Raw genomic sequence first — 60,948 nt, 5'->3', positions numbered from 1 at the left:
TCTGGATTTCCAGCCTGTTCTGTGGACGGTCAATGCACAACAAGACTTGAATTTACACAACACATTTCACACAGGATGGGTTCTCAGAGCACTTAAAAGTGGTGGAGCCTGACTCCGAGCCGGGAGCGAGGGGCCAAAGTCCAGTTTTAGGAATAAAAGTGTTACTATCACTGTGTTAATGATGATAATATTAACAGCTTTCATCTGTTAAGTCCCATTTTTGGCTGTGAGTGGTTTGTTCCGTGTGAGCAAACACAAGAGAAAGAGAAAGCGAAGGATTGCCAGTAGAGTTTTGCAGAGTTGCCTTTGAGCAAAAAGCTGGAGTAAACGGATTAGGTGGAGAGCAGCAAAGCAGCGGCAGCTACATGGGTGAACAGAGCGAGAGAGAGAAAGAGATATCCCTGGAGCTTTGTCACTGTGTATACGGTCCACTCTGTAGCCTTATTGTCCGTGTGAAATGGAACAAGAGAACATCGACAAGCCCCAGAGTGCTGGCCTCCATCATAACCAACCAATCGCCAGCGAAGTGCTCAGAGAGCCAGAGACAGGAAGACAGCCAACCCCATGGAAGCTTTAATTCTTAAGATTAAATGATTGCTCTAAGCCACTTACTGCCAGCGGGCAGCTAACCTTTGCAGGGAACCTCCTGACTGACTACCTTACATGTAGCAGAGCTGGACACTGACTGGGGTAAGTTACTAACAAACTTTAAAAAAAACTAAATGTGAAGTTTCTGTCAGACATAATAGGTTCAAAAAGTGGGGGAGTTGGAGGGAGGGACAGGGATTAATAACCTGTTTTATCTTTCTGGTCCTGTGGTGTGGACCTGCACTGTATAAGGTAGGGTTTCAAACATGCTAGCTTTGTTTCAAATGTTCCTGTGTGATGGGCGCTGTATAAATGCACGCTGTTGTTCTGTTTTGGGTTCAACATACAGTATTTGCCACTCTCCTCAATTTAGCTTGTTCGTAGTTTTACAATGCTCGCTCTAATTTCACACGTGGAATAATTTATAACAAGTGGTGCTAGCATTAGTAACCTGATACACTGCTAGATGCTATCAGCTCCTTTTCTCTGAATATCTGTAATAATCTAAACTTCGCCCATCTAAAATTACCTTTTTATTTACTAAAAATTAGCAAACAGCATTTTTATGAAAATTACCGAGAATGTTTTTTTTCGAGGGAAAAAACAATAATTTGCTCAATGAATCCACGACTGTTTGTGGAATGCTGCTGTGCGCAATTAGCTGCCGAGTTTCACCCACAAAATAGTCAATTAACTTTACAGTATTTTCCTGAAGCGATTTGAAACATCCCAACCAAGTGATAAGGCGCTATACCAAATGCAAGGATTATTATATACTTTTTAATGTATCTAATTGTTGCTCTGATTTGTATAGATTAATACGTTTTAATGTAAAGAGACTGTACGTTGAGTCGTGAAAGATATGAGAGATGTGAGACAGTAATAATAAGGATGAAATTCTCAAAAACGTTTACCGTGATGAAAATGCTGAACTGTAACAATCCACCAAAAACACCCACAACGAGTTAAAGGCTCATTAATCAAATGAACCCATATTCTCATATGAATACAAGGGTGCGTCAAACACAAATAGATCTAATTTATGCAACTCCAATTTACAATGAGATTGTTTCAAGTTGAGTTTCTAGCAGAATTAAATAGACGGTGCTTTATCACTGACAAATATAGATTGGTTATAATCAGCATCTTTTAATGCGCTAGTGTAAAAAAATCAATTAAAAAGAAAGGCAACTAATTTTTCCTTACTCCACATGATTAAGTAAGTAGGTAAGTAGGAACCCAGTTGTTAGTCGCTTGGTGGATCACTTTCAGGGGGTAATAATGGCTCAAAATGTTTTGCATGACAGTTTGTGGGACAATGCTGCGCGCAATTAGCTTCTGCATTTCAAGTACAGTCAATCCACTTTACAATAGATTCTGTGAAGCGCTTTGAGATGTCTCATCAAAGTGTTAAGGCACTATATCAAATGGAAGGATTATTACTATTATTAGTACTGAATAAAGTTACACCCTTTGTTTCATTCCTTTTATATAATTTGGCCTCAGACTCTGTATGACGGGTGAGATAGGGCAACTTGTGTACTCCATTGCAATGCCAATAAACAGAAAAAAAAATTTCAGCACAGATAAGGAGAAAGGTTTCTTGTTTGTTCGTGTGGACAGAGATGCAGGGAAGTCTGCGACGATCTGTGCTGAGAGGCTGGAGCTGCCCGTGTGGGCTCTGGGCGTCACCTCAAGGGTGGGTTCAGACTCTGAGCTGGTCACCTCGACAGCTGATCAGCGAAGGTGATAGGGGAGCCAGGCACACCGAGGTCACTAACAGCCAGCACCCCAGGATCCTGATCACAGGTCTGGCACCCATCACTGCGATTGCTTGCGTACTGAGTGTCAGCGTCCTTCAATTTAATGCTCTGTCACATAGTAACTTGATTGATGCTTGCTTGACCTTCCTCTTCGACTATACTTATGGTCATCTCCTTCCTCTCCCCCAGCTTGGCGCCAGGCTCCGCCACTGTTAAGCTTTCTGAGATGCTGCCCCACATGAAGGGCACCATATAAATGCAAGTTGTTGTTGATCGTTTTATTCATTGTTTCGTGGGATTTTGAGGGTGGTAAAGGATTGTGTAGTTTATGTTGCTCAAGCCTAGGGAATAGAGTATATTGGCCTCTGGTGCCTCTGTAGTGTACAATCACTGCTAAAACATTGTTGCTGTGTAGGTATAGTAATTGGTAATACTCCGTCCATAGGGTCTGTCTGTCTCATTTATTTGCACGTTGCTTCCCATGTTTGCTTAAGCCATGTGCTTTGGGTCTTTTACACTTGGAAAAAGAAGTCATTAATCAATTGGGGGGGTTGGGGGGAGAATGTATCCTTGACTCTCATTGGTTTAAGATTATATATTATCCAGCGCAATGATGATTCATGTCCTATGTGAGACAAATATCAAGATTGTTCAGACTTCTTGTTGTTGCACACGATAGAATTGTTATTTAAAGCAATGCGATTAATCTTTCGTGTCTTCTCTTGTCGCCTGTTACGGTTTAGGTAGTCTGAGGCAACTGGGCTTCGGACTTGCACAGCTTCTTAGGTGAGTCCAGGTACTGGGGCACAGCTTGACTCATTTGAGACCCATCTCCTGTTCTCAACCAAAACAGTTGCTTCACTTTACAGTATATCAGGTGAAACCCTTTGAGACGGGTCAACAATGTGATAAGGTGCTGTACCAAATGCAAGGATTATTATTGTTCTGTTTCTGACTCGCTTCCTGACGTAACTCCTTGACGTTCTTTTCTGTCCTACAGAAAATCCTTTGGAAGGAACAATGTCAATCTTTCTGATATCCGGAGACCACCAGATGTGATTTTTGAAAGCGGTGAGTGACAGTGACAGACGTTGTTACAACACAATCCCAGGCCTGCCTCCTGCACCAGTGAACGGTGTAATTATTCATTGTCATTTGCAGGTCCCTTTGTCTTTGCTGATGTTCTCGACTACAAGAATCTACGGGAGTTAGTGGTTAACAACCAAATCACCTGGCTGATCCATTATAGTGCAGTTAGTGAAGCCAATGGACCATTAGCTCGCAGTGTCAACATTACTGGTGAGTAACACAGAGAGAGACTGATTGTTTATTGTTTCAGATTTTTTTTAAACATCTCATCTGGTTAAGGGTAGAACAGTGCTCTGCTGGACACTAAGATACGTTAAGATACAGCTAGAGCCAGCATTGAGGCAAAGGAGGCGACCGTCTGGAGCAGTTACTTTTTTACCCGCCTCGAGCTATAAATGTGACCGCACAATAGAGATCTCCCATTAGAAGTTTAGCAAGTCAATGCCTCAATGGTGATAAATGTGAACAATTATTGTCCTTCTTGGGTATTATCTGGTGTCCAGACATAGGTATAAAAGTACTAATACAAACGTGTGCCCGTATATCTTTTTCTGGGTTATTTAGAGACTAGCCAGTGGTTTGATGTATCTCTTTGCCATTTCTCCCCAGGTTTGCACAATGTGCTCGGTATTGCTTTGGAAAACTCTGTGCGTCTCTTTGTCGCCAGCACCATCGGAGCTTTTGGCCCGAGCTCTCCCAGGAATCCTGCTCCTGACCTGTGTGTGCAGAGGCCTCAGACCATCTATGGTGTGTCCAAGGTACACGCAGAGCTAATGGGGGAGGTGAGCAGTTTGTCTTCACACCCCTTTATTTGAAAAATGCCTTGTCTTGTGCTTCTCTAATCCAAACCTTGATTGGTGGATCGGTAATAGATGCACATGTAATAATAACCCTTGCATTTGATATGGCGCCTTATCACGCCTCAGAGACATCTCAAAGCACTTCATGGGACACACTTGGAAGTGAATTGACTGTATATTTTGTGGAGGAAGGCATATTAAAAGTGCTACATCAAATACAAAACGTTATATTTTTAAGTAACATTCTAATTAAAATGTTTGAAGCTCCAGAAGCACTTGCCTGACCTGGAGGTCTCCTACAAACCAGACATAGTCCAGCAGAGTATTGGTGAGTAGTGTGTCAATCACACGTCCTACACACAAGGGGCTAGCGACTGAGCCAAGCTGCCGCCTCTATCAGCAAGAAATAATATAAATCACTCAAGTGTAAAATCTGAAATTGATAAGATATATTTGGGGAAGGAGTCCCACACAAACATCCAGTATAAGCTGGTAGTGCCAGCATTCATTACCCTCCCCACGTACCTGGCTCAGAGGAAGGGCTGGAGTCTGTCTCAATGTCCTCGGCCTTTGTCAGTGTGGTTCCATGTCTGTCCAGAGGTGGATGAAAAGAGCAGTTTTTTCCCTAATGCAGAAATGCTTTGTCCCCAATCAGAAACTGCCACAGAAGCATACCCCAGGCTAGGAAGCCACATTGGGAATGGGAGCCTTAACCTCATGCATTCAGGTGAAGAGAATCAAATATTATGGAAGATGTTTAATGTCTCACTACAGGGTTTCATTGCTCAGCATGTGTCAGGAGCTCGTTGCGGTGTATACTTTTTTTAAATTAAATTGTCCAACATAGGGATTTGTGACCAGTACAAATTTTGGAAACAGTGCAGTTTCTATAGTCTCAGGTCAGACCATTATGACCCAATGAATTAGAGGTTGAGTGCTTTTACACCAGTAAATGATTTTTGCTTTGGGATTAGGAATCTCAATCGGTCTCAAATTCAGTCACCACCGTATAGAAAGCAGAGGAACAGAGAGAGAGAGAGAAAATACACTGGACAGAATGTTACATGGTTGAAGGAAGAAGTCACCACAATTACTCTGCAAATCTCTTATTTGGTCTGGCCTCAAGCTTTCAGTTTAACCGAATGAGCTCCTCATCAGCACACTCTCAATTTTCCTCTCACCCGAATACAAATCAAAATCTCAGTTTGGGCACTTAAACGGACTGGAATATTTGCCACAAAAACTGCCATTTATTCCATCGGACCAATACAAAACACACTGAACCAAACTCTTTAACCAGCTGTGTTCCCAGCTAATCACTTCAACTAGTAAATGGTAAAAGTTCAAGTTTCAATTCATATAAGATATCAATATTCTGTGGGTGTCTGGCAAATGTGCCCCAAATATAAGGTTAGATAGTTCAATTGGCATTTTCATTCCCATTTCTGCAATCACGAGGTTTAATAACATCCTCTACAAATGTTTCACTGTAGAATATCTATTCCAACTGCACGGGGGCAAATATTATACATTTACACCTCAGTGGTTGTTGAGAAAGCATAAAAGTTATTCCACAATCTTCTGTATTCATTTAGATACAATTAACAATCACCATGTCAAATTTCACTTTAAAACTCAAACTCAAATTCAAAGTACGGTGGATCGAAATTATGTATTCGCACGTAACCATCTTCACCTCCGCTACTGTAACTGTAAAGTAAGGAAAGAAAAAGAAGTTTAACCTTATAAATATCAATATTACTGCAACAAAGATTTCAGTCTGTGCCTGCCTCTGAAAGTTAGCTTACATTTTAAAGTAACAGAACAAAAGTGTTTCCGGGCAAGTTCATTTATTTTGTTTTAATTGTGAAAGAGTATGGACGTTTACCAACATACCTTTTGCCGTCTGGGTGGAAAGCTACACTGTTGATCGGTCCAAAGTGACCCTTCACTCGACCAAACTCTTCTTCAAATGACAAATGGAAAAACCTAGAAAAGGAAAAATGAACAGATTGAAACATAAGGCTTTATAAAAAATAACCTGTAACTGATATCGTTCCTCGTGAGGTCATAACTTTAAGGCGCTTCTTGAGCTGCTTCAAAAGGTCTGTATTTCAACTTTCCAAATGCTGCACATTAACTGCATTCCTCATGACTCAAATTAACTGTCATGATTTTGAACTTTAATCACAAAGCGCGTAGATACTGCAAACAAAGCCCAAGTTGAATTAATTCCACACCATCTTTCAGCTCTTACCTGGCCTCAAATTTTCCAATTCTGGTTGAGGTGGTTGTCACATCCATAGCTTCCTGCCCACCACCAAGGACAACCTATCACAAGACAAAACCCAAGTTCAGAGACAATCTTAATGGTACACAAAGCGAGGATATGGCTGCATTTAAAATAAACAGTATGATCTCCCTTGCTAGAGTTACAGAGTGTTCCTGATTACACCTAGTCAGTTAATTGAAAGAGAATGAAGGTTGGACAGAGTTGAGGCACCAAGCAGTCATATTTAAAGGAAAGGTTGTCAAATTGGACAGGCTGAACTAGAAATAATCTTGGTTTTATAATGCAACTGAAGCCCTGCATGAAGCTAAATGCAGCAAAATCCATGGTGCTGCTTCCTGGTCAAAAGATTTAAAGATCTGTCAGGAAGCAACCGCCTCGCAGTCAGATCTCAGGCAAGATCACGCTGTATAGTTACCATTCTATTTTACTACAATGTTCATAGAGGTCTTCATAGAGGGTTGGGCGGGGGGGAACAGCAGTCGGGAAGGATGAAAGGAACGTCTATATTGCAATCCGAGTTCCATTCAAACATAAGAGTTGAATAGAATTCTCACTGACGTCCCCGACCGCATGCTTTCAGTGAGAACCCATACTAGCTTTAATCGGCAGGCAGGTCATTATTGGACAGTCAATTAAACATAGAGAGTGCCATTTTTCATTAGCAATGGCACTTTGGAAACTGTCCCTGAACATCTGGTTCCAGATGATTTGAGCCACAGATGACGTGCACTCAGGATGAATGAGCTGAGCTGCTGTAAATGGGGTGTGGAGATCACAGAAATATACCCACACTGTAACCCTGACTGAATAAAATGTGCTGAAATGTACCCACTGCAACAGCAGTTTTAAAATAGCTAGAAGTAGCTGCTTCAGGTCACTAAATCGAGGCTGACTAGCAGTTTGGTCACATCAGGGACTAGGCTTTAATCGGACTAGAAGGCAAATCTTGCAGACTGTGGAAGGAGAGATCATCCCTCTAAGGGTTAAAGGAGGAAGCAGTTCTGTCAATTTCAGAGCAGGCCTCAGCAATGGGGAAGCAGATAACATACACCAATAACCCCCATCTCCTAGGCAGTGAGGCAAAACTCATTTAATTGAAAATGACTTTCTATTAAAGCGAGTGTCCACAAAGGGTGATATATGAGGAGCTGCTGCATCTTCATGGGTAATGATAGCATTATCAGCTCTCTACCATCTACACCATTATTAGGGAGGGAACATAGAGACAGAAGATAAAAGTCAAAGGTGGTGCTTTGCATTGCAATAAATGAAGAGAATATTAATCCTGCCTCAGTTGCCCTGTCCTATACAGCAGTAGAGAATGTTTTATTACACAACAGAAGATCTTAGATTTAAAAATGTTTTGTTTGTACAGGAACCACCAAACATTATAGAGATTTCAATTAATTTCTGGATCATTTCAAAATAATTCCTAATCTTTCTTTCGGAATAAGAACATTTCTAACTTTAACAATTAGCAATATTCTTTCATTCGATTTAAACAGCAATATCTCCAGTGAATTCTCAAGACAGATTAAAGCACTGCATAAAGAAAAACAGTGTGCATAACAATTGCAGGATGTTTAAGCAAAGTTTTCATTTGCTTTTCTTCATTGCAAAGTACATCTTCACAATAAAAAAAAATCAATGGCTTATTTTGTCCACTCAGTTTTGTGCCACTTACATGCTCCAGAATAGGTGAGATGGCAGCAGAATTCACAGGACGTTCAGTTTTGAATGACTTCAAATGTTCTAAAGTTGCAGAATCAAATAACTGTAATAGATTGAGATCAGGAAGAAATCAGGAGATTAACAGAAATTCTGAAATGTAACCGAATCTTCTACAAATAAGAGCTTGGATTTCAGAACTTACTACATCAACGTACAGTGCATTCAGTACAGACCAGCTACTCACCACAAACTGCTAATACAGTAACTTGAATGTACAGAATGTATTTAATCTAAAAAAACAAATACCTCAAAGAGCTTTAGAAAAGATAATTGATTAGAAATTAAGTGAATGCGTTACACAGGCAGATTACGTGAGCGTGGATCATGGCATTTCAACTTGTTGTCTAGTTTATACCAAGATCCTTACATTTAAAAACTTCCAAAGGGCAAAATGGAGTTCACAAAATTGGACAATAGAAAGATTTTTTTTAAAAAATGGAAAATGCTACTGAGTTCATCCAGAATGTCCTCTGTATCAAAAAAGTCGAATGTTTCATCCATTTCGGATCAGGCATTCTCAAAATATTAAATGGATGTAAAAGTTTTTCCCCACACAAGAGAAGCTTGTAGTCGGTAGCAGACATTGTGAGCCGGACCAGTTCAGGTACTCGTTCTGATTAATTATACAGCTCTACAATGACAGACACTCTGTCAGGCAACCGTGAACTCAAGATAACACAATTGCATTCACCAGCTGATTAACAGCTCAGCCAATTTGCACATTGGGACATACATTATTTAACTATGAATGATATTAACATGAAATTGATTCCACAAATGACCTCCAAAAGAGACGCTGAATAGCTGGAAATGACTAATGTAAACTTGACTAGAGTCCATATCTGACCTGGACTTATTATCCATCATTATTATTATGGAATTCAATCAGATGGATTAAATTAACTTATTTTTAAATAGCTCCCAAATTGTATTCATAATATAGGTGCCAACTTGGCTCAGTTGGTAGCACTATTGCCTCTGAGTCAGAAGATGGTGGGTTCATGTGGGTTTCTGAGCACAAGTGTTCCTCACCTTCGCAGTGTTGTCCTTTGAGGCAGTGATGAACATGGTCAGATCCAGGGATGTCTGGATGTCATTAATTTGCTTGGTGTGCTCTTTAGCTTTCACTAACACTTCCCCAGACTGTCGGGAGATAAACATCATCAGGAAGAGAAACTGAAGTAATTACAACAGAAAGAAACTTATTTTCATTTTATTATAAAGCATTTAATTAACTCTTACATCATTTAGGTGTCAGTTTGGCTCAGTTTGCCTCAGAGGCAGATGTGGTGTGGGTTAAAGCCCATTGCTATGACTCGTAATTCAATTTTTCTATTAATGCTCCAATACAGTTGGAATTGATGTCCAAAATTGGTTATTGCAGTGATCGCTGTAAATCACTGAGAATTTTGAGACATCTTTCCAATGTGAAAAACGTTTATATAACTGCAAGGATTATCATCATGGCATCAAATTGTATTCTGAATAAGCTCAATATTTCTAACCCTTATATAAATTGCTTCTCCATGTTGGGATGTCCTCCCAACGTGAAAGGCGCTCTATAAATGTAATTTTGTTGTTGTTGGTTGTTGTCTAGCCATAAAATGCACCAATCATCATCAATGTGCTCTGAGACGCTACTCTGTGTGGAGGGCACTATATATAAGTGCAAGTTATTGTTGTAATGTGCATCAAGCAATATGCAATACTCGGGCTGGATATGCTCAGTGGAAGTCAACTTTGCTGCAATCAGCGCTTACCTTGGCACTGTACTGGATTAATTCGCCATTCTCATGCCCAGCAATGACGTACTCTCCCAGAGGACCCCAAACGGCACTGGTTATCTTCGACTCACTGCATGGAACCTTCATGTACGGCTCATTATCACCTAAGGAAAAAGATGGATTGATTTTTTTAAAAAAAGCAAATTGTACAGCTCAGCATTCCGAAATGCTATCCTTCATGAAATGCAAGCTGCTGGAGACAACCCGTCATGAATTAAAGGTCAAGTAATGGAGAGAGTTTGCGTCTCTCTCGTAAACCCGGCTGTGGGTCTAACTGGGGAAGAATCAAAAACAAACGCACAGTGCGCCTGGTGTCTTTAGCCTAAATAAGTGGGAGCATCTTGCTTCAAACTGCCCGATTAGAAATGAGGCAGCAACATAAACATCAAAACAAAACGTGGTCGTATTCTATATACAAGAGAAAACATACCAAAAGGACTCTTACAAACAATTGTCAAACACTGTTAATTATCCCTATTCTTTAAACAATGAGCAGTAGGATATTATTTTCTGCACAACGGGCCTGTAACTCTCTATAGTCTGGTTTCCTCGCCATATACACAGTGCCATCTCGTGGAGACAACGCATGTCTAATTCAATTTTCTAACCTCTAGAAGAATTTACCATAAAGCCAGTCCAATGACTAGACTGTCCGCTCACTTAGAACTATTTAGCTCCTTGATTGAACGGTTCCTTTCCAGCCATCAGCACGTATTTGGTGAATTGTACACTAACCTCCCCTCTCGACACTCTACCCACTCCTCGCTCCCTCCCTTCCCTCCCCTCACCCTGACCATTTCCCCCCCGCTTGGGTCCCGACCCAACTGCCCAGCGCCTTGGTACGTCCTCCCGACATGAAAGGCGCTCTATAAATGCAATCTTGTTGTTGTTGTAATTTCTAACTTAGAAATGGAAAACAATTTTGAAAGAAGGCACAAAAAGGAGGTGGCTAAAAAACATAGGCCTTAATGAGATGTGCCAGAGTTCCTGTGACAATTTTACTCTCGTTGCAATGGCCGTTACTGAATATCATCTCTATATACTGACTTCAACACTCAAGTTACAAAATTCAGAACACTGAATTGCTACTCAAGTTGAATTTAAATCAGGCTCCATTTTGCACTGATCAAGACAAATTTCTCATGAAATATTTAACTGCAGCAACCTGTAACTGATCTGATCCTAAAGACCGAAATCTCATTCCAATCCAGAATGACACTCAACAGTACACTTTGCCAACAAAACACAGTCACTACACCCTACAATAAATCCTGTGAAGCCTTTTGAGACGTTTTGACAACACAATAAGGAGCTCGTCAAATACAAGGCTTGCTATTATTTTACTTATGACCATTTATCCTTACTTATCTGAGCAGGGTCCCGGATGTCAAAGAAACTTATGTAACAATGGTATCCCATCTGTTTGTCCGTTGTGAACATGACAATGTTGCCACTGAAATCAAATCCGCATGTTCTGACTGCAGAGCTTGTTTCAAACAGAGCGAGCTGTTTCCCTAATATAAGAAAAATCAGATGAATGTGCAAATAAATAACAGCATATAACACTACAAATATTGAAACCATCAAAATGCTGATTAATAATCCACACAAATGTACTTGGACTAAAAGATTCTGCTCAGCACAAATTTTCCACTTTATCTCACATTACTTTGTACTACAGAAAGGCAAAACATTAATTTAAATGTACATTTTTTTTAGAAAAAATAAGAACCCAAAATATACCACACTTTTAACATAAGGTTCACAGCACTATGACTCATTTACTTTAATATCTGTATATAGAAATAACCTAGAGAATACATTGGATTTTATACCTTATATCTATCGAGATAGAACAAATATAACTACAAAAGCAGTATTAAAGTCTCTCACCTGTTTCACAGTCCCAAAGCCTACATGAGTTATCTGCAGAACCAGAAAGCACTTGCTTTGTGTCCCCTGATCAGTAGGTTAAGGAAGTGGATACAGTTTGGACCAAAAGCTTGTAAATTTAAAACACACTATCAAAAGGAGCAGGCCATGCAGTGGAAAACTAATGGGGGTAGTTTTGTTCCATTAACTCATTTCTCCATTAACAAGTGCATCAAATCTAACTCTAAAGTCAACTCCTCAATATACAGTCTTATAAAACTTCTAAAAAATGTCAAGTTCCTCAAATTTGTTGCAAAAATCAGTCTGTTGTAGCTTTTCTGGTCCTGTATTTCCTTGTATGGTATTTAATGGAACAAGTTCAGTTTCTTTCATATTAAGGATACAATCCACATCCACACACCACACTGCTCCAGTGTGTCCATTGTAGGTGCCAAGTCTTTCGCCATTCAGAGAGTACCAGCCATTGACGATCTGTCCAAAACAGAGACCACAGAATGAATGCATGATAGTGAGGTTAACAACAACAAACAACAAAATTACATTTATAGAGCGCCTTTCACGTTGGAAGGACGTCCCAAAGCGCTGAACACTATCACAAACAACTATCACAAACATACAGTCAGTTTCACCAGCCACAGGTAATGCAACAACTTTGTCCAGAAATGAGGTCAACTTGACTGAAAGAACAAACCCCAAACACTCTGCCAAGATATAATGAACTAGTGGACCTAGAGGACGTACAAATAGCTTCATCTCCCCCCACCCCAAACAGAACCAGGTTCAAGTGTGATGCCAGAACTGTACCCCACCATCTTAAAGGGGAATTCTGTAAAAAGCAAAATTATATTCATGATTGAAAAATGCCAAACACATTTTAAATATACTTACAGTATCCTTAGCACAGGAGAACAACAGATCACCTTCTCTGTTGTACTTAATCTGCGTGATTGATCTTTCATGACCTTGCAACAAGATGGGTTTCTGACAGAGGAGGGAAAAAAAAGGATGCAACATATTAAAAAGGTACATTTGCCGGAAAACAAACAACATTACATTTGTATAGAGCCTTTCACGTCGGGAGGACATCCCAAGGTGCTGGACGGTGTACAGCAATACAAGTATCACCATTCAATGTGATGTCCTTAAATAGATTGTAATAAAACTGTTCAGCAAATTACATTTTAACTTCAAACCGTCACAGCTTTGGGGAACAGAACGTCAGACATCGCAAGAATTACTGACGAAATAAGCAAAATTACTGTAAAGAGCTGAGCCGGTGTCAGAGATCAGCCCCGGCAAGTACAACCGCAAATAGTCAATGGGGTGAATAGCATCCTACTGTGCCTGTGGGCCTGCGGGGGGAGTGCTGAGGGGATAGGAGGGGTACAGGGGGAGTGGAGAGGGGGGTACAGGGGGAGTGGAGAGGGGGGTACAGGGGGAGTGGAGAGGGGGGTACAGGGCAAATGGAGAGGGAGGTACAGGGGAAGTGGAGAGGGGGGTACAGGGGAGTGGAGAGGGGGGTACAGGGGAGTGGAGAGGGGGTACAGGGGGAGTGGAGAGGGGGGTACAGGGGGAGGAGTGGAGAGGGGGGTACAGGGGGAGTGGAGAGGGGGGTACAGGGGAGTGGAGAGGGGGGTACAGGGGGAGTGGAGAGGGGGGTACAGGGGAGGAGTGGAGAGGGGGGTACAGGGGAGTGGAGAGGGGGTACAGGGGTAGTGGAGAGGGGGATACAGGGGGAGTGGAGGGGGTACAGGGGGAGTGGAGAGGGGGTACAGGGGGAGTGGAGAGGGGGGTACAGGGGGAGTGGAGAGGGGTACAGGGGAGTGGAGAGGGGGGGTACAGGGGGAGTGGAGAGGGGGTACAGGGGGAGTGGAGAGGGGGGTACAGGGGAGTGGAGAGGGGGGTACAGGGGGAGTGGAGAGGGGGGTACAGGGGAGTGGAGAGGGGGTACAGGGGGAGTGGAGAGGGGGGGGGAGTGGAGAGGGGGGTACAGGGGGAGTGGAGAGGGGGGTACAGGGGGGTGTCAGTAGCCCTCGGGCACTGCTCGCCTCCGCTTTAAACAGCAAAATCTTCCCGGGGAAAAAAAGGCGGCGCTTCGGTCCCTTCATCCCCCCTCTCCCTCTCTCCCGGGGGGGCCGGGCCGGGCCGGCCTGGCAGTGAGGGAGGGAGGCCGAGGCCTGGCGTCAGGACGGGGTGGGAATCGCTAATGGCGGCGGCGGTGTGACAGCAGCTGTTCCTGAGGCGCTGGCGGGCGATGTCTCCCCCCACTCTCCCACTCCCCTCCTCACTCCCCCCCACCCACTCTCCCCCCCCCTCACCATGGTGCCGGGGCCGGTGGCGGGAGCAGCGCGTGCGGAGCCGAACGACCGGAAGAGAGGTTCAACCCCTGGTCGCCCCGGAAGTAAACCCCTCCAGCCTCGGAGGGGGGAGCGGTTGCCATGGTGACGGCCGGTGGGTTCATATTATATTATATTATAATAATCCTGACATTTGGGGACCCGGCGCCGAGCCCCCCCCCCCGGCCCTCACAGCCCCCCCCCCCCCGGGCCTCACGCCCCCCCCCCCCCCCCCCCGCCCCCCCGGCCTCACAGCCCCCCCCCCCCCGGGGCCTCACAGCCCCCCCCCCCGGGCCTCACAGCCCCCCTCCCCCCCGGGCCTCACAGCCCCCCCCCCCCGGGCCTCACAGCCCCCCCCCCGGGCCTCACAGCCCCCCCCCCCCCGGGCCTCACAGCCCCCCCCCGGGCCTCACAGCCCCCCCCCCGGGCCTCACAGCCCCTCCCCCCGGGCCTCACAGCCCCCCCCCCCCCCGGGCCTCACAGCCCCCCCCCGGGCCTCACAGCCCCCCCTCTGTCAGACTGTGGCTGTGATGATCACGGGGGGGGGGGGCAGTGTATTCTTTCTCTCTGACTCTCACCGTATCAGCCCATCAATCTCACTACTTATTGAGAGCTGCCCCCGATTTCCCGTTGATTCCCGTCAGTTTGGTGATGTTTACAGGACAAATAACAACAATCCTTTTTAATGACCAGTTTATGTTGGCAACCAGTCCCCCCCCCCCCCACGTCCAGCACGACGTTGGCGAATAGTTTCAGGGATTTTATTGCTGATGATCTGTGGGATTGGGGATGTTTTTCTGCCTCTCGCGGCCCGTGTCCGGCAGTTTGTTGATGCGGTTAATTCCTGTTATTTCAGTGGAGGTTTGCTGCCTTCTGCTGGTGGCGCTGCTTTGGGGTGGAACAAACCCCTTTTTGAAGAAAGGCACAGAGGGGATAGAGAAGGTTAAGACTGGGAATATGGTCACTCAGGTCTTGGCCGAGATGAAATTTTTATTTCTTAATTACAAGGTAAGAAGCGCGCGTTGAAAACACACCGAATGAATACTCTGTACTCTTAACTTGATTAAATACCGCAAACCATAATGGGACTGCGGAGCAACAACAACAAAATTACATTGGTATAGCGCCTTTCCCTTCGGGAGGACGTCCCAAAGTTCCGGAACCACTTACATTCTAATTTTTTTTCAAAAAAAAGTTGGCTTATATTTATTAAAGTAATACTATTTGGGATTCCATCTTATGTTTTAGTTAAATCAGCGTTGTCAGTTCTCAGTTTGGCCACAAAATGGAGCCCCACTCATATTCTGTTCTTTTGGTCAAATGGTTGTTGAACACATGCAACTGCTTAAGAGCATCCAAACCAAGCTGAGAATTCCATGTATCCCATCTACTCATGGAAATCCCAGACGCAGGTGCTGAATGTTACTCCAGCACTCTCATCCTATGCTGGAGTAAAATCTATGCTTGATAAATATTTTTGTATTCTTGTCTTTCAGTATTTGATGCCTTTTCTCCTGAACCAAAGTGGATCAGTTGTTTATTACTTCACCTTGGCTTCTACAGGTCAGGATCTGTCTGCTTACTATTTACAACAAGCACTTTGCAGTCCCAATAACTTATCAATCAAAGTCACTATCCTTTTCTCCACACTTTGCTTCAGGGCCCAAGTTTCTAGACTTTAAAAACATAAGAAAACATTGCATCTTGCCTGTTGCACAAGTTTATTAGATGTTGGCAGATTTGTTAATTCCCAATTCCCCCTCCTTTTGCCACACCCTCACTTGTTACAGCTCCACCAGTGAAAAGTTCCAGAACCTAATACACAAAAACCTGGGGCAGGAATTGGTTGTTTGGCTCATCAAACCCAATCACTTCTCAATGTGTGCATCATCACTTTACCATTTGGATCTCTAAACTCACAGATCTAGCACACCTAGCCCAACCTGATAGTAATTAAACAGGTAACAGATTACCCACAAGTAATTATTTCATTGGAGAGTCTATTCCACAGACCCAGCATTCAGGGGGGAATAGCTGTCCTGGAATGTTCTTTTAACATTACATTTCTCATGTTGTTGACAATCAAATCTTTTCAGGTGCTGAAACATTTTTAAGGTTTTATTTCTCACTGCAAGTTTACCTGGTCCAACATGTGTTTTTTTCTTAATCAGAAGGTTAGATGCCAGTGGATTAGTTGTGGATTTAAGCACTTTTGTTTCAGTTCGTACAGATTTACTAAAATTGAGTTAATTTACAGGGAAAAGTTTAAATTATGTTTTTTTATTGTTCAGTTTACAATACCACGTTACCATTCTTTGACTTTCTTTAAAATATTTCAGAATTCTTGGTAACATTGTTGAAGTGCTTTAACACATCACATAACTTCAATTTGCAGTATATATTATTCATTTAATTCCTACTGAATAAATAGTCAAACTGAAAATATAAGGTTTTAAGAAAAAAAAAGCAGTTTTTCTGAGAAAGACTGAGTAAAATGTCCCTTTGGCAGATCTGTCCCTGGCTGTGCTCTTGTCCAACTCTCTAACTTTTCTCTGCACGTTGCTGACGGGGAAGCTACTTGGGGAAGATATTGGTGGCAAACGTAAGTATAGTATTTTTACAATGATTTGTGTTTTTTTTAAACTTAAGCTAGAGTTTGCTCTTCATTCATTAAGTCATGGTCGCAATGTGTTATTTCACAAAACAACAACATTAGTTTTTACATCGGTAAAAGAAAATAGTTAATATAGAATGCTGCACTGACAGACTGTTGCGATCACGTTACTGACATTGGCAAATAAAAAAATATTTTCTTGATTTTTAATCTGCTTTCATGTCTCTTGCCAGAGGCGGTTGCAGGAATGGTGCTGACTACACTGGGTGTCACTCTGTGTGTCGCCAGCAGCCTCACTGCGGAAGCCCGGCGGTGAAAGAACCCAGCTGCCCAGTTTGCAATTTCGTCATTTGTGTTCGATCACCTCATGAGGTGAGGAAGGAACTAAATGCAGAGAAGGAAAGAAATGCTCAGCTGGATACAGTTCCAGACTGGAACAAAATAAATATTCAATAACTTTGGGACTGGCTCTTTACAACTGTACAACTTGACTCCAAGCAGAATGTTTACATTGTTTACATTGCATCAGAAATTGACAGGGATTGGAAAGTCGGCTGTAGTTACCTTCAATCTTGAAACAGATTCAACCAATTGTTGTTGTGAATTTATTAGTTGAAATTGGCAAGAAAGCTGTTGTTTTGAGCTGTGGTCATAATTATATATTGGTTGGGATGGAATATGCAAAAATCGTGAATATGTTTCTGTCTCTCAACAGAAAGCTAATAATAGTAATAAATCCTTGTAATTGATATAGCACCTTATCGCGTCTCGAAGCGCTTCACGGGATATACTGCTGCTCTGGTCAATGCAGACTTGCAGCTAAACCATAGTTAAAAACAAAATCAGTTAGTTATTGTAATGTCTTAATTTATGTGTTTTAAAAAAAATTCTGCGACAAGGGATCTTGAACACTAAATTGAAGCGATACATTTTGAATTGGTGCCGAATCGGGTTCCCACCACCAGGTGGGAGCACATTTACAATCTTAATCAAAATGCGAGGAACGACTGATGCCCCAGTGCCATGTGGGATGTTGTTATAATATGGTGTGGGCTGGGCCAGAGCAGCAGTTACAGCAAGTCACTAGGACACAATTGTACAATGTTCCGTTTGCTTCTCGGTGGCAGTTAATCTTCCCTTTGCTCTTAATTTTAAACAGCATTTCTATTTATTTTGTCCATCCTCATTGCTCACTTTGTGCTGCTACATGTGCTTGCATCAGTTATTTGGTGGGGGGGTTGGGGTGGAGACGTGTGGGGGTGAGGGTGTGCGGAGGTATGTGTTTGTGTGGGGGGGACGGGGTGCGAGTGGGTGTTAGCGACAATGAGATTCTTCCTCAGTGGATATGGCAAATGCATGGAAATGGCAACATTGGAGGAAGTCCTTCAGCCCAGACTTGGTGTGGTCCTACCTGCAGACTGTAAACCACTTCCCCCACCCCTCAGTATAAACTGCTCGTATTACAGCCTGGGACACATGCAGATTCCACCTGCTTCATTGTCTCTTCAAACGTTTAAAGAACATCTAAATGTGTATGAAGGCTTGTGATTGAATATAAATGTTCATTCCGATTCCTTCCCCCCCCCCCCACTGCCCTGGTCCATCTCACTCGTTCGCTCACTAAAAGCTAAACAGAATAAAAGGTGAATGAATGAGCTTAATCTTCTGATTTAGGAGCAAATGATCCCAATGGCTGCAGTTCTAAATAGAAAGAGGTAAATTAAATGGTATTGACATGTTGCAACGGAAAAAATCTAGTGCGGGAATAAACTGCAAGCAATTTTGCTGAGAATAAAGGATAATACATGCTCTGTTCACAACATCAGAACAGGAAGCTTGGCCCCTGAGGGTCAAAGGTAAAGGAATGCTCAGGATCTCATGATCAGACTGTTCACAAAACCCAGAATAACTTAAACTCTAACCCTCGGAGGCAGTGCTGGCTTCATGCTGGGGATGGAATAAATGAGAAGCTTTTGGCTTTTCAATCTTATGCACAATGTTGTATCAAAATATTTATAAAATTATTGTCAGGGAGGTTTGTTGAATTTCATTCATGTGTTAATATCTATGGGGGAGGGGGGAGACAATTAAAAGCTATTTTGTCTTGAATTCTAACAGCAGCTGCATAAAAGGCAATTCTCCTGTGAAGCCGAATAGCAGCGTGAAATCTTCCCTTCCCCCTAACCTGGCAGGAGGAATGTACCATAGAGTGAGGGGAGAGAAGGATGATAATATCCTGTCCCTCTCACACAGACACTTCAGCCTGACATATAAGCGCAGTGAGCAGCTAGCCCTATCTCTTCCCAGGCATTCCCACAAAATATTGAACAAATAATCTCACTCAATGCAGAACAGAGCAGTGAGTGTTAGGACGTCTGATTGTTCCCATGATTTTCCCATGCTCAAATTTCTAATGCTGCTTATGCTACCCAGACATGGGGATATTTTCCAATTTTCTGTAAACTTACTGTTTTTATTTAGATATTATTTAGATATGACTTGGTGTGGCGAGCAGCCAGGCAAAACCACAAGGTTGTTCCTCCGTGCCTCAGCTCAAGCGCTTTGAGACGCCCACCTGACGTGACAGACACTTTTTCAAATGCGGAGTTTATGTTGTTACAGTTTAAATCACTCTGTAGAGATAATTTCTCTGGTTTTCTCTGATGACCAGCCAACCTATAGTTTTGAGCTTCCTAACATGGATACTTTTTGTTAGGCGGTTGATATTTTGTTCACCAGGTATTTTATCAAGCCATTTTCATATAGTCTTATTAACAGTTCCAGTTGCATTAACGATGTAGGAACTGTGTTTATTTTTTCATTGCTCCATCCATCCGCATGGCAACGTAAAGCAAACATATTTACATTTATTTATTATAAACCACCTTATGAAGTTCAGTGTAAAAGCTAAACTGGCACAATGTAGATAGCGACATGGATTAGCAAACAGTCAAAGTGCCAGCTATATCAAAGTAATTAGGACTTCTTCTCCCAGTTATTCCCTCCTCGTCCAAATTTACCCCCAGATTTAAATTAAATCACTGTTCATCTTTGTTGTTTGCAAAATGTTGCTGTTGCATGTTATCTGCCGTGTTTACTCCTATAACAGCAATAATTTTCTATTTCATATCTCGTATTGTAGAGTGCTTTGAAATATTTGTATTTTGTTAAAAGATGCTCTGAATAATAATAATCTTTACATTTGATACAGCACCTTATCACGTCATTGAGATGTCTCAAAGCGTTTCACAGAATATAATGTAAAGTGGAGTGACTGTATTTTTTGGGCGAAGCATGGATTCTAATGTCAATGACCGAGAATGGTAAATGGCCAAAAGAGTTGCTCTTCTGTGATCTCACAATTGTGGAATTAAGAATTGCTGTTACTGGGCAGGTCGCTGGGAAACCACTGTTCTGGTCGTGTGGAACCTGCAATCTTTGTTACTTGCTCGGCATCGGAATCCATTCTCCCACATCACTTGCTCAGTTTATTTTTCAATGCCATTGGATTCATCTCTCATAGGTCAATCATTTTTTTGCTTAATAATTTATCATCCGTGCTCTGCAGGAGGTAAGTAAACTAAAATCCAGTGGCCCATCATTTGTAATCTGTGTCTCAAATATATAGTTTGCACTGAGACACTACCCCATGTGAAGGGAGCTATATAAATGCGAGCTGTTTTTTTTGTAGTTTTTGTTATAAACAATAATTATGCATCTACAGGATTGTCACTACAAGAATTGATGGGGAGATCAAATCATCCTATATGCAGAACATCTCTGTACCACTGCACCTTTTTCCCCATATCATTTCTTTCTATCTTCCCCTTTCTCCCTTTCAAACACCTTAAATTGATTTTTTTTAACAACAGATTTTTTAAAAACATGACAGAGATTTTAGTGGATTCAGAGCCTTGTCCTGTGCCGGTAGAATTGCAGCCTGAAACTAAAGTCCTTCCCAAGAGCTGTGATGTTCCGTCTGTACGTACAAAAGTGAGAAAAACTATTGACCAGAATAAAAAGTACACTCGGGAGGTGAGTTGTTAAAAGGTTCTGCAGAATTGGTGCAGTCAGGATTCCTACATGATAAAAATAATGAATGGCTAACTGGGCTAACTATAGTACTTTAAAATTTAATAGTCAATTTTTTTTGTTTGATGTTTAATCTAATTATAACCATTTTAACCTCACTCTCAACTTAGCTCATTCTCCACATCCTTAACGGTTTACAATGTGGAGCCATCAAAACCTTATGGGAAAAAAGTTTGAAACTTAGGCTTTGTTTCTGCAGAAATGTACAGAATGCACCAGCTGCAAAGGGGGCAACCAGCATTTAAAGAGAAATTACCAAGGAAGCAGTGAGCAAAATCTAGCAGCGAAATCCAGCAGGTAAAATTCCTACCTCAATACCATAGCCTCACCTGGACATGGCAAAGTGGGACGTTTGGGTCTAAGTGGGGTAATGGGGGTGAGCAGCCTGACCTGCAATAAATTAGAAGCACAAGAGGGTACGTTTAAGAACGAGCACTCATAAAATCCTTTAATTTGTTTGGGCTGAAATTCCAGTTGCTATCAACACACAGAACCTTTGGCGATATCAACCGCTGGTAGGATTTCCCATTATAAATTGTGCAATGTTAAAGGGCTAAGTGGAATGGAATTTCAACCCAAATGTTACTTATGCTAATGAACAATTTGATGCTTCCAGGATACTTGTACTCACAGCTCAGGTGCCCATCTAGCATTGCCGAACACTTTGAGATGTCCTCCCGATGTAAAATGCGCTATAGATATGTGAAGTTGTGTTGTATAAACATTTTCTAACAATGTTGTAGTGAAATTGAGGGTTTTATATTCCCAGTGAAGATCGGCTCACAGAGAAGAGACGAAGCCCAACGAATGGGAAAAAATGTTCCAAGAAGACTCCCAACCTCACTGATGGTAAGTCTGTATATTTGCCACCACACTGCACGAAAGGTGTTCTATAAATGCAGGTTGTTGTTGTTGGAGGTAAAAAAACTTGTAAAATATTTGGCAGATGCATCAAACATTGAATATTTGGAATTCTAATGGGCACATAGATAAATTGTGGAAGTGTGTGGGTTATACCAAGACACAAGACAATTTCATGAGATTAGGGTAGATTTCCCCTGATCTGTGTGATGAGAATCCATATAAGCTTTCAAAAGAGAATTAGATAGATATGTGAAAAGGAATAATTTGCAGGAGTTTGGGGGGGGGGGAAGACAGGGACTAAATGAATTGCTCTTTCAAAGAGCCAGCACAGATAACAATGGGATGAATGACCTTCTGTGCTGTAAATTTCTATATTAAAGCCTAAATGTTGTGTGTAGCAATTCTCAATGACTCTTACACTGTTTCTGTACAGACAGTGAATTTCAGACTGAAAATGGACATTGCAAAGTCCATCATATCAGATGCTACAACTGTGGACGTAGAAAGACTAAACAAGACCATGAATGCTGTGGAGACAGAGGCAGTCACAGTAATCGGTGCAACAAAGAGAGAACGGATGAGCATTACTTTGATTCCAGAACAAACGATGTTCCCTCGAAGCACTTCCAGGACAAGAGGTGAGTTCTACACTAATAGTCCATCGTGTCGGGTCACAGTCTAATCATTTTCCACCCAACTACAAAATGATTCTCATCTTATACCTAATGTAAATCATGTGACTATTATTCTGTAGTCGTAACATCATTATAGTCTTTTATCAAAGTCTCATCTTTACGTCTCATTAGAAATGGTTTCATTTGGTAGTGTGGCACATGCTAAATTTTAAGGAAGACGATGTTGCAGAATGATAAAAAGCTTTTAATTTATTCTCAGGTTTCAGATGTTTTCACGCCTTCGTTCGATTACTGGCTTGTAATAGTTCCCAGGTGTTTATTATCTTTTAGTAAATACCTTCGTATTTAGCACATACAACTCCACTTGAGTCATAAGGTCACAGTGCACAGTATATTTAAAGAAAGATAATGTAAAGAAATATAATTCTTGCATTTGATAAAGCACCTTTCATGTTAGCAAGATGTCTTAAATCCCATCACAGGACTTGCGAGGTATTTTGTAGATGAACGCAGCAGCAAATTTACACACAGCAATGTGTCACAAACAGTGATTAAGTGAATGACCAATTTTATCTGGGGGATTGTTAGCCAAGACACGGAGAAAATCTCCATTCACTTTTCAACTAGTGCCATGGGATCTTTCACGGCTACCAGAACAAGACCTTAGTTTCATGTCCCATTGACAGATGGCACCTCAAACAATACTGTGTACGCCCAGCTCTGTCTAGGAGTTCAGTCCAGACAATGTGAGTGCAGTTGTTTGCAGTAATCTGCCACAATCGACCCAACAAATCACCAGCATAAATTTGAAGTGAAATGCACCACAATTTATATTTAATATCGTGCCTGTCACATCAGGAGGATGTCAAAGCACTTCACAGAATTGACTGGGAGCCTGGGGTAGGGAGTGGAGGAGGAGGGACCAAAAGAAAGGCAAAAGTAGCATCCTCTCCAGTTTACCAGCACCATCTAATTGCTCTCCTGCAATCAACATCAGTGAATTTATTGTTTGCAAACATTCACTTCTTTATTCATGTTGGTGGGCGCTACAGTAATTTTCTTTTGGTCATCAGCCCGATACCCAAATAAAGTCCCTGGTGCCCTTCCTCACACATAGGGAGGTATCAGTGATTGAGTGCTATTTTATAGGAGGTTCTTCTTCGGGTCAGTGCAAAAGGTGCGTCCAACACTGCAGACTGTAGGTTGTGATGCAGTGATGTATAAGAAAGCAGACGTTCCATTTTATTATGCTGAAAGCTATTTTTATTTCCCGCACCAGTGAGGCTGACAATTTAGTGTCGATTTGTTGCAAATTGTGCGCAATTTATGCTTTGAGCCTCGTCTCGTGTCTTATCGTGTCTTATAGGACCCCCTCCTGCTGACAGAGAGAGAAAACGTTCATCCCATCAATCAAGGCAAATCTGCGCAGTAGAAGGGAACCTGGGATTTACTGGGAAATGGGACAATATTCCACTTCTCTCTTAATCTTACAAGACCTCATTTAATCCGCACCCACCCTCTTTCCAAACTTGTCAATGTGTAGTGCTAACTAACTAATAATAATAATCCTTGCATGTAATATAACCCCTTATCAGTGAGACGTCTTAAAACTCTTCACAGGATATACTGTAAAGTGGTGTGACAATGTGTTTTTTGAGCGAAACGATACAATATTTTTTTCTCTCACTTCTTGTTATAGCACCTTCACATGGAATCCAGTGATTCCCAAGACCCAGACTGGCAGAGCTTGGGTCAGGCAAAGCTCCGTGGTGCTTCCCTATGAGTGGGAAGATGACTGCGAGATGATCGACTGGGTAATTGACCAATATGTTCAGGATGATACCAGCATTTCTGCATACTACAAGGGCAAGATCATCCTGACCTTAAAGGATGCTCTGGGCATCACCACAGTGGCTGCAGATTCAGAAAACCTTCCTAAAAAACTTCAGAGTCACGTATCGGATCTGAACATCCCAGATATCTCCAAGGTATTCAGCCCGTCACTTAATGATTTCAGTTTAAATATGAATAGGAATGTTCATGAACTTTAACATTTAATGTTAATACAACAAGGTAGCTTCATGTGCAAGATCCCTCCCGGAATTTAGTCAACTAACGGGTCAGAAGAAACCGTCTCTGCTGTAGGAAATGAGAATAATTTTGGGGGGTAATTGGATTAAATGTCTTTGAATGTTGCCTGCTCACCTCTGGGTTTATTTTAGATACTTTGCACTTCCTTGGAACAGACCTGGCTTCAAGGTGAAGTGATTGGCATGGAATTTGAGAATCAAATCAACCCACTTTCTTTGTTGGTCTCGGGAATCTGGTTCCTGAGCCAGGCAGTTTTGCACTACACCAGAGCACTAGAGATGACAGTTTAAACAAAATTTAAAAATCCTGTGAAGCTTTTTGAGACTTGAATGAGTTGATACCGTTACATTTTGCATAGCACCTTTCACATCAGTCTGAAAGTATCTACAGGATACACTGTAAAGTGTAGTGACTATATTTTGTAGGTGAATGTTGCAAAAATTATTATTTTATTTACAGATGTTTCCATCCACTGCATTGGCTTAATTATTAGCGACCGTGCTCCTTAACCCTGGATTTGTGGCACAGCTCAGCGTATCCTGAACTGTGACAACTCCCAAATTCACTAATATGGCACCTCACTTGGAAGAGCAAAACAGGATCAAATGCTGTGCAAGTCTGGTAGAAATCCACAGCTGTTTACTGTCTGAATGGCTGATGAGTGGCATTTCCACATGTTGTTCAATCACAGAATGCCAGACTAATGAAATTATGAACTGCACAAGAAGGCAATTGGACCACAAATCAAACCTAGACTAATGTTGGCCTGACTCACGGAGGCATTTTACTCCGACGTGCACACATTTGTTATCCGTAACTTGGCTAATGTAATTATCGTAAAATACTCTTTCAAATGAGAAACAAAGCGTACCTTGATTGCAGTTCAGTCGGCTTTTAGCGCCATACTGAGCTCTTTAAAGTGGACAGAGAATTATAATGAGGGAATTCATCTACTTGAATTACTGAATGAACATGCACATCCTGCTAACATATGGATTCTACATTCAAGCAGGAATTACAGACTTCAGTGGAGTTGCAAATCATTTGGTCAATGAAAATCTTGATTTGAAGACGTTAATATTTTTTAGGAATCGTCACAATAATTTCTAATCTTTGTCTGGATTCCTCAGCCAGCGCCCCTGGCTCCTCACAGCTTGTGAAGCTTGCTCGGTGTACTGCACCCGATTTTAATAATCATCTTGATGTTGTCTGTCCTGCAGCTATGCTCAGAATCACTTGTAATGGATCCTAAGCCATCAAAGGAAATCCTCAATGCAGAACCTGCAAAGTCGCCCAACTTAAGCTCTCCATCTGCCTGCAAAACAGCACTTGCTTCACCCGATAGCTCGTCTGAAGCAAGTCAGTCTAATAAGTGCATTCCAGGTAGAGTAATAGACTAGCAAACACGTTAATTATCAATCAATGGTTACAATAATTGGCTTTGCATTGTTTAAGATTCTAATGTGCAATAATATACACAGAAGTTGCAAATTTAACAATGTTTTTGCTATGTTTATAATACATTTTATTTAGTGTTGCTGTTTTTTGACAAAAAACTTTCAAAGTTTATTTGACCTTTTCTTCTCTCCCTACCCTCCGCCCCCGATGCTTGTGACCAGACCCTGGGAGAAACTCCCAATTGACATTTCTCTTCCTGTCCCCAGTCTGTGGCCTTGTCTTCTAAGATTAACCTCAACAGGTCTCTGTCTCCTACTCTTCTTCTACTAATCTCTCAACCTGTCTTCCTTGTAGCATAAGGAACCAACCTGGAGTCAAATATAAAATAACAGTTGTGGTGTAACCTCTCATCCCACTGGGCTTGTTTGTCATGTGTTTTAGAACATGAACAGTCACTCTTTGACGTTCATTCGTTGTTCATCTCAGTGCTTATTTCAGGCTATGATAGAGTAACGATGGTATAAGCAGTATTAACTATTGAGTTTCCTGTTTCTTCAGCTGGCAAAGCCCAGCAGTGTATAGAGAGCAACAAGACCTGTAGTTGGACTGTACAACTTTCACCACCAGAGGAACAGCCTCCACCCCCAGCTCTAGGCACAGTCACACCACACTAACAGGTACCAGCATCATCCTTGTATTTGATACACATAAATGTTAACTTGGCTCAGTGAGAGGGTTGTAGGTTCAAGACTGCCTTCGAACTGACAGTCTAGGCTTGCAGTGCAGGGGGTGATGGGGTGAGCATCATTACTGGAGGTTCTTTTGGAAGAGACGTGATAAACTGAGGACCCATCGGAGGATGTTAAGTACCCCAGACACTTCAAAAAGAGTGTCTTGGCCAACAGTGTCCCAAATAATGTTAGTGCTTCATTTCATGGCTGTTTGTGGGACATTCCCCACATTTTTGGCAGAGCTCACTGCCTATATAGTATTGTACTTTCAAATTAAATTAAAATTTATGAAGTTGAACCAGATATTTGATAATATTTTGACATCTTTCTGTCTCTTTTTCACAGGCCAAAATCACTCGAATGCCCATAAATCTGACAAGCTTGTAAAGTGTTTGTAACATCAACAATGCCAATAAATTGCCTCAACACCATTGGAGCTGAACATATCCAAGATTATGGTTTTACTGTAATAGTCAACTGCGGGCACTTAAAATTTTCTGAAACTGGTAGAGATTAGATTCTAATATTCCTGTTATTTATTAAATGTGCAAAACTTCTTAATTTATTTTCATTGTTAATCTGTTTCATATTTTGTCAGAACTGTTATTAACATGAACTTTTATTAAGAATCTGTTTTGGAAAATTGTTGTTAGAATATCAGTCTATATAATCATCCTGGCATTTGATGTAGGAAGGCCTTATCATGTCGTCGCGATGAATCAAAGAGCGTCATAAGATTTTACTGTAAAGTGCAATGACTATTTGATGAGGCTGACTTTGAAGGCTGCTAACAAAAGTGAAATAAAATAAATAAATAATTGTCCCTTCAAAAAAAAATATTGATCACTCAATCCACAACTGTTTGTGGGACACTGCTGTGTGCAATTGGTTGTTGCATTTCGCCCACAAAATATACAGTCAATTCATTTTCACAGTATATTCTGTGAGGTGCATTGAGACGTCTCAAGGAGATGGTAAGGTACTATCAAATGCAAGGATTATTATAATAATGCAGAATGGTCTGTTTGCATACCTGTCACCTGGTCAAGAATTAATGTATGGTGTTTGAAATGGATTCCTATGTTCGATAGTTGTTGCCCTAACACACATATGTCACAGAGCACAAATATACATGAATGACCATAATAACAGAGTGCTGTGTGCACATTTACCCAAATGAATACAGTTCTAATGCACTCACACTGTGTGTGCACACTTACCCACACACAGAGCTCTGATACCAGTATAACTAACCCAAACCGGTGACAGTATTAATGTGGGAGAGGAGGCCCTCAGCTCTTTCCCAACAATTTAAAAAAAAGACATGGGAATTCAGGATCACATGGCCCTTTCTGTACCTTAATTTTTCAGTCAGAACAGGTTGTGTTTACCTCCTTTGGACAGACTCCCAACCTGCCATCACCTCACCTGCAAAATGCTCCGCAATGCCTCATTTGAGGCACAGTTAAACCTGCTATTGCTGCAATGCATCCGTGTAGCATCTCTCCTTGTAAATGGGCAGAGCTTAGGGCAGTGGCATTCTTTCATTTAGAAGCAAGTAGCCAAACAATAGGTGTGAATTTATTTGATTGGCCCGAGCTGCTGTTTTGTTGGCAGCACTAAACACAAAGCAACCATTGATGAAAACAGCACCATGGAAACCAAGGTAGCTCTATGTAGTATAGTTGTTCACGCACCCTGTAGCTTCAACAACAGTTGAACTATGTGGACAACGGCAGAAAGCTTGCTTCAAGTTAAGGAAAATGACCTCCCCAGGAGTGTTTGCTGCCCCTCAGGCTAAGAATGTGGTCCTCTATAAGAATGGAGATCCGTTTTTCACTGGAAGGAAGTTTGTGGTTAACCAGAGGCAGATACTGACTTTTGAAACTTTTTTAAATGAAGTAACAAGTAACATCAATGCTCCCGTGGCCGTGAGAAAGATTTACACTCCAGGGGAAGGACACAGAGTCCTCGAGTTAAATGATCTACAGAACGGATGCCATTATGTGGCAGCAGGATTTGAGAAGTTTAAAAAATTAGAGTAAGTGCAATTATTGCTAATCTTATTCTGCGTTTCACATTTGTTCATCAGTGTTCAAAAATAAATAGCCTGATTAACAGGACCTTACATTGAAGGTCCCATTAAAAATTAATGTCAAGCTCCTTGTTGAAATGAGTAATAGGGTATCGCCTATTTAATAATCTCTCCACAGCCCAGCCCGTCCTCAGCTCTCTGACCTCCTCCACCCTGGCTGCTCCCTCCACTCAGCAAACACTGGCCTACTGCTTAATGTCCTCCACCCAATCTACCTCACCAGCAATGGGCAGCTACCTGCCATTCTGCCCCCGCGCTCTGTTACTCCTGACTTTAGTTTTTATCTATCAACTCCCTTCTCTAGTTTTTGAAAGAAATTACAGAAAACAGAGTTTTTAAGAAATTGACAAATTCTGAACACAATGAAATGTGTTAATGGAGCAAATAATAATCCTTGAATTTGATATAACGCCTTATCATGTCTTCGAGATGTCTCAAAGCGCTTCACGGAATATATTGTAAAGTGAATCGACTGTATTTTGTGGGCGAAACGCGGCAGCCAATTGCGCACAGCAGTGTCCCACACACAGTCGTGGATTGAGTGACCAAATTATTACTATTTTCTTGAAGGGCTTATTACCCCAGAAAGAGTGATACGCCAATCGACTAACAACCAGATTCCTACTTACTGCTGATAAACAGAGAAATGTGGAGTAAGGAAACTTGCCCTACATTTTCGCTGTGCGTGGGAATCAAACCAATGTCCTCTCGCTTGTGAGGCGAGTGCTCAACCACTAAACTACAGAACTTCACATCTAGATCCGTGTGCAAACTTACCCCATAAGGTCCTTAGAAATACATTTTGATTAACAAATAGTTAGCATTTTTAGTGACTCGAAGTTATTAAATCTAATTGATTTAAATTACAACCACAAGCGGTCACAGGAATGCAACATATTCCGTTTGGGTGATAGTTTGTGTCGAGCTAAGATTTAAGTTAAGTGACCCAGATAAACCAATACCAGCTTTGTACTATAAGGAAAATACACTAAAAAAAACGTTTGGTCTTGAAGCCCTAAATAGTAGAATTCAATCGCTGATTCTTTCTGCAGATAGTCAACAAAGATAAACTGCAGAAGTGACATTTTGCATGTATTTGACATGAATGCGCTGGTTGAACCTTGAACGTAACTAGTTTTGTGGTCACGCTGTTATAGAGATCTATTACAGCTAAACTAAAGGTCTGTGAACCTTAACAGTTTGTGCCCGTAATTGATGGTTTTATTCAATTTGAGACATTTGAAAGTAAAGCCTTTGTAAAACATTAACAAGTAGACAACATTTTGCAATCTGCAACAAAAGTGTATTGACCAGGATTTTGAACATCAACAAAGTGGAAAATAATATTGGACCACAGTTGCTCATAGCTGTAAACCTGCATCTTCATTGCAAGTCGTTGCTAACACAGTTTGTTGTGGAAAATTACTGGCTAATAAAAGTTAAAAATATAAGAACGGGTAGCGGCGAGTTAAGAAAGAGCAAGTTTTTCTGGAAGATGTATTACCTATATTTCTCTAGCATTTCAAAGGGAGGGGGTAGGTAGTATGAAGGGATGCATTAAGCTCCAGTTATTGTAATTATTGTTGGTGGATACAGTGAGTTTTGCTTTCCTGGCTTAATAAAACCCAGGTGAAATTCTTCCCAGTTTGCTTAGAATTGTGGAATAATAATAATAATCCTTGTGCTTGATATATGCTTCACAGAATACACTGTAAAGCGAATTGAATGTGTATTTTGTGCGTGAAACAAGGCAGCCAATTGCACACAGCAATATTTCACAAACAGTGTGGATTGAGTGACCAATTTTTTTTGGGGGCGGAATTATTACTCCCAGAAAACGATCCGTCACCATCCCATTACAGCCACATTGACTTGAGAAGACAGGTAAATGTTAAGCCCTCTGGGACTCCGCCTGGTGTGGAGGGTGCTATCTAAAAGCAAGTTGTTGTTGTAAATGGGTTCAAGTCAACCTTGGCTCTGGGGCTGATTCTTAGCCATGACAATCTGACCAGTGAATGACATTGAATTCATTTAATTCCTCCCTTCACGATTAATCCTCCCTTTATGATTATGAGTGGCTTTGTGGTGAGAGAGGCCCACGGCATGGAATACCCATGGTAGGTATGCTAAACCCATCACAGGTATGCTAAATACAAACATTCTCTGTTCCTGGCTCTGAGGTTGAGTTAAAGCATCTTAAGGGTCACTATTGGTTTAATTTCCTTCCCTTGCATTTAGATTGATCCAAGACTGGAACCAGTCCAGTCATCTCTGTATTCCAGCCATGGTATTGTTCAACTAAATCAACTTAATCCCACTCTTAATAATGTAGCAATGCCTCACAGATCACTTCCTTTGCTCAGTTTTGATTTCTTGCCACACTAGTGTAGTTTAAATCAGTCCCAAGGATAAATTGGCCACAATGTATGTGAGATACATTGTTGTTTTGGACACACACCTAAAACATTGGCCAAGAGCTGTAGAGGACATGTCGTGGCTAGCGGTCAGATATGCTAAGTTTCCTTGTGATGTTAACAAGATAACTGGTCAGTTTTAAAACTGCAATAAAATTATGAGTCAGCCTTATCTCAGTCCAGTCCCACTTGCCATGACATTAGACTGTTCTATGTTTTCCACAATAAGTTAAGAGATGAGTCTCTCTCCCGAATGCCCCCATTAGTAAATGCACTGCTCAAAACATCAACCACACAGCACCAGAAGGTGCCAAGTTCAATCCCTAGTCTATACTGAGTTAGGTGACCTCAACTGGGGAGTAGCAATGGGGAATTGCCTTCAGGATTCTTGGCTAAGGAACAAACCACTTAAGGTTCATTCTCTCGGGACCCTCCATCCTCTTCTCAATGTTCTTCCTCTCGACTCTCTACCCCCTCCTCGCTCCATCCCTTCCCTCACCCTGACCATTTCCCTCTTGCTTGGGTCCTGACCCAACTGTACAGCGCCTTCGGACGTCCTCCCGACGTGAAAGGCGCTCTATAAATGGAATCTTGTTGTTGTTGTTGTTCTTCCCCCATTAACTGTGTTTAACACAAGCTTTTTCCCCCTAAATAGCTATTTACAAAATGGGAACAAAAAGCCGGATGGAAACAGAAGAAAGCACAATCTGATGGTGAGTTCACATTGAAGAATGTTATTTCTAAAACAATTCAGATGCCTTCTTCCCCTTCTTTAAAGCTTGTATTAACACTTCTATTTGACTGTGCTTTTAATCATCTTGAGACGTCTCAACGACGTGATGAAGAGCTGTATCAAATGCAAGGATTATTATTATTAATATTATCTTCCCCCTCCCCTCAGCTAGTGCCAGCCCCAGCTCATTCTCTCAGTCAGCTCTGCAAAACGCTTTATAATAATAATAATACTAATCCTTGCATTTGACATGGCGCCTTTCATGTCGAGAATATGTCTCAAAGCACATCATAGGATTTACTATAAAATATAGTGACTCTGTATTTTGTATTGCATTGTAAGGTGTACTTTGTAGTTGGTGCTTCCTTAACCCCTGCCCGGACCAAGGTAAACAACTTTTACATAAACCTCCTCAGGAAAATTTAACACAGACATTTTCAGTTTGGTTCATTCATTAATAAAGTCACATATTGAGAATAAAGAAAGATTCTCGCATTGGAATGGACTTATTGATGGCAAATTTACTTCCACTTGTCAGAATGAAGATCTGAAGGAGACCTGGACCAATTGTTTGTTGGAAGTACTGCTCGAGGTAATTAGGTACAGAAGCAGCTATTGGAAATACCTGTAGAGTTAGATTCGATTGGAAATGCAATCTGAGCAAAGGGTTTGGTCTGGTCACAAAAGAAATTGGAAGAGATTTTGGTTTAATAGCTGGAGCCTGGCTGTGTAGTGTTTAAGGTGTAAATCAGTGATTTATTTGGGATTAGATTTTTGTAAGCGAGATGAAGTGAGTGGACCATTGTGGGCTTAATCAAAAAGTCGCTTTCAAAGATTTCATACACAGACGTCTGAAAAAATTTGTTGATCTGAAGCCTTAGTGGCATAACTCAGATGAAATCTGAATTAAAAAAATCCCAGATTGCTTTTGTCCATCTCAAATGGATTGGAGCTGAGTGGAAACAGTGAGACTGAACTCAATTAAACCCTATTTCCAAGCTGCAGGCAAGGCTGGTGCCGTTGGTAGCTTGATGTCAAAATAATATCAGCATCGGGATGCAATTAGCTCGGTTTCAGGAGCCAATGCGTTTGTCTGAACCGTTCATGTAACCATGTGAATTCCAATTAGATCCAAGGATAGCAAGGTCTACCATCAAGTCAAACTGTGTATCAGGGTATCTAATGACTGCAACCTCTCATTGTTGCTCATTTTCACTCCCTGCCATACTATTGGCACAATTGGCTGCCGTGTTTCGCCCACAAAACACAGTCAGTACAGTTTACAGTATATTCTGTGAAGCGCTTTGCGACATCTCAAAGACGTGATAAGGCTCTATATCAAATGCAAAGATTATTGTTATTATTATTATTTCTTTCGTTTGGTTTTTGCCAATTGGCCTTGAGTTCTGCAGCCAAGGTAAATACATGTGTACTATAATAAATAAATAATAATCCTTATTATTATAATAATAATAGTATTGTCTATTTAATGTTGTTTCAGGTGAGGATTGTCTATCCCTATAGAGGACACACCTCGGCAAGATGGAGCAAGTACATTCAGATGCCATGTATCATCAAGTAAGTACACTGATCATGTAATGATAGTTGGCAATCCAAATCACAAGTGCCTGTCAGATCCCAAATGCCATCAGGTAGGTAAAAATCTTTGGCTCTGCAATTAGCCATCACAGAGATCTCAGCATGAAAAGCATCAATGTTCCAGTGATAAGCAGTGGCAAAGAGACACTTAAATGGGAACTCTGTAGCTTCACTCTAGTTAGGATTGCGAGAATGAGGTTCATAAAGGGAAATGGACAGATCATCGGGAAGTAAGATTTTAAACGATATGGAGGTAAGGCAGGAAAATGAGCTGAAAAAGCAAACTAAGAAACTGACAGAGCGGACTGGCTGGGCCTCTTATTACATTATTATTTTATCTGTGGAAACCAGGGGGATGGGGGCTAATGAATAGGTATTAATGTTAGTGTTGTGTGATGGTATATTAGCTCCGATTGATTTTGGTACTTTCCCGTTGGTCGGCTTTGGGAATTTCCTCTTTATTAAACATCTGCTTGTCCAGTATTTTTAGGAACGGAGACCTCCTCACTGCACCGTTTCGATTAGTTATTCCCAAACACGTGATGTCAGATTGGGATACCATCCTCGCCATGGTAACAGAGAAAGCAAACCTACGGACTGGAGCTGCACGCAGGTGAGCAGCTCCAAAAACACTCCATCAGCCGTCACTTATCGTTCACTCTGAATCCAGTTTAATACAGTCTTATCCTGCACTCACAATCCACGTGGGTTAAGTCACAAACTTCGGATGAAGGAGGCCCTTCATCTCATTCATCCTTCAAAATATAACAACAATGATTTGGTCACTCAATCCGTGACTGTTTGTGGACGCTGCTGTGCACAATTGGCTGCTGCATTTCGCCCACAAATACACTGTCACTCCACTTTAAAGTATATTCTGTGAAGCGCTCTGAGACGTCTCAACAAAGTGATAAAACGCGATATCAAATTGACTGGATTGACCTGGTGTTTTGTGGGCGAATTCATTGCTGAGCATTGATTTATTTCTCACAGACTTTACACACTGGATGGGAGTGTGATAGACAGGGGCACCAAGCTGGAGAGTGGACAGTACTATGTCGGTGTTGGGTCTGAAAAGTTTAAACACCTGCCATATCTTGAACTCCTGGGGGACAAAATACCCTCACGCAATACTCACAGGTACATCTTGCAGTTGCACAGACTTCAGTTACCGTTTCATCGCTTGTTCATTCACTTGTTATAACTTGAGGGAGTGCTGCTCTGCTCTACCGGCCTTCAGATGAGACGTTGAACCCATCTGTTTGTTAAGGTGAAAGATTCCAACGCGCAATTCAAAAAGGAGGCTTTTGTCTGAGTTTCAAGGGCAACATTCCACTGGATACAGTTAGTCATCCTCCATGAACCTTTGGATAAAACTAATTGAGAATAATGATACACAAGACTGTTTGAGGGCTCGGAGAGTCTGATCTGGGTTTGGTGAGGCCAAAGTGTTAGAAACGAATTGACTGTTTCAATGTTTGCTTTCAGACATCATCAGGTGATCAGAATCCAACATAAGAATTCAAACAAAGAAGAAGTAAGAGATACAATTTTGTAATAATAATAATTCTTGCATTTGACATCTTATCACATCACACAGAAGAGTCCATTGTAACTGTCTCTGTCACAGGCCTCAGGCTGTGGTGACCCTGCAGGTTGCTGCTGGAGCTCACTGCAGTAGTGTCTTGAGCAGACGATATCTCTAATCAGAGGGAGAGAGGAGAGAAGATAATTATTTGGGGAGTACAAGTTTGCAGGGCTGTGGGGAGAGCGGGGGAGTGGGGTTGATCAGGGCTATGGGGAGAGAGCGGGGGAGTGGGGTTGTTCAGGGCTATGGGGAGAGAGCGGGGGAGTGGGGTTGATCAGGGCTATGGGGAGAGGGAGGGGGAGTGAGGTTGATCAGGGCTATGGGGAGAGCGCGGGGGAGTGGAGTTGATCAGGGCTATGGGAAGAGAGAGGGGGAGTGGGGTTGATCAGGGCTATGGGGAGAGCGCGGGGGAGTGGGGTTCATCAGGGCTATGGGGAGAGCGCGGGGGAGTGGGGTTCATCAGGGCTATGGGGAGAGCGCGGGGGAGTGGGGTTCATCAGGGCTATGGGGAGAGCACGGGGGAGTGGGGTTAAATTGGAAGCTCTTATCAAAGAGCAGCACAGATGCGATGGGTTGAATGGCCTCCTTCTGTGCTGTATGATTCTATGATTCTATGATCTCAGAGACACAACCAGACTATTATTAATGTCCTTCTGCTCAGTTAAGAGACCACGCGTCCCTCATCCCCTCCGTCCCACCATCGGTAGCCGGACCTTCAGTCACCGTGCCTTTCACCTGCCTCTATCCCTCTGCCTCGCCCACTCTCTACCCGTCTTTAAATCCCACCTTGAAATCTTCTTCTTAACCATGTCTACCGTCATGTCTTGCTCGGTATCCGACCTGCCATATTGGGGTACAGTTCACATTGGGATACAGTTGCCAATCTCTCACCCAAGTGACCGCTGTTGTCTCTGAGCCCAGGTGAGGGTTGATGCCATCTCCCTGTATTGATGTACGACACTTTGTGCAATGGTTACCTGGGGCATCGGAGTCAGTTTAAGAGGTGGCAAAATTACATTTGTATAATTGTATAACAATGATGCTCCAATGAACCAACCCACAAAAGTGTTACGTCAGGAATTGTAGCAGCAATTTTCTCTCACAACAAGACCCTGGATAGCAGGAAGACACCATATTTTTTACCCACAAAATATACAGTCAATTCACTTTACAGTATATTCTGTGAAGCGCTTTGGGACGTCTCAAAGACGTGATAAAGCGCTATATCCAATGCAAGGATTGTTATGCAGTTCTTACATGACAGAAATAATAATAATAATAATAATAATAATCCTTGCATTTGATATAGCGCTTTTCACGTCGGGAGGACGTCCCAAAGCGCTTCACAGAATATACTGTAAAGTGAATTGACTATACTTGTGGGCGAACGCGGCAGCCAATTGCGCACAGCAATGTCCCACAAACAGTCGTGGATTGAAAATTACCAATTTATTATTGTTTTTGGTTTTGGAGGGATTATTATTAGGCTCTGTGTGGAGTAAGGAAACTTGCCCAGGGTTTCGCCCTCTGCCTGGAATTGAACTCAGGTCTCTCACTTGCAAAGCGAGTGCTCTAACCACTGAGCTACAGGACTCCAGAAATATATACAAACCTGGAAAAATCATTCAGTGCTGCAAAGCATCCACACAGTTGAGTCACTATACTTTACAGTATATCTGTGAAGCGCTTTGAGACGTCTCAACAAGGTGATAAGGCCCTGTATCAAATGCAAGGATTAATATATTATTAATGTGAAAGGCGGTGTATCAAATGCAAGGATTTTTATCATTACCGAGGTTGCCTCGTACAGTTAGAGCAAAGAATGTGGGACTGAATACTATGACAGGTTTAGGTTACACTTTTGATGCTGTGGTTCATGGTTTACATTCTGTGCGATGTCCACATCAGTGTTGTGTTGTTTCAATTAGAATCTGAGATCAAGTCGCCAACATGTGTGGAGGGAGTGGAGGCGGATCTGCAGATAATGACCACCAGAGGGCAACAGGGAGCTGACATTTAAATAAACATTTAAATAAACAATCAAAACAAATATGTTTTTATATTAAAATATCTGCAGCTGGAGTTTCCACACTGTGTGGCTGAAAGATGAAAGATTAAATATAGAGCAATATTGATAGCTAGTGTCTAACTGTACACCAGATGTCTACTGGCAAGATTCACTCATTTATTGATCCTGCAGTGAATGAAGTCAGCATACAACACTACATTTTACATATACTTAAGCAGCATGTATCCTCCATAAAGAGAATACTTATACTGTCTCCAAACACTAGGCTGGATTCCTGGTGAGGTCACGATAGGACAATTAGACAGACAATTAATCTTCTTCACTTGTACCAAAGGGGTGGGAGTAAAATGGTCCTTTTCAAATTAATAATAATCCTTGCATTTCATACAGTGCCTCATCACATCATTGAGATGCCTCAAAACACTTTACAGAATTTACTGCAAAGTGCAGTGACTGTGTATTTTGCAGGTGAAACGCCGCAGCCAATTTGCAAACAGCAATTTCATACACACAGCCATGAAGTGAACGACCAATTTTATCTTGGGGATTGTCAGGCAGGAGGGCAGAAAAAAATCCCTTCTCTTTTTGTACACGGTGCTACGGGCCCTTTTCCATCTACCTGAATCTTTGTAGACAAACCGCGTAGTCAAGGAGGTCCCACAAACAGCCATGAGAAGAATGTCCAATTAATCTGGGGGATTGTTGCCTTGAAGGTCAGGAGAAAAGCCCTTCTATATCCAGTTAGTGTCGTGGGATATTTAACGTCCATGTGCGCAGGCGGATTGTACTACCTTTAAGGGGCAAATTGGTAAATACATTTGTACAATTGAAATGTCTTCAATAGCTATCTCACCTTGCCACTGATCAATCCTTTTAAATTGTCCTTCCTCTCCTCTCTGTTCCCTATTGTCTCTGTGAAAGACTTTGGAGGTAGATACACGTATGTGAAAGGCACTATGTAAGTCCGAGTTATTAAGCACATAAACCCTAGTTGTCAGTGAAAGCGGGGCATCACTAATCAATGCCATCAGCTAATCTGCAAAAAGGATCGGATCTTTGTGGTCAACCTTCGATCTCCAGTCACCGCACAGTCGATAAATGAGGGAATCAATAGGCAAAGGCCATTTGTGGGATTGTGTTTCTGTGGCTTAGTTTCATTACAATCTTCTAAAAGTGCTTCCAGGCTGCATCGGCTTCATCTCACACTAAATAACAAGCACGTAAATATATAAATAAATACTCCTTGAATTTGATATCACGCCTTTCACATCAAGACAATGTCTCAAAGCACTTCACATGATTTACTGTAAAGTGTAGTGACTGTGTATTTTGCAGGTGAATATGGCAGCCACTTTTGCGCACAACAATGTCCCACAAACAACCATGGAGTGAATGACCAGTTTTATTTGGGTGACAGCTGACCAATACACTGGGAGAAACTCTTCTCTTTTTGAATAGTGCCACAGAATATTTAATGTCCACCTGAAAAGGCATTCAGTTTAATATCTCATCCAAAGAACGACATCTCAGACTGATGCAGCCTACCCTCAGCTCTGCATTGAAATGTCAGCCTAGCTATATGAGTTCAAAGTCCCGATGTGAGACTTGAACCTTGCATTTGCATTTTGCATTTTTTTTTGATATAGCGCTTTTCACGTCGGGAGGACGTCCCAAAGCGCTTCACAGAACACACTGTAAAGTGAATTGACTGTATATTTGTGGGCGAACGCGGCAGCCAATTGCACACAGCAATGTCCCACAAACAGTCGTAGATTGAAAATGACCAATTTATTATTGTTTTTGGTTTTGGAGGGGTTATTATTAGGCTCTGTGTGGAGTAAGGAAACTTGCCCAAGGTTTCGCCCTGACCTGCCTGGGTGGATAGCTTGTTTTATTGTGTTCACTGTTCACAAGGATAAACAGGCTTCAAAATATACAGTAATTTGTGAGTTTATTTTGAGTGAGTTTAGCTGCTTGACTCTTTTATTATCAAACTCTGATTTTTCATCTTGTCACAAGTCAAAAACACGGCACCACCTAATGGTCTGTATTCACAGCCAAATCATCGTCGTGTCCAATCCACTGGGAACGCGGGAAAGGCCGGCATTATAGTCTCTCCACGGATGGTCGTAAAGAGAGACACAAACGCCAGCAGCCAAAATCATTCTGTATTCTATACAAAGCCGGTTACTGTGTGGACCCATCGGAAATTCACAAAGATTTCACAGGCCAGAGCAGCAACCACAGGTACGAGCATTGAAAAATATCATCAGAAACACGTTGCTTTGGGTTCCGATGCTGCTTGTTCATAACACACACATACATATACACACATACACACACATATACACACATGCATGGACACACAAACACAAAGTGTGGAATGTTTTCACCATAAACCCATGTGTCAAAATCTACATTTTTGACTGAGCTTTCGGTCATCTTTACCCATTCCCCCGCCCACAACCAGCACTGTGAAGCACTGAAACCCAGCCTCTTGATGTGCAAGGCGCTGTGTAAATGTAAATTGTATCATATTATATTTTAGAGAACGGGAGCGTTTTTAAGGTGAATGAGAAAAGAGCTGAGCTGCAGGGAGCTCATGAAATTCCTGACGATGAAAATACTAAGGTGGAGCTTCCAATTGATCAGGTGAAAACATGCGTTATTTATACCGTGTTAATTTCGATTTTTATTATCAGCAGATCCTTCACCAATAACAGTTTCTCTTCTGCCTTAGAGATGGAGGTAATCTTCTCCCTGACTGCAGGAACTGCCTTGTTAAATTGGCCATGGGCCAATGGTGCCATGGAAAATTAGTCAACAGACATAAAGGTAGAGATAGAAAGAGAGAGAGAGGTATAACCTGAATTAATCTCTGAAAGGTATGTTGGTGTCAGGCTCAGTGGGAGAGAAATTCCAAACGAGTTGAGATTTACTCAGTTTATGCTGCAAAAATTTAAGAATTTGCATATCCAGAGCTTTTCTGCAAATTTCTTTGAAGATCAATGGGAATCGAGCTTCAAACCTCAAAGACTGAATTCAGCCACAGTATTTGCCAAGTTCTGGACATTCTAAAATGCCGTATAAATAGAGTAAATTTAGACCCAAGTGTGATCCCCATATATACACACAGGGCCTCGGGCCATTTAATTCAACTACTGCGGGAAATATATTCCTAACCTAATTACAATGTGCTTCGGCATTGAGGGTAGCTTTACAGCTCAGACATTCGATCCACTTATGTCCATGGCTAACAGCAGTTTTTTTAATAACATAACATAAAAGTGTTTGGCAGATACTGAACCCATCAGGGTGTACATTTACTGTACTAAATGTACTTGCTGTTTGACATAATAATAATCCTTGCATTTGATATAGTGCCTTATCATGTTGTTGAGATGTCTAAAAGTGCTTCACAGAATATAACGTAAAGTGTAGTGACTGTATTTGTGGGTGAAAGGCAGCAGCCAGTTGCGCACACAGTGTCCTACAAACAGTCGTGGATTGAGTTGTTTTTTTTGGAGGGATTATTAACCCAGGAAAGTGATCTGCCAATTGACTAACAACCGTGTTCCTACTGACTGCTGGTAAACAAAGGCGTGAGGAGTAAGGAAACTTGCCTAAGGATTCTTCCTGCCCGGAAATCGAACCCAGGTCCTCTCAAGTGAGAGGCGAGTGCTCTAACCATGCACTAGGTGACTCCATGAGCAAGGATGCCCTGAGTTTTCAGAATTTTTAAAATTTTTTTTGCAGAGAGTTGCTGAGATTGTTCAAGATGAAGTAATTCACGAAGCAAGGCCTGGCAATGTGAAAGAGGTACAAGCTCTTTTATGCATTGTATTCCCCACGGCACATTTTCTTTAGAATCACATTCGCTGCAAGGCCAGGTTCACAACCCTGCCACAACCCATTTATTGTCCCCGAGAAGCACCAATTTTGCTTAAAGAAAATGTATTTCTGTGTGCATCAGAAGCAAACAATCTGCTTCATCCATTTCACTGGCCTTACAGTCTGCTCATGGTCATTTGATAGAATATTGATGCTGACAATGGTCTCACCTTGATAGCTATCTATTCACAACATTAAGATGTCACAACCTTGAAAGGAAATTATTATTATGGATCCCTTATTCTCGCTGCATTCAGCATCCAAGCAAACGTAATTCAAGGCAACAACTGTTCCACTCTCCTTGATATGAACCTGTATCTTTGTCAAACATGTAGCAGCCTTCAACATTGAGAGCACGAGAATCCCTTCCCCTCCCAGTCGTAATCTGCTGAAAACAGTCCAAATGTCCTTATGGGTGTCAGCCTGGCTCAGTTGGTAATGCTCTTGCCTCTGAACCAGAAGGTATTGAGCTCAAGCCCCACATCAGGACTTTGAGTTCACGTAGGTTAGGGTAAAACTCCATGGTGGTATTATTATAATAATGATGATGATATTATAAGAGAAAAGAGTTTCTCCTGGTGTCCTGGTGAACAATCCCCAGATACAATTGGTGTTCATTAAGTGGCTGTTTGTGGGTACTTTGTTGTGCAGCTTCGCTTTACAAAATACAGTGTCAAAGCACGTCCCAGGATTTACTCTGAAGTGGAGTGACTGTATTTTGTTATGTGGGCAAACAAAATACAGTGGACAATTTGCGCAAAGCAGTGTCCCACAAATCGTGAATAGAATGGCCAATTTTACCTGCAGAATTGTTGGTCAGCTTAAAACAATTATAAAATAATTATACAATAAAGAAACCAGTGTATAAATGTAAAGTACAGTTTCTGTTGTGGGGGGTGGGGGGGGAGGGGACGGTTATGGGAATCCTTTTTAATAGGAACACATTCATTTTTCATTTTCCGTATAGAATTGTGTCGACAAACCTCAAATGAAGCCTTGAGACAGACAGAAGTCCATCAGCACAATGTTCACAATGCCCAGCTCACTATCCTCACTCACCATTGCAGTTTGGCTGCAGAACTTTCTCCTCGATGTCGTGTGAGGTCAATGTGTTTCACTCCACTGAGCTCAGAGTGTTTGCCCTCCGCTAGACAATGCTCGCTCACTCGCTCAGCTAAGAGGCCCTCAACATCACAGTTTGGGGGGTTTATTTAAAAATATATATATTTACATTAAAACAGTTCTAATCAATAAAAAATATAATTTCTAAACTGATTTTTTTTTATTTGGCATTGGTTAGTGTAGTGTATAAAGATACAACAATGTCACCTTTCTGACTCAAGGTCAAATATACCTGGTCAGATGGATATCTCTCTCTCTGTCTTTGTGTGTGTATATATGTGTGTGTGTCTCTGTGTATGTGTGTCTCTCTCTCTCTGAAAAGCCTCCGCGTGTTCCTATTTTCCCATGTTTTTGTGCTAAAAGAGGATCATGTTAATCCTGCAGATTTTGCCCTCAGTATTTCACTGCCTAACCCATGACCTACCTGCCTTTTGTGTGGAAATTCTGCTGAGACTCAGGTTTTGGAGAATAAACTACAAACAACCCAATAGAAACGAGGTAACCTCCCGTAATAAACCAGCATCACAAATTCTCAATATCCTAGAAAGCTTTTTCTAATTTTTATTGAGTAAAGTTCTCTGTTTCCCAAAGGGATATTGGTTACATCCTCCATGAACAGTGAAACATGTTGTTGATGCTATGGGCAGGAGTTTCATCATTTCCTTTTGCTGTTGTTGTACTGGTGAGAAAATAAGTTTCTTATTAATATTCCTTCAGAAGCTGGGAACTTCCTGGATCAGGTTAATTCACCAACAGTGAGATGACGATTGAGGAAATAAATGAAGAAAAAATTAACTTAATACAAACAAGCCCTGTTTCTGGTTAAGACACTCGTGTTTCATAGTGTTCACCTTTGCAGAGCTACAAGTCACAATAACATCACTTCCTATCATCCTTCCAAGTGATTCAGCACCTTTCACATTGGGTTTTCGTCTCAAAACACTTCGCAGGATTTTACTGTAAAGTGTAGTGACTGTGTATTTTGTAGTCAACATTATCTGAAACAATGATTATTGTGTAATTACAAAGGAATTAAACAATAAGCTCACACTCACTGTGCATTTCTCTGGATGCTGCAAAGATGCTTTCAAAGTTCCCATTGACCAGTGCTATTTAATAACTCAAATGAACTTTTCAGTCAAGTCTGATTTGAATTAATGAATCCAAGATTAGAACAAAATCCCCTGTAATTATTATAAGAGGGGAAATTAGTAACGGAGGAGATTGGGACTTTGGATGTCCTCCAGACCTGAAAGCCACTCTATAAATGTAATTTTGTTTTTGTTGTTGTGTTGTTACAAAATCCCCCTTGGGTTTGCGTCAAGCAATTACACTGATAAAATGCAGCAATAAAAGACTATTGTAAAAGATCTCACAAGTCACATTTTCCTGAAACTGTGATGACTATGTATTTGCGATTAACACAGCAGCTGATTTGCACACAGTTGTGTCCTACAAACAGCCGTGATGTAAACAACCAATATAATTTGGGGATTGTTGACCAGGAGACCTGCAGAGATGTCTCGGGTGGGGGGGTGAGTAAATTCCAGGCTGGAAGAAATCAGTCCTTTCTCTCAATCTATTGCTTCCAGTCTCTCCTGGTTTCAGGGGGGGTCAATGGTTTTCACATGTTGTTCATGTGACTCTGAGGCCCTATCAGTGATGATAATTGACTGCACATGATGGACAGTTAACCTTATATAAAATGACCTTTAAAAGTTAGTCTTTCGCCTATTTTCGGCATAAATCCTCATTTTTTGGGGGGTGGAGGGGGTTGGAACAGTAAAAACTTTTTTTTGAAAACAGATGGATTCTCCATTTTGTGTGTGTTTGTATGTGTGTGTGTATATATGTGAGTGTATATGTGTGTGTTTGTACGTGTATGGGGTTGGGGGCTGGGCTGGGCTCAAGGAGAACTTTATCATTGAAATGCTCACGTTTTGCTGATCCCAGATATAAGCTAATTCAGGAGAAGACTTGCCCAATTTAATGGCCCAATAACTCTTGCGTCCTATTGCCTGATACCAATTGCTGCCCAGATGAAGCTTTTGGCCACTTGTGTTTCATACCATCGGAGAATCTTGCAATATGACCTTGATGTTTATTTATATTAATCTTCAGTTGGTTTCTTTGCCCCCGGAGGCCACTGGCATCTGACTGTAACTGCAAATCAGCTCCTGCGCTGAACAGCACCACATTCGCTAGCACTGCATCACCATCTGTACAGTTACGGTCACTGTGCTCACCAGGCTCCGTCTGCTTCCACTGTGACAAAGAAGAATTTATAATAATCATTCCGTGCATTTGATATCGTGCCTTCAAGACGTCTCAAAGCGCTTCACAAAATATACTGTAAAGTGAATTGACTGTATTTTGGGGGTGAAACCTAGTGCTGTGTGTAGCACTCACAGCCTTATGATTGGTTCCCTGAGATGATGGAACTCATTCTAAAACCAAACCATAAAAGCTTTTCAAGGGCAGCAAAAAAAATGCAGATATCATTATTTTGAACACCAGCAATGTGAAATATCATATTACGTCCAGCTGATCTAATCATCCTGCTTCTAATCACATACATTTTGTTTCAGCATCAATAAAGAATTTGTCAACCAAGCCTGCTGGAATTCTTTTTCCCCACTATCCGTCTCAATGGAAAATCTCTGGTCACGTTGGAGGTTTCTCTTCCCTGGAAGCCAGGCTATTTCTTGTGCATGGATTCCTCCATCACCTCTAAAAGTGATTTATAACATCTGAGCAGGGTGGCCTGTGGAGACACTCAGTGGGGAGCTGCCTTAGACGTTCTCACATCTGTGATGCCGTCCTTTTTCCCTTCAGCAAAAGGTGGTGATATTTCCTTTCTCCCCGGGAAATACATCTCCTTCCTTAGGCCAGACATAAGAGCAAATAATGCCTGTGATCTTCAATGGCTGGCCCTGCTGCCCTCCAGTCATGTCAGCGGCACCTGCTGTCCTTCTTGTTGATCCCTTAGGAGACGTCTTCGTGCCCAGTATCAAGACAGATCTTGAGGTGTAGGGGGGGCTGTGTGTGGAGGGTGAGGTGGGGGTTAGGGTGAGGTTTGCACCCACAAGCCACTGACTCAGAGGCGAGAGTGCTACCAACTGAGCCAGGCTGACACTTCTGTAGTGTTACAACAACAACAAAATTCCATGTGTACAGCGCCTTTCACGTCAGGAGGACGTCCCAAGGTTCTGGACAGACAAGAGTTATGGACCTGAGCTGAGGGTCAGGGTCAGGGAGGGTGGAGGGGAGGGGAGGGGGGGAAGCAGAGAGATCGAAGGCACGGTCGAAGAGGAGGGTCTTGAGATAGGTATTGAAGGAGGCGAGGGAGGGGGTGAGGTGGAGGGACTGCGGGATGGAGTTCCAGAGGGTGGGGGAAGAGTGGCGGAAGGCCCACCCGCCATTAGTGGGGCGAGCGAGGCGGGGGACGTGAAGCAGGCCAGAGCCCGCTGAGCAGAGGGAGTGAACAGGATGGGAGGGGTTAAGAAGGTCGCAGAGATAGGGGGGGGAGCAAGACCATGGAGGGCTTTGAAGATGAGAACCAGGATCTTGAACTGCATCCTCTGTCTGATGGGAAACAAGTGGAGTTGGGCAAGGATGGGGGTGATAGGGTCATGGAGTCCAGTGCGGGAGAAGACACGGGCTGCAGAGTTCTGGATGATCTGCAGTCTGCGGAGGGAGGAGTTGGGGAGGCCGACAAGCAATGAGTTTGCATAGTCTAGCCTCGATATAATGAAGGCGTGTATGAGGGTCTCGGGGGCCTGTGGTGTGAGACAGTGTCGGAGCCGGGTGATGTTGTAGAGGTGGGGGATGGCAGAGCAAGTCATGGCGCAGATGTGGGGTAGAAAGAATAGTTGAGGGTCATACAAAATGCCAAGGTTCCGGACTGGCTTAGCAAAGTGGAGTGTGCAACCATGGATGGTGATATTGTCAGCGCCTGAGGTGAGGAGGCGCTGATGGGAGCCAATCAGGAGAGCCTCGGACATTGACGTTCAACTGAAGAAAATTAGCTCTCATCCAGGGCTTGATAGAAATAATTCTTGCCTTCAATACTTGGCGATCCCCCCTTTGCCTTGTCTATTATACAGTGATCACAACATGGAGAAGGATGGAGTGAGTGGCAGAATGAGGTGCAGAAGCTGTGCTGGAAGCAGGAAGTCAGGACACTGATTGATCTCAGCTGCTTGTAATAACAGTGAAAACCCTCACACACTTCTTCTGGGTCAGAAGCAGGAAGCTTCCTAAGGTACCAGAGCCACAAGAGCCATCCAGCCCAGGAGAGTTTCCTCATCGTTTACACAGGCAGTATTTCAGAATAAACAAACGCAGCTTTCAGAAGGTAAGAACTGGCATTCTCATTATCCTGGAGAGAGACTTACACCAAAGTGAGCTAATCGTTTGATGTATTCATTATCATCTCTAGAAATGTGGTAATCTTCACACAGAACTCACGATGTGTGCGGAGGCTGATTCTCCATGTAATAGAGGTGATAGCTAGACTAATAATCCTTTCATTTGATATAGCACATTCCCAGATCAGCTCAAATCACTTTACAGGATTTTCCTGTAAAGCGCAGTGACTGTGTACATGTAGGTAATTGGGGCAGCCATCAGTTACCCTCTGGGCGACAAAATATTTGTACGAGTGGTTTGGATTATTGTCGGATTTTATTATTATTATATTATAATATGAATTAAAAAAGATTGAGTCAAGCTGAGTGGCTGATGTTATTTTATTTTCATGTCGTTGCTGATATCATTACGACTACAATGGCCTTTTCTGTTGCTGTGACTTGCACACATTGCTCTCTCTTTGGCAAACGTCTGGTCTGTAACCGGCCCTTAACGTTTCTGCGCTGAGATTCAAAAATGATTTTTTCCCAGCAAAATATGAGCCTTAATGTTAGGAAACATCTACAGAGTAGCGTTGGTTTATTGGGATGTTGGTTTATTGGGATGTTGGTTTATTGGGATGTTGGTTTATTGGGACGTCAATTTATTGGGACGTCAATTTATTGGGATGTTGGTTTATTGGGATGTTGGTTTATTGGGATGTCGGTTTATTGGGATGTCGGTTTATTGGGGGTTGGTTTATTGGGATGTTACTTTATTGGGATGTTGGTTTATTGGGGCGTTCGGTTAGGGTTAGTTTTTAATGGGACGCTAGGTTAGGGTTTAATGTGGCGTTGCCACTGCAGGTCCTGCAGAGCAGACAGTGTATCCTGTGCACTGCCACACTGAGTGGATATGGAGAAGCAGCATTTCCTCTTGTCAATTATTTTTAATCAGTGAGGCACTAGGTACATTTATTGATTCATCAAACATGTTTGATGTGATAAATGGGACCTCGAGTTTGAATGCAAATTCCCTTTCAGGTGAAAATACTTCCTTCCAATCAAGCAGGAGCTGCTGTCAGGGCTATCAAACAGCCAAAAAGGGAAGCAAATATTTTGTTCCCACATGAAATCAGAGCTTTGAAACCTCATTTGCATTTGAAAAAAATCTTAATATGCTTCGAAGAGCAAAGTATAGCTCTGCCATCCTCTCCTGTCCTCTCCCCAGCTCTCCTCTCCTCTGCTCTCCTCTCCCATCCCCTTCTCTCCTCTTCCTACCCCCTACCCTCTCACATCTCCTCTCCCCACCGTTATTTTATATTTATGCCCTCTTGTTAGGGACTGACAAATCAATTGGAAACAAACCATTTAAGTCCACCTTGTCCAACCCTGTCATAAGTGCAAACAGCTCTATCAGATCACCTCTCAAAAACTTCATCTCCAAAGGAAAAAGAGCTCTAATCTCTGCAGTCTTTCTTCGTAGCTCGAACCTCTCCTCATCCCTGTTAACACATTAGTTAGTCTACGCTGCACTCTCTCCGTTGTTACAATATCCTTCTTGTAACATGTAAAGCAGAATGGACACAGTAATCCCCAAAACTTGTAACCACATAGAAATTTATCATTACTTTCTTACTTTTGAATACTGTTTCTCTAGACATAAAACCCATCTATTTGCATTGTTTATAAATGAATATGTTGGAGAGTGTTTTCCCCTTGACAAGACACAGTGGCCTCCAGCGGCAGACGTCAATCGCAATACAACTTGGGGCCAATATCAAAAAATATCCTGCAAGGTTTAAATTTGCACAATCTGCATCAAAGAGCATCAGGGTATATACTTACTGTGGACAGGAGGGTCAAAAGCTCAGGAAATGCATCAACACAGTGCGGTAAACATTACAAGGCAAGCAGTGAATGTCTGCATTAGCTGAACAGTCGTTCCATCCCCCCCCCCCCCCCCACACCCCCTTCGCATTTTGGCCTATAAATCTGTCTTGACATTTTAATCATTACAAATTTTACAGTAGTGTTTATGTATGGGATTAAGGGGCTTCTAAAATGCTGGGACTAGTACAGCTGCCAGTGGATGACAAATGGCCAGGAAACTCAAGTTAAATAGTTGTACAGAAACGTGCTTGTACGTACCCAGCTCTACACAATTATATTTAATCCTCCGTGTTAAATGTGTCTCATCCACATATTTAGAACTTAATTGATTCAGTCTGCAAAAATGGTCCGAGCGTTGATTCTTCACGGTGACAATCAATCACTTGGAAGATTCGTAAACTTGTATTAAAAGCCACAATTTGCAATCTTTTATCACTTGTTAGACTTAAAGGCTAACATTCTGCAATGTCTAAGGCAAAGACTTCATGAAGCCTGAAATGTAATTTAAAAACCTTTTTGCCTTCCAATTCAAGATTGCACGGGATTGTGGAAACTTCTTAAATCAAAGACTTCACTTTTAAGAACTGTCTTCCGTATTGAAATTGAATTCTGAGCTGTGGAAAGTTCTTGAATTGCAGTCTAAAATTGAAAGCCAATTCTTTCTCAAAACTGCTGAAAACGGCTTCCCAAATAAGAATGTGGATTCCCATAGTGTAGCTTAGCTCACTCACCTCTCAAGCGAGAGGACCCGGATGGGGCGAAACCTTCTCCACACACCTCTGTTTACATTGCAGTAAGTAGGGATCTGACGGTTAGCCAATTGGTGGATTGCTTTCCGGGGGAAATAATCCCCCCCACACCCCCAAAAAATAATTTTGGCACTCAATCCCTGACTGTTTGTGCGACACTGCTGTGCGCAATTGGCTTCCACATTTCACTCACAAAATACACTGTCAATCCTCTTTACAAAGATGTAAGTGAATTGTGGGCAAAATAGGGCAGCAAATTGTGCACAACATTGTCTCACGAACAGTCTTGGATTGAGTGACCAAATTATTCATTAATTTTTTTAAAGGTTTTTTTTATCATGTAGGATATATCCAGAAATATAGGATTACTTACATTTCTATTCCCTCACACAGAAATCCTGTTTAACAATACTTTGTGTTGGCATTGGCGAGCAACTCAGAATTTCAATGAGGTTTTAAGATTCTGGACAAATGGAACTTGTTGGCCTGGGCTGTACTGCCCTTCAGCTGTAAGGTTAAGTAGCTGATTGTCTCTCGCAGGGACTGATATCATTGCCTGAGGGCGTCAGTGAAACATAATGAAATGACAGTTTTGTATTGACTGCAATACAAATCATGAATAAAATAACACTATGTACCTCTGTAGCTGATTCCACAAACTAAATAATATCATTTCTGGTATTGTATCCACATGACACTTGGCTTATGAAGTTATAGACTGGGAGCGGGGTGGGTGGGGGAGGTGGCAGGTGGGGGGGTAACAGGGTGGTAGGGGTTGAGGTGGCTGGTGTACAAATAGATTCATTCGACTTGTTGGCAAATCTGTAACAATGGGGCATAATTATAAAATAACAATATTAATTCTTTGTATTGGATACAGCGTTGAGATCTCTCAAAGCATTTCACAGGTTTTTACTATCAATCATAATCACTGTGTATTTGTAAATGAACGCAGCAGGAAATTTGTGGAAAACAATTTTTTACAAACAGCCATGAAGCGAGTGGATCAATTGTATTTGGGGGATTGTTGGCTACGATACCAGGAGAGAGAGAGAGAAACTTCTTTCTGTTTTTGAATCATGTCATAGAATCTTTAGCATGCACCTGAACTTAGCGCCTGTCTCGCAGAGCAGCTATTTGGGCCAACAAGTGGGAGCAAACAATGCAATTCAGCAGTTAATTCCATCAATGACTTTGTTATATATTAAAACAAACTGATGTGAGTTTGACATGAGGACTGACTTGCCTCACTGTGTGTTAGAAACTTTGTCCTTTTCACTTTGATCCATTTGGCTGCAGTTTAATGCTGCTCCTTAGATTCTGAATAAATTGTCAAGAGCGTTGCAATTTCACTCAGAGGTCATAATAATAATAATAATAATCCCTGCATTTGATATAGCGCTTTTCACGTCGGGAGGACGTCCCAAAGCGCTTCACAGAACACACTGTAAAGTGAATTGACTGTATATTTGTGGGCGAACGCGGCAGCCAATTGCGCACAGCAATGTCCCACAAACAGTCGTAAGGTTAAACAGTCATAGCGTCAAATGTGTCTCACTCTCTTGGTGTGAAGAGTTTTTGTCTCAGATTGGGCCTTTGCCAGACTGCTGGAGGAGAAAGCTGTGAATTGCCTCAGTCCAGCACTGGAGACTGCAATTGGGTTTCGAGCCCGAAGTAAATGATAATAGGCAGCACTTACATCTCTGTGCTTGACAGACACACAAACCAGCTCTTTTAGACTTTGTGATGGACCAGGGTAAATGTAGCCATTGGCCCCAGCAAGGATTGAAAAACACAAAACATCATTAATTATTGTCGTCTGGAAAACACAATTGTAAAAGTGGTAAAAAGCCGATGCACTTTATCGTATTCACTTAGAAACTATACACTTACAGTATAGCCTGTGAGGGTCTTTAAACACTTCATGACACGAAAGGTCTCGTCACCTCTTCGACCTGCTCATTCCCCAACCCCCAACCCGCTGCATCCACTCGACTGGCTCAAGCTCTTGCTTGTCCCTCACGCCCACCACTCCACCATCGCCGGCCACGCTTTCAAACACGACTCCCCAAAACTCTGGAACGCTCTTCCTCTATCCCTCAGGTCGCGCCTGAAGACCTTCCTCTTTGACCTGTGCCTACAGTCACCTCCCCCTCCCCCAGCTTCACGTTGTACTCCGTCACTGTCAAGTCTCTGGGCGCTGCTCTGCTTGAGAGTCGCTGTGTAATGTTACTCTCGAGCTTGAAACATGAAGCAAAGGCCTGAGATGGTGAAGAAGCTTCTCTGTGAAAGTCGGTGTCTGCAGTGGAAAAGGGAAAAAAATTGTGTTTCAAAAAAATATTGTAAAGACGTGAAATGAACTTATGTTTGTACTCCACCAGCGCAATCTTTACTCCAGTGGATGTTTTTAAGGGTACAGAAATTATCCCTTGTACCAGCGCAAGACAATATTGAATAAAACTGACTATAATACGCTCAAACAATAAGAGCAGCTTTGCTATTTCCTATCCATTCCCCGAGGGAAAAGGCTCAATGGGATCTGACTCTAGCTAAACATATCACTGTCGCACTCCGAGTGATTTCACAAAGGGGAAAAAAACACTTTCCTTCTCCAATAAAAATACACAAATATTAAACACTTTGGAGGACCACAGTCACACCATATCACTTTGATTACAGAAGTGGTTTGAAGTGAACTTTAATTTGCGGAGTGAAAGGCTTGGAGCATTATTGCACCTGTAGCATTTCGAGGCGGAGTTGGAGACTGTGGGTAGTTAACCTTGGATTGGTAACTGTTTACAAAGTCTGCGCACAGTGAATACTGCACCACTGGAAGCTTCAATGCTACCAGTTACAATGTGAATATTGCTGTGGGCATCACTGAAGGAACGGAACGGGAGAGGCGGTAATATATGAATTGCCATTCATTTCTCTCAGGTCCAAGACAGCAAAATAGGGTGAAAAATGCCAAGTGATTGAATTTTAGCTCAACGGGCTTTTATTAGATCTCACTGAAGTGACCCCCTGGAGGTGGCTTTGGTTAGATTTCTTCAGTGTAAACCCCTGGTTCAGAGTCAATCGCGAATCTGAAAACACATTCAGTGCATTTCTCTTTTATTTCATTCCTAACGTGTTTGAAAATGAAACCATTGGAGTGCACAGTTACAACTTACATGCAGAGACAAAGCGTTCATTTACATTTTGATTTGAAGGTTTTTAAACGCATTGTTTAATCACAGCACTGCTTCAGGTGTCAGTCTGGCTCAGTCGGTAGCAACAACAACATTTATATTATTATTCAGCACTTTGGGAAGTCCTTCTGACGTGAAAGATGCTGTACAAATGTCATTTTGTTGCTGTTGTTATATAGCACCCCTCATGCAGGGTAGTGTCCCAGAGCGCTTTAGCACTCTCACCTCCAAGTCCGAAGGTTGTGCGTTCGAACCTCAAGTTGGGACTTTGAACCCACTTAGTATCAAAGATGCCTTTTAAGGAATATGCTGTGCTTGAGCTTCAATGAAGTATTCCTGATAAGTATTCGCGGAGCGAAACCTTAGGCAAGTTTCCTTACTCCACACGCCTCTGTTTTCCTCGTAGTAAGTAGGAACCCGGTTGTTAGTCAATTGGCGAATTGCTTTTCCAGAGTAATAAGCCCTTCCCAAAAAAATTTTGAATAATAATTTGGTCACTTCAACCCACGACTGTTTGTGGGACGTCGCTGTGCGCAATTGGCTGCCACTTTTAACCCACAAAATATACAGTTAATTCACTTTACAGTATATTCTGTGAAGCGCTTTGAGACATCTCGAAGCAGTGATAAGTCTCTGTATCAAATGCAAAGATTATTATTAAGTGTTTGAGCTGCTGAACTTTATGACACTGGACCTCACACAATTAACAAATGAACTTGCAGTTCAAATGAGAAATTGATCATTTCTGCTTCCCCACACGGGGCTGAGCAGCCACTTTACTCACCGTGGTGTGATTCGCCAAATAAATAACCAGCTTGTAATCATGGCAACAGGCGAGTGACAGAAGAAACCACAACATACAGGATTTCTCATATTCTCTCACTGAGCAACTTGCAAAATAAATTGTCTGGCAGATCTACATTGAGTGTTTGTCAGAGAAGTTCAAACGCAACTGGGAGCCATTGCTGGTTAAGAACATTTGTTCTTTAATTCTAGCACCTTAATAGTTTTGAGATCTTTTACATACATTATCCATTAATTTTACATTTCACATTATATCCTGTGAAGCACTTTAGGAAATCTCCCTGATGTAAATAATAATAATAATCCTTGCATTTGATATAGCGCTTTTCACGTCGGGAGGACGTCCCAAAGCGCTTCACAGAACACACTGTAAAGTGAATTGACTGTATATTTGTGGGCGAACGCGGCAGCCAATTGCGCACAGCAATGTCCCACAAACAGTCGTAGATTGAAAATGACCAATTTATTATTTTTTTTNGGTTTTGGAGGGATTATTATTAGGCTCTGTGTGGAGTAAGGAAACTTGCCCAAGGTTTCGCCCTCTGCCAGGGATTGAACTCAGGTCTCTCGCTTGCAAAGCGAGTGCTCTAACTACTGAGCTACAGGACTCCGTAAAAGGTGTTATTACCAAATGTAAGGATTATTATTAATACAGTAAACCTCACATAAGTCATATCAGTTGGGTCCATATTTTTAAAATGGCTTATGCAAAGAATGAGTTATGTCAAACTTGCTTAGAATATAACTTCTCGAAGGGGATTTTGGGCAGATGTACGACTTAGGTTACCATACGATTTATGCAAGTTTTACTGTATGTCAATCTAACCAGGGTTCGGTAGCACCAGGTATCATTGATTGCCTTCATTAGAACCACAGTGGTGACCACAAGCCCACTCTCTATAATCCCTGCTTCTTACCAGAGCTGCACTTCCACTTAACCCCTGAACTCTTTTTATAGAATCTGTATTTGTTTTACAAAACCTCGCAGACATGACTACAATGTGGAGTCATTTGATACAAAGAGTAAAATTCTCGCCCAGACAAACGTCTCTTACCCAGCTGGGTCACAGCAAACATACAGAAAGCAATTCAGATCACAATTCATCCATCCTAGATATTATATCCCAAATACTTATTGTTATATTACTTAAAACTAAACTTTTTTCTGATAATACTTGTGAGGAAAGTTCAGATTCCTAATATTTTAGTTCCCTTTTCTTCTTCCCAGTTCAATTCACTTTCAGTTTGTCCTGTGAAGCGCTTTGAGACTTCTCAATCACACGATAAGGCGTTGTATCAAACGTAAGGATTATATTATTGTAGACTTCTGTGACATACCACTCTATATAACTCTCTCTGATATCTGTCTCTAGGCTTTTCCCCATCTTTTTCCTGCTTCTTCCTAATATGTTCGTTGAACTTTGTTAAACAAAATAATTCTAGATTGCCAAAATATGCCTTTCTCCCCTCCACCCAATCCCTTCCCCAACACCACAAAAATCCGAATGCCTCACACTGACACCCCATATAGAACGGCAAATCTATAGGAATAAATGTGGAAGGTTGCTACGTTCTGATTGATGAGTTCTGATTTTTCAATCATGCTTTTCTATTTCCATGCATGTTATTGCAACCACAGGTTCCCTTCTTTCTGCACATTAATCTGTCAGCGATTCCATCACCTTCGTTCACGTACAAACTTCCAGATATTCTATGATGTATGGAAAATGAACATAGCATCTTTACAAGTGCAACGTATGTCAACATTATAAAGGGTTCCATTTGTAGTTGCCCTTGGTAACTCAACTTAACCCTTTCACTGTAAAATGCCTCCAAGTGGAAATCTCTAACTGCATCTGGTTAGATTTGATCAGCAATTTCCACTGGACAATCCCGAATATTGATGATGTTGTGGCTGAGGCTGGAGGGGGAGGGGTCTGACACATGTGGAAACCCATCACTGTGCTGAAAAGTAGCCCCAGGGGAACACCTGCAGTCACCTCCCCACTACCTCGGCTCAGCCTCACGCTCCCACACTGTCAGGTGCTCTGGGAGGCTTCCTTGTGTGAATGGTGCGGTGTAGATGTACACTACTGTTCTTGTTATTGTTGTTGTGAATGTAAGCTCTTGTTGTTATATGTACGACACCTATGTATGGAAACTTCCCTTTGCCCAGAAAGGAATGGAAAGAAGGGAGGAACTCTGCTTAGCTAATTTCTGGTGACTATGAGTGCAGATTGGGAAGAGCCAAGTTTGGGGATTAACCCAGCATGTGTGTTGGAATACTGCAGATGTTTAACCAGCTAAAACCTTGTCCAACTAGATCCACTCATCTTTTGTGGCTTTGGCTTGCAGGGTTCACTTAACTGCCTTACTATTAAGCACTTTGAGACACTACCCTGCATGGAGGGCACTACATAAGTAGAAGTTGTTGTTGTTGGGGCCAGTTAGGCTTTGACAATCTGTGTTACGTTCTGCTGGAAAACCAGCAAAAAAAGCATATAAAACAAATCTAGCATGAAATACAGTATCAGCACTTTCCTGGTACTTAATATATATACATAATTTATATACATTTCAATGTGGTTCATTCCTTCCTCTGAGGCAAGGTGGCAGGACAATCAAATGAGAGAGCGCTCTTTAGCTTGCACGTTTGCCTGAATGCAAATGGTTTCCTCTTGAGACGTGTTATCACAGGTAGGGCCCATTCTGTGCTGTAGATACACTATGTTTAATAAATTCTGCTCGTAATAACTCAAATAGAAAGATGAGCTCAGCATCACTCGGATAATAAGGTGAGTGTAGCATTGCTGACACTTCTCACTGTTTCAGTGGAACATAGGAAAACATTTCACATGATTGCAAGATTAGGTCAGATGAAAAAAAACTTCAGCCTATTTGATCTCCTCCTTCCAGAATACCCACCCCAGCTAGCACCAGCTGCTTGTCCAGCTAGGGCCACCCTACATGTTTGGGCTTTTGTTTGAGGGGTTAACAGGATCTGAATGGGAAGAATTTCTGGTCTGCCCTTCCAAGTCCTCCCATCACAGCATCAATGAGTCCAGCGTTCTGGCCTGAACCATGTGTGTGTGTGTGTATATATATATATATATATTTTACTAGGTTAAAAAACCTAGTTAACTAGGTTTTCTCAATAAGTTAGTGCAAGTTATTGTTTGGAAACCCGCTGACATCTGAGGAGGTTTTGCTTTGGTTATAATCTTGGGACAAAAGAGGATGCAAAGTGGAACATACCCAATTGGCATTGTGGTGTTGGATAAACTGTCTATTCAACTCTTCCCCCTTTTGTGTGTCTGGGTTATACAGCGCCTTATTCTGCTTTACAATAAAGCAAATCCATTTCAATTAGTTTCAATGGGGATGATTACAATTGCAGATGGTGCTTCACTAGGTAATGTGAACCAGCTCTCGTCTCTCTCCACAGCTCAGAAACCAGCAATCCTCTTAATAGGAATGAAGTATTAAACCCACAGGCCTGTCTCACACCCAATTCTTACATTTTACAAGAGTTATGGAGTTGACATCAGTATGCAGGTCCCTGCCTTTATACAAAGAGAAAATATATATTTTATGCTATATAGACGTAGTCTAAATCTCATCAAATAAACCTCAGAAAGTTACCAATTCCGTTTCCTGGTCTATACATAGGCAAACCAGCATTGCAAAGCAACTAATACAGTACATATTTAGCCAAGTGGAGAGGACAGAGTAATGTGTTTTCAGATTGCAATGTAAATCCACTGGTTACAATGTATGTGGGTGATGGGTTACCACCAATCCTCGAAAGGTAAAAGCACAAAGCTTCTCATTTTTGGGGGAAAAACTGTAAACGAATAATAACAATGAATAATAATCCTCGCTTTCATGGTGTCTTTCATGTCGGGAGGACAAAGCACTTCACAGGATTCGCCACATTATGTGTAAAAACACAGTAAAACATTGGGCAATAATTGATGGCTTGGCCTAGGTGATTCTCATCAAAGTGAGAGACTGGCGTGGAGGAGGAACCACTTTACAATGTGTGCAAGTATTAAGTGTTCCCAGGTCAGCGTGGGAAGGAATGCACAGCTACCCATACACTGCAACAATGAACCTCGACGTAACCTGACAGGAGATTTAGCGTTTAACATTTCCCTTCACCCCGCGCCCACATCCTCGTGATATTTCATAGTAAAATGTGCTAAATTGGTGTCAATTAGAGGCAAATCAGAGGCCAGGTTTGGACTGTGGACTCCTGCCCATTCGGGATTGCATTAAGCTTGAGACCTTAACAGGTATCATATGGAGAAAGACAAGAGTAGCATTTCATCACCAGTAGATTAGCACAAAGAGCCTGAGGATTAATAATTGAAACACCTTAAGATGCTGGACGTTAAGTCATGTAGGACTTCAAGCAAGACAAGTTTAACGTAAAGGTTGAGGAAATATTATTCACGTCATGGCTGTTTGTGAGATGTTGCTGTGCAAGAATTGGCCACTTTATTATTAATAAATCCTGTGGAGCACATTGAGCCTTGAGCCCTTAATAAGTATCATATTGAGACTCCCTCCTGATGTGAAAGGCACTGTACCAAAAGCAAGTATCATTGTTGTGTAGGAAATATTTCAATAACTGATTTGGGTTTTGAGAATTCTTGTTTTGCAAATCGCCCTGTAGAATTCACAATCTTCATTTAATGCAGATGATATCAAGTGGTGTATATATAATATATATATACACACATATGATAAGGCACTATATCTAATGCAGGGATTCTTATTATTTTTAATGTGATTTGAGAGCAGCATTAGCAAAGTCTCAGCAACAATAAATCTGCAATTGGTGTCGAGGGTTTACACAGCTACTGGAAGTGTTTTGGGCTTCAGGGAAACACTGGGGAGAGAGAGGGAATAATAAATTAACTATTCGTTTTAATGCATCTCACAGGTTTTCAATCCATTAAACGAATTTAGGATTTCGAAATAAACAATTACGACACTTCTGAAAAGAAACTTTGCTCTGGGCAAAGTGAATGAGTTTCCCAATGTTGGATTGCGGAGTGTTAGAAAAGCTTCAGCTGTAGAATATACATCACATCAGAGAAGAATTGTTCCATAGGATTGCAGCAAAGGGATTTAAAGCAAGCCTCTCCACTCTGCTATTAGCTTCTACAGATCATTTTTCAGCCGGATACAAATGTCATACTTCAGTGGAGATTGGGGTTAATGGTAGTCATGGAAACTCAGTGGTAACTCTATCCTAATCTTCCTCTTTGTACACCAGGCCTTTAAACAAATGAATTGCTTCATTTTGTTTTTACTGCAAAGCAGCTATAAAAGACCTTTTATTCTTTTTTGAATTTATCTTCCCCTCTTTCCTGCCTTCCTCCCACAATGACTCACTCCTGTTACAGTGAGAGCCTAGAGGACCCCAGGAGGTTGCCACCTCCCAAGTCCGCAGGACGTGAGGTGTGCACTATGGCTGCTAGTAATTGAATCACACATATTGCTCAGCTTGCAGTGTGTGTGTGTGTGTGTGTGTGGGCAGGGGGGCTGTGGGAGGGGTGGTAGGTGGGGAGGAGATGAAATTCAGCAGCTACTCGACCACCTTATCAGCTACTGAACCCAAGCTCTGACCCTGACTCTGACTTTAACTCTATCTTAGCAACTCTCTGGTTGGCTCGTTCGCTCTCAGTCGGAAGCACTCTCGCCTCTGAGTCAAAAGGTTGTGGGTTCAAGCCCCCCATGTCCACAATCTAGACTGACACGCCAGTGCTGTGCTGTGTATTTAGGGAGGTGCTGTACTTTGCCTGATCATCCAGAACTCTGCAGCCCGTGTCCTCTCCCGCACCAGGCTCCGTGACCCTATTATCCTTATCCTCGCCCGATTCCACTGGCTTCCCATCACACAGAGGATACAGTTCAAGATCCTGGTCCTCACCTTGAAAGCCCTGCATGGTCTTGCTCTCCCCTACCTCTGCGATCTCCTAATCCCCTACCAACCTGCCTGCTCCCTCCGCTCAGCGGGCTCTGGCTTGCTTCACATCCCCCACCTTGCTCACCAGACAATCAGCCGGCGGGCCTTCTGCCACTCTGCCCCCACACTCTGGAACTCCATCCCGCAGTCCCTCCCCCTCACCCCTCCCTCATCACCTTCAAGACCCATCTCAAGACCCTCCTCTTCGACCGTGCTTTCGATCAGAAGTCATTGGGAACGCTCAGCAGGTCAGGCAGCATCTATGGAGAAAGGAAAATGAGTCAACGTTTCGAGTCTACGACCCTTCATCAGAACTGGGGCATGTTGGGAGGGAGAGGCTTTTAAGGGCTAACAGAGATGGGGAAGCAGACAAGGAGGAAGTCAAAGGAGAAAATGGGGTAGAGGGCAGGGGATGATAATAATAATCCTTGCATTTGATATAGCGCTTTTCACGTCTTCGAGACGTCTCAAAGCTCTTCACAGTATATACTGTAAAGTGAATTAACTGTATATTTGTGGGCAAAATGCGGCAGCCAATTGCACAGCAATGTCCCACAAACAGTCTTGGATTGAAAATGACCAATTTATTATTGTTTTGTTTTGGAGGGATTATTATTAGGCAGGTGGAGTAAGGAAACTTGCCCAAGGTTTTGCCCTGCCTGGAATGATGAGTTAAAGAGGTGCTAATAATGCAAAAACAAAGCGGGGGATTGCAACAAAGCAGGGGAATATAGGTGTTAATACTGCAGAACAAAAGGGGGGAAAAGAATTTGCAACAAAACAGGTAGATCAGGGAAAGGAAAGGTGTGTTGGGACCCAGATTATGTCGTAATGGACACAGCAGAGGGGGAGTGGGTAAGGTGAGCTGTTATGGTCTGAAATTGTTGAAATCAATATTGAGGCCAGAGAGCTGTAAGGTCCCTAGCTGATGAATGAGGTGCTATTCTTCGAGCTTGCGCTGAGGCTCATTGGAACAGCGAAGACCGTGGATGGAGAGGTCAGAGTGCGAGTTGGAGGGAGAGTAGAAACAGCAAGATACCAGAAGCTGAAGGTTTTGCTTGTGGACAGAACAGAGGTGTTCGGCAAATCAGTCGTCCAATCTCCATTTGGTCGCCCCCATGTAGAGGAGACCACATCGTGAGCAACGAATGCAGTAAACTACATTGGTGGTATTACACGTAAATCACGGTCTCATTTGAAAACTGTGGTTGGGGCCCTGGACAGGGTCTGGGAGGAGGCGAAAGGGCATCTCCTGCACTTTAGTTTACTGCAAACCTTCCCCCTGATGAAGGGTCGTGGACCCGAAACGTTGACTCACTTTCCTTTCTCCACAGATGCTGTCTGACCTGCTGAGTGTTCCCAGCCACTTCTATTTTTGTTTTCAGATTTCCAGCTTCTGCAGTATATTGTGTTTTGTTTAGAATTGTGCTGCCTTGTTTTGTTTATTTTTGTATCCTCTGTGTGATGGGAAGCCGGTGGAGTCAGGTGAGGATGGGGGTGATAGGGTCGCAGAGCCTGGTGTGGGAGAGGACACGGGCTGCAGAGTTCTGGATGATCCCAGTGGTCTGGCCAACAATCCCATGGAACAGAATTGGTTGTTCACTTCATTGTTTTTTAATAATAATACTTGTAATATTTGTAGGACATTGCTGTGCGCAAATTGGCTACTAAATGTCATCACCTATAACATACATAGTTACTACACTTTACAGTAAATCCCGTGCAGCACTTGTGAGACTTTTGGCGACATAATAAGGCGCCGTATCAAATGCATGGATTATTATTTTTATAATATACTCACTGCACTCTGTA

General features: G+C 42.1%; 4 protein-coding genes across 6 annotated transcripts; 3 read left to right on the top strand and 1 right to left on the bottom strand.

Moving 5' to 3' along the window:
- Positions 1-5,687: 5,687 nt before the first annotated feature.
- eif3i (eukaryotic translation initiation factor 3, subunit I) lies at positions 5,688-14,316 on the bottom strand. The gene is given in 11 exon segments (NM_001292139.1): positions 5,688-5,950; positions 6,137-6,229; positions 6,498-6,571; positions 8,218-8,307; positions 9,297-9,407; positions 10,025-10,152; positions 11,413-11,562; positions 11,942-12,007; positions 12,325-12,412; positions 12,830-12,922; positions 14,260-14,316. Coding segments are annotated over 11 exon segments (978 nt in total). The 5' UTR covers positions 14,263-14,316; the 3' UTR covers positions 5,688-5,868.
- Positions 14,317-14,333: 17 nt separating this feature from the next.
- Positions 14,334-18,062, top strand: tmem234 (transmembrane protein 234). 2 transcript variants are annotated; one of them, XM_042338760.1, is made up of 5 exons: positions 14,334-14,392; positions 15,134-15,285; positions 15,774-15,840; positions 16,787-16,879; positions 17,125-18,062. In XM_042338760.1, exons 1-5 carry the CDS (start codon positions 14,380-14,382, stop codon positions 17,205-17,207), a joined length of 408 nt encoding a protein of 135 aa, XP_042194694.1. In that variant the 5' UTR covers positions 14,334-14,379; the 3' UTR covers positions 17,208-18,062. The 2 variants fall into 2 exon arrangements, with proteins under 2 accessions (XP_042194694.1, XP_042194693.1); XM_042338759.1 differs by lacking the exon at positions 14,334-14,392 and having other exon boundaries at positions 14,833-15,285.
- Positions 17,212-27,133, top strand: LOC103185676. Its single transcript, XM_007904314.2, has 9 exons — positions 17,212-17,263; positions 20,764-20,926; positions 21,183-21,280; positions 21,753-21,832; positions 22,281-22,485; positions 24,182-24,470; positions 25,794-25,956; positions 26,530-26,648; positions 27,048-27,133. Exons 1-8 carry the CDS (start codon positions 17,259-17,261, stop codon positions 26,643-26,645), a joined length of 1,119 nt encoding a protein of 372 aa, XP_007902505.1. The 5' UTR covers positions 17,212-17,258; the 3' UTR covers positions 26,646-26,648; positions 27,048-27,133.
- A 1,019-nt stretch (positions 27,134-28,152) lies between these two features.
- Positions 28,153-43,067, top strand: dcdc2b (doublecortin domain containing 2B). 2 transcript variants are annotated; one of them, XM_007904316.2, is made up of 10 exons: positions 28,153-28,743; positions 31,867-31,924; positions 33,446-33,522; positions 34,025-34,156; positions 34,537-34,683; positions 35,032-35,080; positions 39,218-39,407; positions 39,709-39,812; positions 40,917-40,979; positions 42,891-43,067. In XM_007904316.2, exons 1-10 carry the CDS (start codon positions 28,466-28,468, stop codon positions 42,930-42,932), a joined length of 1,140 nt encoding a protein of 379 aa, XP_007902507.2. In that variant the 5' UTR covers positions 28,153-28,465; the 3' UTR covers positions 42,933-43,067. The 2 variants fall into 2 exon arrangements, with proteins under 2 accessions (XP_007902507.2, XP_007902508.2); XM_007904317.2 differs by lacking the exon at positions 42,891-43,067 and adding an exon at positions 42,019-42,084.
- The last annotated feature ends 17,881 nt before the right edge of the window (positions 43,068-60,948 follow it).

This window comes from Callorhinchus milii, unplaced genomic scaffold (genome assembly GCF_018977255.1).
Source record: "Callorhinchus milii isolate IMCB2004 unplaced genomic scaffold, IMCB_Cmil_1.0 Scaffold10, whole genome shotgun sequence".
Lineage (NCBI taxonomy): Eukaryota > Metazoa > Chordata > Chondrichthyes > Chimaeriformes > Callorhinchidae > Callorhinchus > Callorhinchus milii.
Note: the sequence above shows the minus strand (reverse complement) of the source record. Positions and strands in the feature narration are given on the sequence as shown.

What these genes read in the sequence shown, in the direction of transcription:
- dcdc2b (XM_007904316.2), top strand. Translation starts at nt 28,466, where the DNA reads ATGACCTCCCCAGGAGTGTTTGCTGCCCCTCAGGCTAAGAATGTGGTC. An exon ending in AGAATTCAAACAAAGAAGAA is followed by an intron (nt 35,081 to 39,217) that starts GTAAGAGATACA and finishes CTGTATTCACAG; the next exon opens with CCAAATCATCGTCGTGTCCA. An exon ending in GGCCAGAGCAGCAACCACAG is followed by an intron (nt 39,408 to 39,708) that starts GTACGAGCATTG and finishes ATTATATTTTAG; the next exon opens with AGAACGGGAGCGTTTTTAAG.
- tmem234 (XM_042338759.1), top strand. Translation starts at nt 15,067, where the DNA reads ATGTTTTTCTGCCTCTCGCGGCCCGTGTCCGGCAGTTTGTTGATGCGG. An exon ending in TTTTATTTCTTAATTACAAG is followed by an intron (nt 15,286 to 15,773) that starts GTAAGAAGCGCG and finishes CTTGTCTTTCAG; the next exon opens with TATTTGATGCCTTTTCTCCT. An exon ending in GGAAGATATTGGTGGCAAAC is followed by an intron (nt 16,880 to 17,124) that starts GTAAGTATAGTA and finishes GTCTCTTGCCAG; the next exon opens with AGGCGGTTGCAGGAATGGTG.
- LOC103185676 (XM_007904314.2), top strand. An exon ending in ATAAAAAGTACACTCGGGAG is followed by an intron (nt 20,927 to 21,182) that starts GTGAGTTGTTAA and finishes TTGTTTCTGCAG; the next exon opens with AAATGTACAGAATGCACCAG. An exon ending in CTAGCAGCGAAATCCAGCAG is followed by an intron (nt 21,281 to 21,752) that starts GTAAAATTCCTA and finishes TTATATTCCCAG; the next exon opens with TGAAGATCGGCTCACAGAGA.